This window comes from Leiobunum rupestre, chromosome 2 (genome assembly GCF_980474605.1).
Source record: "Leiobunum rupestre chromosome 2, qqLeiRupe1.1.hap1, whole genome shotgun sequence".
Taxonomy (NCBI): Eukaryota; Metazoa; Arthropoda; class Arachnida; order Opiliones; family Sclerosomatidae; genus Leiobunum; species Leiobunum rupestre.
The window spans coordinates 45,890,660-45,962,748 of record NC_143385.1 but is presented as its reverse complement, the minus strand read 5'-3'; the positions used below and the strand labels follow the sequence as shown (position 1 = coordinate 45,962,748).

At 34.6% G+C, this 72,089-nt stretch overlaps 3 protein-coding genes and 1 long non-coding RNA gene across 6 annotated transcripts; 2 read left to right on the top strand and 2 right to left on the bottom strand.

The window, feature by feature from the left end:
- The first annotated feature begins 4,063 nt into the window (after window positions 1-4,063).
- LOC149957614 (uncharacterized) lies at window positions 4,064-6,194 on the top strand. Its single transcript, XR_016478249.1, has 4 exons — window positions 4,064-4,364; window positions 4,933-5,003; window positions 5,773-5,995; window positions 6,062-6,194. It is a non-coding gene; the product is annotated as an uncharacterized LOC149957614 (long non-coding RNA).
- A 16,434-nt stretch (window positions 6,195-22,628) lies between these two features.
- Window positions 22,629-23,751, top strand: LOC149957613 (defensin-B-like). 2 transcript variants are annotated; one of them, XM_090164855.1, is made up of 3 exons: window positions 22,629-22,704; window positions 23,084-23,157; window positions 23,502-23,751. In XM_090164855.1, the coding sequence occupies exons 2-3, from the start codon at window positions 23,106-23,108 to the stop codon at window positions 23,639-23,641; spliced, it is 192 nt and encodes a 63-aa protein (XP_090020981.1). In that variant the 5' UTR covers window positions 22,629-22,704; window positions 23,084-23,105; the 3' UTR covers window positions 23,642-23,751. The 2 variants fall into 2 exon arrangements, with proteins under 2 accessions (XP_090020981.1, XP_090020980.1); XM_090164854.1 differs by having other exon boundaries at window positions 22,643-22,704; window positions 23,065-23,157.
- Window positions 23,752-46,806: 23,055 nt separating this feature from the next.
- LOC149957612 (protein IWS1 homolog A-like) lies at window positions 46,807-67,952 on the bottom strand. Of its 2 annotated transcripts, none has more exons than XM_090164851.1 (11): window positions 67,762-67,952; window positions 63,756-63,875; window positions 63,567-63,692; window positions 61,703-61,769; window positions 60,550-60,601; window positions 60,382-60,472; window positions 58,423-58,567; window positions 52,361-52,573; window positions 51,235-51,542; window positions 50,063-50,177; window positions 46,807-46,968 (listed from the first exon to the last, which is right to left on the bottom strand). In XM_090164851.1, the coding sequence occupies exons 1-11, from the start codon at window positions 67,845-67,847 to the stop codon at window positions 46,855-46,857; spliced, it is 1,437 nt and encodes a 478-aa protein (XP_090020977.1). In that variant the 5' UTR covers window positions 67,848-67,952; the 3' UTR covers window positions 46,807-46,854. The 2 variants fall into 2 exon arrangements, with proteins under 2 accessions (XP_090020977.1, XP_090020979.1); XM_090164853.1 differs by having other exon boundaries at window positions 63,756-63,872.
- Window positions 67,953-70,916: 2,964 nt separating this feature from the next.
- On the bottom strand, window positions 70,917-71,729 carry LOC149957611 (uncharacterized). The gene has a single exon (XM_090167108.1). It carries the CDS (start codon window positions 71,727-71,729, stop codon window positions 70,917-70,919), a length of 813 nt encoding a protein of 270 aa, XP_090023234.1.
- Between the last annotated feature and the right edge of the window lie 360 nt (window positions 71,730-72,089).

Here is a 72,089-nt window from a genome sequence, read left to right as displayed (position 1 = left end):
CTTTTCAAATAATAAATTAATTGTTCATTTCAAATAATAAATTAATCGTTCATTTCAAATAATAAATTAATCGTTCATTTCAAATAATAAATTAATCGTTCATTTCAAATAATAAATTAATCGTTCTTTTCAAATAATAAATTAATTGTTCATTTCAAATAATAAATTAATCGTTCATTCTTTCTGATGTCGCACAAACCTGGCCAAAAGTCAAAAAAATAAATCGCGCGTATGAATTTTATTTTAATTTATAATATTTGTTTATAAACCACCGCACACTTTACCGGTGTTTGATTTTTGACTGCAAAATTTTATTCTCCACCAGGCTCCTTAGAAGTAGTAGATTTTTCTTTAGAAATTTTAAGTAGGAGTTTTGGCATAGTTTTTGGTATACATTCAGGCTGGATTTAAAAGGTAATGATATTTTTTTCTGCAGTCTTCAGTTTTTTAACCATCAATACCAAGTAGATATAGATATTTTAGAGTTATGAAACTATTATACAAAGCCACGTAGTTCATATAGTGTGAATTCTGGAAAACGACGTTAAAGGTCTTAATCTAATATATTCCTTTTAGAATTAATGTGACTTTTAGTTATGAATTCAGGTAGATTAAGTAACAATTTTTGATTTAAGTTCATTAATGTTCATTATTTATCACAATATCGATTAAAATTTTGGCCAAAATTTGCGTATTTTCTTTTTTTTTTACATATTTTCAAAAGATATTTGAAATTAAAAAGGGTGTCCAATTTAAAAACGATCCATGGCGATAATATCAAAACCGTTTCCTGTGCTAATTTAAAATTTTTGTGGCAATTAATATGTGTTGGGGTAATTAAAAATGATAAGATCGATGACCTTGAACCGTTTCTTCAAGGTCATTGAAAAATTATCTCGAGTACCATTAGATTTAGAAACTTACTTGATGACCAACTTGTTTTTCGACTTTCAATTGATCAAATGAATTCGGACCAACATTATTTAGACATAAAATATGATGAGGAACAACTTTCTAATTGGAACGAAGTTTCTAAATCTAACGATTCTCGAGATGATTTTTCAATGACCTTGAAGACATGTCTCAAGGTCATCGATGTTATCCTTTTTAATTTTCCCCCAACACGTGTTAAGTGTCACAAAAATTTGAAATTAGTACAGGAAACGGTTTTTGAGATATTAATTTTGACCAGGTTTGGGCTCAGTTTGCCCCACTGTGTGTCGGCAGGCCAACGAGTTCCAAGTACGAGCACTCCGGATAAAAAAATGAATTTTCTAAAGCCAAACATCGGAAAAACTTTACATAGTACGTACGGCAAGACTGCCGGGCACTAAATGTCATGTAATCGCTAAGATTGAATGTCTCTGACCTGGTCAATTTCAAGAGTGTGATCATATCACAAACGTAGTGGTAATAGATGAACGACAGATAGTAGTTGACTGTACGAGACATATTCAGGCAAGTTAGCCCGCGGAGACTTCAGGTAAAATACTAAATACACGTATCAGTTTTTTCCAAGAAAATAGAGATTATATTTCAAATTATAGACAACATTGAAATTTTACGCTGTTTAAATAATCATACACTACATTTCAAAAATTATTTACAAAATTTAAATTAACACTTTAAAATTATATATGTATAAAAATTCTTAAATTGAATCTGAAAACAATTTTAACAGTTTCGTATGGGATAATCTAGGATTTCGGATATTTCACCAAACGAACAGTTGTATTGGTTGCTTGAGTTTCTAGAATAGGAAATGCACTAAGAACATTTAATAATGTATTACGATTATTAACATTATAATAAAATAGTTACTTAGACCTAGGAGCAACAAACACACCACCCCACACAAGGAGAACGCAACCCGTCAAAAGTCGTGGATTTTCTTGTGTACAGTTTCCATTGGCTAGTTTTTGGAATGCGGAGACCAATGAAAAAGCGTCGTCTGCTGATGCACTTTCTTTTACGATTTTAAAATAGTTTAAATTTAATTTACTATATATATATTTAAATATATATATTATAAGTTTTAAATTAAAATCCACTATTGCACAGTTTTAAATATTTAATTTGCGCGCTACGCACGTTTCGACTCGATATATATTATATTTAATTTTTAAATAAATAAATCTAACAAAGAATACTCCTTGCATGAGAGTTTTATAGTTCTGTCTAGTATCGTTTTTAAAACCGGGATAAAGACAGTGCCTTGTTCCTACCATTCTATATAAATATTTTAGGTATAATAACGATAAACGTTAAGTTTTAAAACAAAAAATTAGTTTAAATTCAAAATTCTAAAACGATTGAAAAGCGAGGCTTAACTCAACCAACTGAGCTCTTACGCTATTTATGTTAGACTTTATATGGACGCTGATCAAGATAAGTACTCAAACGTACTTTGCTTTTGAAAGAGGTGCGGGAAGGTAAATGTCTAAAGCCGCGCGGGATGGGGGAAGAAAGCTGTGTTTCCCCTAATCTGGTGACGCCACTGGCGAGAAGTAAAGAAACATGACGCTCCGACAGAGGTATTGCTTAAAGTAGCTGCGCAGGCGCAAGTACAAACGGCCAAATTCCATTTGCTAGGTTTCCACCTTGAGGTTTAAGTAGCCCAATTTGGCTATACGCAAGCCATATACTGGATTTGATTTCCAATTCTTTAAGTATTTAACTTATATAACGGTGTCAGCGTTTGGTTATAGTTTTAGAAACTTTATTAAACAGTATAATTTTTTTAAATATATTTTTAGTTAACAGACCGAAGGAAAATAATTTTTATTTTGTTTATTGGGCTGTATTTAACAAAACTTAGTGCCGGCTGGCTAAATAGCCGAGTCAGTCATTCCCTTCAAACCAAAATTACCGACTGGCTGATTCCAATTCCAAAAAAGCATAAGTAAGTATTTAAATTACAATAACTTTTTCAACAACTACGGCGCCTTTTTTCATTTTTTTTATATATTACGTATAGGTTTTTTCATCAAATCATTTTCTTTTAAATGTCAACTGCCTTAATTGCTTGTACAACTCTCGAGGCCTGGGTTTTAGGTTTAGCAGTTGAGTAATCTCTACAACTGGCTTAAGCTTTTTGAAAAATTTAATGACGGTAAAATATCATTTTACAATTTGATAAACATGGTTGTCCCATTGCTTAATAATTTGGCTAAATGTGTACTCATTTTACTGTAGCTGTGCCCCCCAGAAAATGTGCTGGAATTATTTCAAATCAGAAACAGAAATATCATCACATAGGTTCCCTTCTGCTGAAAATTTACGTGTTATATGGTTAGCAAGATGCGAAAGATGCAATGTTAAAAGAGATAAATCCAAAATATGGTAGCGTATGTTCGCAACATTTTTCCCCAGAAGATTTTGAAAGAGACCTCAGAGCAGAGCTACTTAATGAGAAACCAGGAAGAGGTTAAAAACGAATGCCATTCCAACTTTAAAACTTCTGTCCACTGAAATAAATGAAGCTGTAAAAGAGTCAGTGTTATACCTGTGATTAACGCGCAATTACCTTTAAGTTTGCCCTCTAAAAGCTCTATTCCTGATAAATTTATAAAACATAAAGATGTAGTGCTAATTTTTAATTAAAGGTTGAATATAATCTTAAATTATATTAGTATTAAATTATTACAACAATTAAAAATCTATACAATAACGTCGAGGCTACCAGCTGATTTATCGAGCATGTGATAATGAAAGACTGACATAGATCAGGACACACGTAGCTATCCCGTAAATCGCTCGCTTGAAAATCCGACCATGGATGTCACTGGCCCGAAATAGGGATCTCTCCGTTTCGATTTTCTTTCCGAACACCCGTTCATTAACTATTGCTGGAATGGATTTGCTTAAAACGTGAATTGGTGGCATCATCCGTAAGAAAAGTAACAAACAAGTTTCCAAGTGCTGCCGGTTTCAAGGGTTAATTGTCTTTAGTCGCGTGAGAGTTTCATTGAAATTAATCCATTCTATTCGAATTCTGTAACCTCCAAAATCGTAGATCAAATCTTATAAAAACACGTTTTATTTATCTAAACACAAATTCACACGAGGCTTGAAATAACGAATCAAAAGAATGAGATGGAAATCTAAACCAGTTACTTATATTTGATAATATTTCATCATATAAGAAACTTGTTTTTATGATTACGCAATGTTTTTCAACGCATTAATGGCTGAGGGAAGTTCGGGTTGAAATTGGGCGTACATTGCGCAAGACGGTGAAAGAGGAAAAACGACTTGAACAGGAATCGTTCTTGTGGGTATACTCGAAGGCACGTGCTGCCTCTCGCTCATTTTTAATAAAGTCCTCGTCAACGAAAGGCTTTCACGGAATTTTGGCTATTTCTGTAAGTACGACCTTTTAAATCTAAGGAATATTGTTTCATACAGTAGTTATTTATTCATTTTAAATTTAAATTTATTTATAGTAAAAAATTATTTATTTTTAATTATTTTTATTTCCAAATTTTATTTGAAAATTTCGTTCCTATATTAAACGTGAACTTTTTCATTCTTTATCCCAATATTAAAATTTTCTTTCTTTCTATTAAAAACCTAAGAATTTCCTTTCATTATTTTAAACTTTAAAATTTTCCTTCTTTATATTAAAAATATTAAAATTTTCTTTCTTTATATTCAAAATATTAAAATTTTCTTTCTTTATATTAAAAACATTAGAATTTTATTTCAATATTTTAAACATTAGAATTTTCATTCAATATTTTAAACATTAAAATTTTCGTTCTTTTTATTAAAAATATTAAAATTTTCTTTCTTTATATTAAAAATATTAATTTTTTTTTCTTTATATTAAAAGTATTAAAAAAAAATTCTTTAATTTCAATACTAAAACTTTCTTGGTTTCTTCAAATAATTTGAATCATTTTTTAAAATTATTATTTCGTCTTATTTCAGATAAAATATCAAAGTAAATATGAATCGATCTGTGATCCTGCTTATGGCCGTTTTGGTATTTTCATCCATTGGTAAGCGTCATAATTAAAATAATATTAATATTTGAAGGATTAGTGGGTGAGTGAAGATGTTTTTAAATTTAAGAGATAGTAATTTAATGTGACCAACTATTTGATATAATAAAATTATTTTTAAGTATCATATTATTTTACCGATTTTAAGTACTCTCTGACCTGTAGGGTTATGATACGTCCAATTACAAAGAAGTACAGGCCCTAGATATCCCAGATTTCAGTAATTTTCCCCTTTTAAGTGATTCTTATCAATTTTAACCTTGAACATAAAATATCGGCTACGGCGGCGCGGCGTTGAATCGGCGGCGCTTGGCTCTATATTAGACGAGGGGCCATCTATTGTACTATCCGGTAGAGGGCATAATGCCAAATGCTTAAATTTTTAAATCAACTGTCTGCTCTATCATTGCCACCTGTATTATGAAAAGGCCCCTGTTCTTAGAGCTGGCCATAAATCTATCCGATTCTTCGAGAGAGTGTGGTGCCATCTATTTATGGCAAAGAAAGCTAAGATTTAAAATAGCCAAATGATAAATTCGTCAGAGAGCCATTGTAGACAACTTGTACTCTATTTGGTGGACTTTAACCTAAATTATGTATCCCATGTAAAAATATTGTTTATAGTTGCTATAATTTATGTTATTGGTCAGTTTACAAACGATGCAATCAACGCGAGGGGTACCTTTAAGTACCACCTTTTTCATATCGACGCTAGCGACATCTATTGAGCCAACACTTGCTTTAATTTAAATTTTGAAATTTTCAGTGATTGAAGTGTCAGAAGCCACTCCTGCCGTCGTTTGCCCCAGCCAATCAAAATGTGACAAATATTGCCGCTCTATTGGTCATCACAGCGGTCACTGCAGCGGGCCCTTTCACTTGCGCTGTCATTGCTCCATTGAAAAGACCAAACATAACTATTATGAAATTTGGTGAAAGAATTCGTTAATTAACTAGGCTTAATTAATAATTCAAACCAAAAGAAAAAGGTAGTTAAACTTAGAAAATAACTCTCATTTTTCAAGCGTTCCTAATCATGCTAATTTCTTTAACAGATCACGCTTTCTGGTCAACAAAACGGGTGGTTTCGTATTTAAATAATTTTAATTTAAACTAATGAAAACTGCAACGAATTATTTGTAGCGTTGTCTGAGATTAAATGTAATTAAAATGATAAATAAATGTTATTTCCCGATTTTATAAAACCGATACGTCGTTTATTAATACTTAGAGATCAAGCAAATTGTGCTGGCTCTATTGCGTACAATAAGTTGTACGAAATTGTATAATATATATCTTAAGAAATAAATATTAATATCCCTAAACATGTACAGTCTCGGTCAAACGTTTCTGGGCGTTTTCTCTTGTCAGCCATTTGGTTTCTATTTTAGGTAGTATCCGAATGGGGGTTTTTTTTTGGAAAGAATCCCTCCACGAAAGTTAAATGCGAAGAAAATTATGCCCTAGAACCATTTGGGCACTAGAAATGTCAAAAATAGAAAAATCCCTTCAAAATTACGTAACGAGATAATGAATAAATTATTTCGCACCTACGCTGGTTCGACGTGTGACCATACTAAGAAACCATATTTAGTTTGCAAAACGGATTCGAACTTTTAAAGTTATTAAAGAAATAGTAACGAACGAAAACATGAAAATTATCCGTAATTTAATTTTTAAGGTAAAAAATTATCTCTCAAGAGGATGAGTTTTTTTTGCTTCACCCTAAATATTAGCGTCGAGAGGTCATAGAATTGTGCATGATTGGAGATACGATAATTTACGCGTAGATGAAAGTTTTTTGCGAATTAGAAAAAAAGTCAACATATTGCGGTGACTCTAAAGCAATGATTGCTAGCGCGTTTAAATCTCAGTCTTAAAGGGATATTGAACTTTCACATTTAACTTGAATCACCGTATTTCATATTTCTGAATCCAGGAATAACATAGCTTATAAATGTTTGGAATATGAACTGATAGTAAAAACAAGTGGTCCCGATGTATTAACTATATTTTAAATATTAAATTTAACTTAATAAACCCAAATGGAATTTTATCGAAAATGAATTTTAGACTTATCTGGTACTGGAAATAAGGTAACGAAACTCGACCGAGTTAGAGGGCGCCTGTATCAATTAGCACGAAATTCAAATATGGCAATAGTGCGTAAGCGGGTTGTGGGATCCCTCGAATTGGAAAGAAATCTCCCTTTAAATTAAAATTTCTTAATGCAACCGAAAGCGTAGTTCAGAAATGATCAGTACTAACTAAAATTAATTCTTCAACCAAGTCGCTCTTAATTTAAAAAAATTACGTGGATTTTAATTCGAAAATCGCCTAAAAGCCACTGAAATAGAAAAATGATTAACTTCTTGGGCTAGATATCATTGAAATTTATAAAATTAACTGGTAAAGAGTTATGTGCGACACGGCGGCATCGGCTACACTGTATGCGAAACCAAGACACAAATCCCTTGGATTGTGTTAAATAAGGCGGAGCCCGTGTTAGCGGATGATTTTGTTTTTAACGACTGATACGGCTATTTGAGCAGAGCTCTCTTTGAAGTGGCTAATATTAAATTTCTATAATCATTCGCTTAAAATATTTTTTTGGAAGTCATGGTTGGGAATAACATTTTATAAATAATATTATTATAAAATACGAGATACTTCATGACTGGTTTAAAATATGGAATTAGGTACGTAAAAAATATACACATGGTGAGCTTTCGAGTCGTAGCTCCTTTTCAAGTCGAGTTATAATCTTAAGAAGCCACGCCCCTTAATACATTTTCGATTAATTATCTTGAAGTTTTAAGAAAAACTTGAAAAGGGCAATTCATTTTCAATGTTGGCCTTCAATATATCTGGAAAATGTTTATTAGTCTCTGCGTAAGGTCTTCTCAAATTTATGTCCTATAATTTTTGGAAAAATTCTATTGAAATAGAATGTCAAATTTCGAGGAATGGTCGTATGTTATTTTTTGTGTCGCTGATGTAGTAATTTTGGTGATTAAGGAGTTGATCAAAGAAGTTTCTATAATGAACTGCCAATGGTATCTTGACAGAACAGTTTCATCGAAGTAGCCCAAAATGATCACAGTTCAGGGTGATTTAGACTCGATTTGGCACAGTCTGCTCAATTCATCTGTTTTTAAGGCTAGGCTTAAAAGAAATAGTTCCGATTGTGGCAATATCGCAAGAAGTTTTGCTTTGTCAGTTGAAATCGACTATTTGTAAATTATTTTTTTGATATTTTAAAACATACATTTCAATTCATTATTACTAACTACGCCTCAATTACGTGGACAGTTATTACAAAATCACATCATATAGTTATAATTGTCAATAATGCATACTGTCAATTTCATGAGATGTAACAGAAGTAAAGTTGGTGAAGAAACATCATTAGTTTTATATTATGATTGAGTTCTATTAGGGTCTGCCCACACCATGAAAGACGAAAAAGAACAAATTGAAGAAATCAGCAGTTTCATTTCCCTCCCTTTTTCTCTTAAATTAAGAAGTAGAAGTAGTTTTGGCCTGTTTCTTTCGCCGGAGGTTTAGTTTCGATTCACCACACAGTCTTTCTGTCATTCAACTATATTCTTCACTTTGGTAACAATTTTACACTTGCTCCTCCAGTTCCAGACTCAATTTGTAACCCTTATGTTGCTTTTCTGACAAACTTAAAATACCAGATTGCCCCTTGAGAACTTGGCATTTTCCCCCATACATTCCGAAGATTTAAATTCTCTAAAGGGTGATTATCTGATAATTTGTAATTGTTATTTTTAACTTGTGGTTTTGAAGATTATTTAATTCTGATAAATCTTTTTTTTAATTTTCATAAACATTTATTGTAATTCTGATAAACCTTTCTTTTAATTCTGATTAACATTTCTTTTAATTCTGATAAACCTTTCTTTTAATTCAGATAAACTTTTTAATTCCGATAAAACTTTCTTTTAATTCTGATAAACCTTTCTTTAAATTCAGATAAACTTTTTTAATTCCGATAAACCTTTCTTTTAATTTTGATAAACTTTTTCAATTCTAATTAACCTTTCTTTTAATTCTGATAAACTTTTTTTAATTCCGACAAACCTTTCTTTTAATTCTGATAAACTTTTTTAATTACTATAAACCTTTCTTTTAATTCTGATTAACCTTTCTTTTAATTCTGATAAACCTTTCTTTTAATTCTGATTAACCTTTCTTATAATTCTGATAAACCTTTCTTTTAAATTAAGATAAACCTTCCTTTAAATTCTGTTTAACCTTTCTTTTTAATTCTAATAAAATTTTCTTTTAATTCTGATAAACCTTTCTTTTAATTATGATAATAATTTTTCGTAGTGAGCGTATTCTTAACGTTAGGAAGCAATATCAGTTTTATCATCCAGTTCTATATCAATATTTACATCAAATAATTCTTCTAGTTCTATTTTTAGAGTTTTCCTAGCTACATTAAGATTTTTCATCGAGTTAAGATTTACTTTAAACCTTTTAAAAGGTAAGATACAATTTTTAAGTCAAATGCTTTTATGTTTATTTAAGAAACATTGAATAATTACGATGATTCTTCAAGGATACCTAGACAGGGGTGCCAGTTATAGGTAAAGGTAGGCTGCTGCCTACCAAATTTAAAGCGAGTGTCGGCTCGACATGAAGTAACTCCTTTTTCAACAGACGTCGCTAGCGTCGAAATCAAAACAAGATACTTAAGCTACATTTTGAACGAAAAGGCGGCACATAAAAGTATCCCTCGCGTTGATTATCTCGTTTGTAAATTTGAAAATGACTGAAATTATAGTAATTTTTAACAATATGTTTTATATTGGATACATAATTTAGGGAAAAGTCCACTAAGTAGAGTATCAGATTCCTAATTATAATACTCTACAGTTGTTCTCTGACGACGTTATTGTTTCGCTATTTTGAATTTTAGCTTCTTTTGCCATTAATAGATGGCACCATGGTCTCCAGTAAAGTCTTTTTGTTTCGAATAAATGGATAGATTCATCTAATAATAAGATTCTCATCGTTATACCAAAAGTAACATAATAACCCTAAGTATGACACTTGTAGCCTTGCTCGTGCACTTTTTATTAATACATCCTTTTTTCACCAAAGATAAATCACTAAAATGACTAGCAACTCTGTAACCCTGAAGTTTAACACTCTTTGTGATTATAATTTTTCGATTGGTCAGGGCTCTAATTCAGCCAATCATAAAGTACTCCCAACCAGTTTCGTCAACTGCGGAACCATAGTGTTGCCTACGAGCACGCGGCGCAAGTAACTATCGATGGTCTATCAAATAATTTTATCCCGTTATTAGCCCTTTATTATTTTAAGTATGATAAGTGTTTTAAGTGTTTTGAAATTAAACCAAACCGTTAATAAATAAAAGCAATTTAATTTAAATTTGGTGGATAAAAAAGCGTTAGAACGGAAACTGGTAGTTCCAAGTGTTCGAAAAGGTAGTAGTTTCAACTTCAAGCTCAAACGGTAAAATAAGCTAACAGTGTAAAACCACGTTTTAGCTTTTTTTTAACCTTTAAAACGTGTTTTGCATTTAGTTTATAAGATTGATAAACATCAATGAGATTGGCATATAGCTTCTCAATGTACTGCTCTAATAATCCACAATTTTCGAGTTCTTTGTGAATGTCTAATTTAACACCGTTTGTCCAATATAAAGATTTTATATTGTTCGAGAAAACACAATTTTTTGAATTTCTTCCGTTGTTAAAGTTTCCATGACGAAAACGAAACGAGTGCGGTATTAAAAATCACGTGTCATATATCAGGTTGCCGGAACTTCGGTTAGATTAGTACATGGCCGCCGCTACTGAGTGGCGCTATTTCAAATTTTGTAGTAAACTATTTTCACTATGTCATACTTAGATGTATTATGCTACTTATGATAATACTGGTGGCATTCATAGAGCCGACAATTGCTTTAAGTCAATTGATTTTAAATTTATTTATGAAATATTGAATAAAAATAATTTATTTTCAAATGCGATTCTTCTAGAAAACCTAGACAGTGGCGGCACCAACAATGGGCAAAGCTAGGCTGCTGCCTTAAAAATTTAAAGGCCGACCCAAAAGATGTAAATAGAAATTAAGGGTACGATAATTCTACAACACAGTCGAACTTCTATATTATAGGGTGATAGGGCTTCGCAACTTTAGCCATGGTGTGTATTCTTTATCTGTAGAAAAAAGCATGGGTGACGTCCTATGACGTCATAGTGCCTAGTCCATGTTGTCCTTGTTTTAAATAGGGGCCTACCTCAAATAGTTTGAAAAGATTTGCTTTTGAAAAATATCGAAACAAGCTCGCGTGCTTCTAAATGGATCGTTATAAATCATTATTTTAAAAATGTGCATTATTTTGGCACTCGTGGGGGCACTCATAAAAAATGTATGTTAGGTATCCATCGAAAATTTATTGGGAAATATTGAACCGCCAATAACTCTTGTTATTTTGAAACGAAATTGATATTAAAAAAAGGGCAAAGTTATCCTTCAACAAGATTTTTTAAATTACCAAACTATCAAATAACTAGCATTGTAACTAAGTTCAATAAATCTGTTATTTTAAAAATTACAATTTTTTTCCTCCGTGGAGGATAAATAAAAAAAAATATATCAAAAAGTAAAAATAAAATCTTGAGATAAAATTTGATTTCAATGAGTCCTGAGTGAAGATGCCATTTAAAAATATTTTAAAAAAAGATTAAAAATACCGTTTTTGACGGCTCGAAGGTCAAACGTTTTCAACCCTTATATTTTATAAAAAACGAAAGAGGACAAAAAAATTAAATATATTTCAGTTTCGGTGGGCTGTTTCTGTAAAATAACATTTATTTGTTGTCCCTACCGCAACCGTTCAAGAGATACACCCGGGGGTCAGAATAGGGATGAAGGGCCAAATTCGATAAAATTCCTATTCTGTATCTGACGTAGGTCTGATGAGTAGAGTACGTACAAGCCTACCAATTGGCACGTAATAATCACTGTGGGTGTACATAAAAATCCCACCTACGGTAGTCAGATCAATTTCTACTAGAAACAATTGGGTTCAAGGCAGAATAACGAACTTCACATTATTGGCTATTTCGTTGTTTTGGGGTCCAGTTTTTGTGGCCCTAAAATTCTAAAACAAAGCATTTTAGTACTAATGTTCATATAGTACGGGTAAAATAGGGTAGCTCATCGGTAAAATTCGTTTGAATTTGCAATGTCACCTAAAAATTATTTTTTATTGTCTACTTTGAGGATCCGATAAGTTCGCAGCGATGCGGGGTGGACTAGATGGGGCAGTTACCCCCAGAATTTGAGTTGAACAAATTAAGTGGTTTTTGGGGTCGTGACCAAGGGTATTTTACACGCTGAGTCGAATGCGCCCAACCACAGGTCCGTGAATCACGTGTTTTTTTCTCTAATATGCAAAGAAAAAAATAAAAAATTTAAAATTTAGAAATCCGGAGTATGGTTATTAGGATCACCAAAACGTACTTGTCCTACGCACTTTTAAGTCATGAATCGAATGAGGCAACCACTACACTTTCGTTGAAAATTCGCTAAAATGAAATTAAAAATTCTCTTACTCATACATAGACACACCCAATTTCATTACTTGAATTAATAAACAGAAACTTATTAACACTTGCCTGAAGCATAGAGTAACCCACTCACATAGAATGGAAGGCCCTATGGAAGCACATGAAACACTAATGCTAACGGACCACCTTGTTTTCGAGGCGTGAATAAATATAGTCCGAACAGCGATGGTGTTGTTTTTATATTTTTTAGAGTAAAAACTTACATTTACTTTACGCCAACTTGTTTATTTCACGCTTCGGAAACAAGACGTTGCGTACGAAAAGTGTTACCAAGTTTCGCTGATAGCCTTCCACTCTAAGTGAGTGGGTTACTCTATGATCGTAACTAGTGAAATCATCGTGTACCCTACTTCACTAATAACAGACATAAATATGAATCGTCCTTCTCGGAATAACGGAATACACATTATCGTTGTGTAACCTACTTTTCTAATAAGAAAAATAAATAAATAAATAAATAAATAAATAAATAAATAAATAAATAAATAAATAAATAAATAAATAAATAAATAAATAAATAAATAAATAAATAAATAAATAAATAAATAAATAAATAAATAAATAAATATGAATATCTTTCGTCATCAGCCCTACTTTACCCAAAACGTATTAAAATCTAGGGATGTAAAGAATCGTCTTAGGTAAAATCATATCTTCGGGAATAATCATTTGTGCCAAGAATTTTCTGCCTCTAAAATAATCATCATCTTGCCCTCTATCAAAAAAAATTAAAAATCCACCAAAACTATATCAAATTGAATAGGCGTTTAACTTATCCTACTTATAACCGTTTTCTTGCTGGTAAAACGAAATCGTTACGATGTAAAATAAATGTACACTTACTAGACTATTGTCGGGAAACTGCAGAATGATAAAAGCATACACTGCAAATCTTTATCACACCTTAAGAACACCTAAGCACATCTGTTGAACACATAAACCGTAAACAGATGTTGTACTGATGTTCCCTATATGTAACTGAAGTGTTTTTAGCAAAATAGCAAATGTCATACAGATGTCCAATGTGTACTCTTTGTGTTCCAAGGTGTACCGTTTATATTTCGAGAGCATCTGTTGAACACGTGGCACCTATGTCATATCCGTGTCTCGTTTAAAGAGCGCCTGTATTCCATCTGTTGGTGTTCTACTGTTCTTCTTTTCAATATTTTCAAAAAGCACGTTTTGTGGGCATACATTGGATTTCGAATCACCATTTCCTACTCAACTAAATCAGCATTTTGTTATATTTATAGAAGGTTTTCGAAAATTTTGGCAGTTGCTTAGAATCGTTAAGGTTTATTTTATTGAAAGCCTTGACGGTGCGCACTTTAAAGCATCCCTATGGATGTCTGCTTAATTGGCGCGACTGACACATTACAATTGCAATTGCCCAGCTGAGCTCCTACATTTATTTTTTCTTTTTCATTACTATTTTTGGTTGTCAATTTCGTATTTGTTTTTAAGTTTTCAAGACAAAGTGACAGTAAACCAGCTTTGGCCAAGGGCTTATGTAAATTCTTATGGTGCAGGCTAATTTGAATATATAGCAATATTGTAAAGTAATATTTTGGGTGTCCTAATGTTTGTGTATTGATTTTAAGCATTATCCTTGTAAAATACAAATTTCAATAAGTATCATTTACCATTTTTCTTTCGAATAATTACTCTTAAGGGGCCAATACAACAAAAGTAATTTTATTTTCATGTTGTTATCTAACCCACTAAATCATGTATCTTAAGCTTTTAAACAATGGTTAATTATTAGAATAATATCACCATATTCTTAATATTTTTTGCTGTAAGTAATACCACATAAAATTTGAAATGCAAGACCCAGGTGGGTTCCAATGTGAGATGTGCAGTTTTATATCACCCGATATTGAATTATATAATAACTTAATAAGCACATATTATTGCTCCATAGAAATGAGGGTGCTTTCACAGTATCATGAAAAATTTGCCCGTACAAAATCACTAGTTACGATGATTTTAGAAAGCACTGTAGTAGGCAGCAAATCTGTAGCTCAGTCACTAACTGCTCCGAACTTAATTGAACATCTGGGTAATTTTAGTGACGAAAGTGAACTTGATTTTTTACACATTGGAAATATTGAAACTGATGATGATTTGGAAATTCTAGTACTACATGTATAGTACAAGAATACTTAATAAATAATAAATAAACGTCATAACATTTACTCTGTCAATAATTAAAAGAAACATCTATTAATATGTTAAATAACACTGATTAAAAATTAGAAAGACTTAAAAAACTCGAAAGAATTAACGCTTATAAGTTAATTAGTTATTAAATGTACCTAGATGGCGCTCCCGTACAATAACGAAAAAAGATAGGGAATTTGTAGCAAGCAAAATCGTTATTACACTTACAAGGAGAGTACCCGAGGCCGATTTAGTTCAAAGTCGGCCGTAATGTAGACCTATATGAGATATGAAATTTCCCAAAAGGAGACGTTGCACTACCCATTCGATTTGCCATGGCAACCGAAAATGTTTTTGACCACTTACAACCAAAATAAGATTTTTTCCTTATTGTACAAAAAATTTGTTACAAACTTACCCTAAAAATGTTTCAATTTTCCCAAACTTGATGAAATTTACCTAAATGTGGTCCAAATTACACATTTCGTGATTTTCAAAGAAAATCCCATGCTTTTTTAATTGGAGATTTTATTGTTTTAAGTAATCAAAAACAATTTCGGTTGCCATGGAAAATCGAATGGGTAGTGCAACGTCTCCTTTAGGGAAATTTCATATCTCATATAGTTAAAATTGTATAAAAGAGACACGATACTTCATGACTGATTAAAAAGGTTTATTTGTATTTACAATCACGGCAAGCTTTCGAGCCGTGGCTCCTTTTCAAGCCGAAGTCATAGGTCTACATTGGTTGTATACTATTGGACCGAATCCCGTTTGACCGAATCCCATTGAACCGAAAAGTATTTTCGTTTATAGCCCAACATGGCGGGATTCAGTTGAATGGGAAATTTTAATCTGGTTCGTTTTCACTTCGGGTAGGTTAGTTCAGGTTGGGTTAGGTTAGGTTAGGTTAGTTCCGGTTGGGTTAGGTTAGGTTGGGTTGGGTTAGGTTAGGTGAGGCTAGTTCAGGTTGGGTTGGGTTGGGTTAGGTTAGGTTGGGTTAGGTTAGATATGGTAGGCAACTATTTCACGTCGTGTCTTTTCAAGGTTATTTTCCAAAATTAAACCCGGAAAATATAAAATTTAAAGGGAAAAAGGTCTAAAAATACACGTCGGTACGAAATAATAAATATTTAAGACATAGTTTAGTCCAAATTAGATATAATTTCGTCACGTAACCTACGATATATAAATATGTATCACAAACGGTATATTGAATGACAACCGCGCAAAACGCGGTTTTCGGTCAATTGGAATTCGGTTGAATGGTACATTCGGACGAATGGGATTTCGGTCCAATGGTCCACAATCGTCTACATTATGCCCTTGTTAGATAACCCTGGTTAAAAATTGGAAAACCTTAAATAACTCCAAAGAATTAACACTTATAAGTAAGTTAGTTATAAGTAGTACCATAATTAACATAATAAAGTGTGGCACTTTATTTTATCCCAACGATAATTATCTTAAAGAATATGTTTCGTTTATGACCACTTTTAACAATTTTTAAGACGTAAAGCTGATGACGGAGACATTCTTATTAGAACAACAACTAGCCTATAATATTGTTATGTGCATCATTGCAACCTACGTGTAACCTATTTTTAACGTCTTAAATTGTCGCCAATAAGAGACGTTGAGTACTAGAATTGCTACTTAGTTCCTACCGTTATAACATTTGGTAGGTTTAAAAGTGTCAATTATTTGGGCGCCCACTTTTAAAGCAACAAAGATAAAAATGAATCTGATACTTCAAAATAACGACTTTACTGGAGAATGTGGTACCTTCAATTAATGGCTAAAGAAGCTAAAATTCAAAATAGCGAAACAATAACGTCGTCAGAGAACTATAATTATACATCTTATACTCTACTTGATGAATTATAACCTAAAATATATATCCCATATAAAATATATTGTTAAAAATTACTATCATTTAAGTAATTGTCAAATTTACAAACGAGACAATCAAAGCGAGGGATACTTTTATGTCCCACCTTTTCGTTCAAAATGTAGCTTAAGTATCTTGTTTTGATTTCGACGCTAGCGACGTCTGTTGAAAAAGGAGTTACTTCATGTCGAGCCGACACTCGCTTTAAATTTGGTAGGCAGCAGCCTACCTTTACCTATAACTGGGACCCCTGTCTAGGTATCCTTGAAGAATCATCGTAATTATTCAATGTTTCTTAAATAAACATAAAAGCATTTGACTTAAAAATTGTATCTTACCTTTTAAAAGGTTTAAAGTAAATCTTAACTCGATGAAAAATCTTAATGTAGCTAGGAAAACTCTAAAAATAGAACTAGAAGAATCATTTGATGTAAATATTGATATAGAACTGGATGATAAAACTGATATTGCTTCCTAACGTTAAGAATACGCTCACTACGAAAAATTATTATCGTAATTAAAAGAAAGGTTTATCAGAATTAAAAGAAAATTTTATTAGAATTAAAAAGAAAGGTTAATCAGAATTTAAAGGAAGGTTTATCTTAATTAAAAAGAAAGGTTTATGAGAATTAAAAGAAAGTTTAATCAGAATTAAAAGAAAGTTTAATCAGAATTAAAAGAAAGGTTTATCGACCGAATTCCGCCGAAACGTGCGGTTTTTATGTGTCCCATTCGACCGAACGCTGCTATATAAATTGGCTTTTGCTATGTTTTCAATTTAGTTACTGAAGTCGTTTGCAATGGAGCGGAAAATAAAATGGAATGAGCATGAATTATATTTTTATCTTCACCTAGTCAAGAAAGGTAACTGAACCAAAACTGAAATAGTAAACTTAACCAACTCTAACCTAACCTAACCTAACCTAACCTAACCTAACCTAAACATGGATCTTCGATAGTACATACCTTATAAATAAAATACCAAATCACCCCGCCAATTGGGCTACATTTTAAAATTCTTTCGGTCGAATGGGATTTCGGTCGAATGGGAATAAACGTTTTCTGCCGGCTCCCTATAGTAGCAATCAAGCGAAACATTTAGGCGCTAATGACGTTATTAATAGGAATAGCCAACCCTTCAATTTAAATACTTAAATTTGATAGTGAATAGTTATTTTTAAGTAAAATCATTATTTCCGTGATTATTATCCTTATCAATTTATATGTTTTATGTAAAAATCTTATATATGAAGAAAATTAACTAAACATTATTCCAAAATGTTTGTACATTTTTTTAACGAAATGATTACATTTACAAGAGGTGGTTTTTTTTCGCCTGTTCGGGGTTTTTTGAGCAGGTTAAAAAGTGTAGCCATATGACGTCATTTTACTTCAATTCTGTCTTGACGAAAAAAACGAGTTGGAGTAAGAAGGGAGTAGTTAAAGGTTAAAGGTTATTTATAAAAAGTTTCCCGTCATATTTTCGTGAAACGAAATTTAAGCAGACGACAAAACTAGATTACTCCCTCTACACCTCCTTTCGAGGAGGAGTAAAAAGTGTAACCCTAATAGCGTTTTCCATTGGGAACCTCCGAGTGTGATCCGGATTTGTTGAATGACGTCACTGCTCTCTCTAGGAGGCGCTCGGAGGATTCGCCCTGGTAGCTCCCAATGAAATACGAAACGTTTTCGGAGCACTCTTTTGTTTCGCTCCGACTCTTGAGTTGGGGCAGCTGGGAGCACTCCGGGAGCACTCCGAGAGGGAGTACCTTTGCCAATGGAAGACGATCCTCCCTCTCGGAGTTGCCCCTTTTTTCCCAATGGAATACGATTTTGATTTTGGAGCACTCCGGGAGTGCCCGGAGGTTCCCAATGGAAAACGCTATTATACTCGGGAACAAGCGAACAAAATTCGGGACAGGGTAAATCTTACCCCGAGAACAGGCGAATAAAACGTTTTGGGGGGCAAAGTTTACACTTTTTGTCCCCGGACATGCGAAAAAAAACCACCTAAGGAGACAACATTTCCTACATTTTCAATACAATCTTTTTAGAAACGTTTACTGGGCGCCGCCATTATCGTACAGACAAAGAACGATCAAGCCCTCTACCGCAGAAATTTCATCCCCCCCAAAACCGGTTTTTTCATCACCCTCCCCGTAGATTGTAAGGTAATGGCGGTCGATTGGGAAGGCGCGTTTAGGTTTTCTCATGCAGTATATAACCTAAAATATTATGTCGTCGTATACCCTTCTTCATCCTATATTTCACTTTATTTTATCTTCTGTTTTTCGATAAGAATCTTTTTGCTTATGGTTTGTTTTTCCTTTAATTCGCTTGAAAATTTTATATTTTTCAAAAACATTTCCGAGACATTTTCCTAGTCAAAATCAAAACTTAAACTAAAACTAAAACTTCGTTCGGGTGAGACTTGTAAAAATCGAAACCAAAACTAAAACTTTGTTCTGCTCACATGAGCAGGCCCGGACTGGCCATAGGGCAGATCGGGCAAATGCCCGATGGGCCGGTGTGGTCAAAGGGCCGTGAGGCCATCTAGCCAGCATGACAAGTATTGTTTTTGTGGGAAGTAGGGGCCGACGTTTCTAAAATGCCCGGGCCGGTTTTAGGTCCCAGTCCGGACCTGCACATGAGACTAGTAATAATACTCATTTTAATTTTTTAGTGAATTGGTAATATGTGTGTATGGTTAAACAAAAGCGAAAAAATAGATTAAAAGTAAAATAAAGCAGTGTTTGAAAAGATCTGATTTAAACAAAAATAAAATGTGTGTTTTTTCTTAAAAACGGGTTTTTTATAAACCCTGCGGAAGACCCCTTCAATCTTTCAAATTAGCCTGTACAGTGGCGCCAAAAATTCCTAAATCAAAGGCAAGAGCGTCCAGAGTTGCAAACGTTGGTGTTCCACACCAAATACTAGAGGTTAAGGGAAATCGTTCACGGACCAACTTCTGGGTGTTATGTAACTTATGGCTATACGGATATCGAAAGCTTTCTGAGAATAGTACTAACACAGAACCGGTCTATTGTTACAATCTGTCTAAAATTTTGACTTCAGAATATACATGTATTTATATTTAGGGCTTGCAAATCACAAAAAAAACATAAGCGAGTGTCAATAACCGCACCGCCATCTATCGGCTCTAAAAATTACTTTTAGGATGGTACTTTTCAGAACAAAGGAAAGCCTAAACTGACGTTATAGTCGAATATATAATTATTTTCATTGTGATACATATAGATAAAATAAGTTCTTGTAGTAGCAGACAACTCATGACGTCACATTCCACCGAGTTAACGCTTAGGTACGACGTCAATGTACAACCCGTTTTCTGCTTTTTCGTCTAACTGCGCATTATTGAAACTCACTTGTATTATAAATATATTTATAATAAAATTCAATTGAACTAACTTCAATAGACGCTTAGATAGAATATGTTTAGCGACTTGCCTTGGACTTGTAAAAGCGTTATATTTAAATATAAAAGGGCTTGTTCAATTTCGCACGCGCCTTTTGAAATAAAAAAAATGTGCGTGCGCTCTCATCTTTAACGTTACAAAAAAAAAATAAAATAATCACTTATTCAGTGACTCGCGCATGCGCATAGTTGAGGAAAGAAAAAGAGAGCGGCATTTATATAATAATCAGCTAGGCTAATACACAAGCTAAGTCATCAAGCTACTTTTGAAGCCTTTAATTCAGGTGGCCGGGTTACCATGCTAAGGAGTGGTGGCAAGCCCTGCACTGCCGTGCAAAGCACAAAAGCATTAACGACCAAAACCAAAATATGGAGAAAACCCGCGAAATTCAAACTTTCTTTGCCTTAAGATACCCCAACTTACTTCTTTCAAGTTTATATAGTAGACTTGGATTTTTCAACTCAAATTATATTCTGGTACTAAATAATTTACGGGCCAAACGATATTTCAGAAATATAATTAAAAGCATGTCTTGAATAGCGAAAAAAATGCGTTTTGATTTGACTTTTAAAGAAAATAAACACAATAAAGCGTTTTTGGTTTGAAAATAATGCAAAAGCCTAACATAATGCGTTTTGCAACAAGTCATTTCTCTAAGAACAAAAATTTTAAATTCGAAAATTAGTTCAAAATTGAATTTAACGTATAAAATAAGGTGAAATAAAATCAAAATCTGTAAATAGAAAATTTGGTCACTAATGCTTTTGTGCTTTGCACGGCAGAGCATGCCACGCGAGCCAACAGCTCCCTACACTTACTATTAGCGCTATCCTCAACAAGTTATTATGGAAGGGGAAACCGAAGAGCTCGGGGGCAAACCCCTTAGACCAGTGGGGAAAGAACTTGCAAACTCAACGCAGAAGGAGTTGTTCCGAGTTCTCACCCAGTGCCACAAGCTGGGATCGAACCCGGCTCTTCTTGCTGCGAGGCGAAAGTGCTAACCACTCCGCGACCGCACGTGTCTTTTACAAAAAAAAATAAAATAATCACTTGACTATTTTATTCAGTGACTCGCGCATACGCTTAGGGGAGGAAAGAAAAAGAGAGCGGCATTTATTGAAGGGCTAACTGTCTTCATTGTGATATAGAAACATCAAATCAGTATTTGAATTTAAAACCATAACTAAGGCTAGAATCCCTTTCGACCGAATCTCATTTGAGCGATTTTTCCCTCGTGGATTCAATGCATATAGTTTGGTTTTTAATATTAATTTTTATCTAATTCGTATAACAATTTCCGAATCCACCGAAAAACCCCATTGTGCTATAATCTGGAAAAATTCGGTTCAATGGGATTCGATCCGATGGGAGTCACCCGTTCTGAAAATCAAGGGAGTTAAAATTTCCATTTCTAAGGTGGATTTGACGGCCACTGTGCTCTAGGGTGGTTTTATCAAAATATGTTTTTTTAACTTACCTGCTCATTTCAAATGACTATTTTCAGTCATGTCGTAAAGCTAATTTACTTTTAATGAGCGCATTTGTCAAACAAAGCAATCAGGTAAAATCGATAAATTATTTTTCGGTTTTAAAAGTTTTAATGAATTACGGATTTCAAACAAAAAAAATGAACATAATAATTTAAACTTAAAATAAAACCAAATTTTCAAAATTGTACAATCTAGTTAAGTTTTAAATATGTTATTAATCTGTAAATATTTTTATTTGAGATATTCTAATGAAAAATAAATTGATTTCAAAACCAGAATCTTCGAAAGTATAATTTGATAAGATGATTTGGTCTTGGTAATAATGAAATCGTCATATTTGTAAACCTTCAAAATATTTAATTTATTTTGTAAATAAAAAACCTGGTTTTAAAATTCTAAAATTTAATTAATATTTAGTCTAGTCAGCCATGGTTAAATGTATTTAAAAATAAATTTGATAAAAAGTGCTGTCCACGATTTCAACAAAAAAAATTCAAGTAATCAAACAGCAGCCATTCATTTATGAAATTTGATTTTAATTGATTTCTAATCTGAAATCTACATATTACTAACGCTTTAAACCTTTATTTAGTCTCTATCTTGAATATTTAGAAAAAAATTGTTTGATTTTAAATAAAATTGCTATTATTTAAAACATTTCTAATAATTTTGTACCTTTCATTTTAAATAAAATTAGATTATAATATAATATAAATAATATTCTTTAAAATTTGATTTCGGTTGCGCAATGTTACTAAAAGCAAATAAACTGAAAGATTAATAGCGTCAGTACGTCAACACTGGTTTATCCGCAGAGGCCCAGTAAATGTTATTTCAAAACAACACTCAAACGTTTCCGAGAAAACAGTGATGGGAAAGCTATTGCAACACAGGATGCCATGGAGCTCCATGACGTTTGTTTATTGGTTTCACCCGCGTTTGGTCTAAACACATTGGATATATAAGCACCGTCCACTACGCTGAGAACAAGCACACGTCGCCAGTTCTTCGTCCTCTTCGGAAGCAACCACTTTTTGATTTGTAAAATACTATTTTACTTCAGCATCGAAGCCATTGGTAAGATAAATTTCTCTTTTCAAGATTTGAGAATTTCGATTTTCGTGTTAAATAACTTAAAACAAATACGTATAGATACCTCATAGCTTAAAAATATTTTATATTTCAGTATTTTGGAAATTAAGTTAATTTTCATTATTAAGTATTTCTGGAATTTAGTTCATTTTCATTATTAAGTATTTTTGAAATTTAGTTCATTTTCATTATTAATAATTTCTGAAATTTAGTTCATTTTCATTATTAATAAGTAAAAATAATTAATACATATAAAAATATAAAATATTACTTTTTATTTTTTATTTATAAATGTTGAAAAATGAAATTGGTAAATTTTTATAATTCATATTTTTAAATGTTTAGTTTTTAAATCATTTTCAAGCCCCGCATCCAACATCGCAAAGATGAACAGTTCAACGATTCTGTTTCTTGCCGTCTTAGTTTTCACATCAGTCGGTAAGTCCTTTTCATAGGATATAGATCTTAAATACTTCCTACGAATACCACAAGCCACGATTAACCCTAATAAGAGTTACTAATTTACCTATGTTAAATGTAAAATTTACATTCCAAAGCAACGCAGGGTTTTGAAACATTTTAAAGCCTATTTCCCTGATGTAAATGTTAAAAAAAGGTATCTTCAATGCCGCATTTTTCTGGCAAACCAATTTTTAAAAGAAGTTACCCATCTAAGGTTTATAGTGTGCGCAGATAATATTAGAAGTACCTTGATATAAACACTTCAATGCAATGTTCAAATTATTTCATAATTATATATCCTTATATTAATATATTTATAGCAATTCATGTGTCTGAAGCTGGTTTCGGCTGCCCCAATGATACGAAATGCCACAAGCACTGTCTCTCGATTGGCAAACACCACGGCTACTGCACTGGCTTCTTGGACATGAGATGCATCTGCTCGAAGCGTAATGGATAAATTGCGAAGTGCCATCAAACTTAAGTTACTTTCAATATTTCAAGATCAAAGACTGTTCCTCCTTAAACCTTTCTGTTGGTCATGACGAGTAACGTTTCAATTATATGCACTGTACAAAGCCATATTAACGTTTGTAAATAAAAACATTTTTTGCAAAATTTTATCTGTATATTACCATATTCAGTCATCATTCAGCGGCATGGTTAGAGATCAGGATGAGATGGTTGCTTGAGACAAAAAAATCCGGTACATTTGAGATCAGAGTGAAAGGTAAACGAGAACTGCGAGCTTAATAACATGATCAGTTTTCCATTGGAAGCACTATCCTCTCAATCAATTACCCTTTTTTATGAATAAACTGAGTTTTTTACGAACCAACCTGACGGGATATTTCCCTAGACATTTGTTTGCCTGCTAAACAAAACCAAATTATACATTATTTAGATACGAGGAATGTAGGAGTTTGCAGAAATATATTACGACACATATCACATTTCTTTATCGAAACCTATTTATATATATATATATATATATATATATATATATATATATATATATATAATATTTATATAATATATAATGTATATTATATAATACATAATATAAAATATGTAATACATAACATAATATATAATACATAATGCATAATATATATATATTATTATTATTATTTATTATTATTTTTCTATACACCAGCAATTTAATACTTGTGTTTTCTTAATTTAAAATAGTGTGGTTAGTTTCTAGATGTAAAACCACAAAACAAATTAATTTTTAATGATATTTAATAATTTTAAATTTTATGGTGAAATCACAATTGAGGGAAGCAGAGTATTTGAGACGTTATGTATAGGGTGGGGTATTTACAATTGTGACTAGGGGGAAAGAGAGTCGACCAATTCTTTAGTTCAGAAAAACAAAGAACTTGCAAAACCAGGGGTATCATTATTGTGATTTTCAGCAAAGATAGAGCCACATAGTGGCTAACTCCAGAAGTCTTTTATCTGCTGGAATTTTTCCTGATTAGCAGACGATAATCTTTTTTGAATAACAAAACAATGCGTCTCCTTAGCAAACGAAAATACTGCTGTTTTAGGATACCTGATAAGGCTTATTATCAGGAGACATGATCTTATATTGGTTGATTGTTCATAGCGTCGTAGACATCCGTCATAACTAAGCCCCGCCTTGAAACGACCGCCATGACACAGATACAGCGAAATAATCACGTGATCACCATGGGTTTAAGGGTTTTTATTGAAGCTGATTAGGTGTCTTATTGTCGTGGCTGACCTACACGCGTTACCATGGCACCGAACAAAAGCCACATGCACGAACAAGCTACGAAAGTCAAACTGTTTTGAAATTTGTAATATAGGCAGGGCAGGAGTTCATGTAAATAATTGATTGTTTAATGTAAATCATTGATTTAAATCGATTGATTTATTAATGTAAACCATTGATTTAAATCGATTGATTTTTTAATGTAAATCATTGTTTTAAATCAATTGATTTTTAAATGTAAATCATTGATTTTTAATGTAAATCATTGATTTAAATCGATTGATTTTTAAATGTAAATCATTGATTTTTAATGTAAATCATTGATTTTTAAATGTATATCATTGATTTACATTGATCAAGAGAAAATTGATTGATTTTTTCATGTAAATCATTTATTTAAATCGATTGATTTTTCATATTAGTCATTGTTTTAACTCCAGTGATTTTAAAAGTAAATTATTGATATAAGTTTAGTTATTTTTAAAGTAAATCACTAATTTATTTTGAGTTATTTTTAAAGTAATCATTTATCTAAATCGAATTAATTTTAAATGTTAATCATTGATTTAAATCGAGTGATTGTTTAATGTTAATCCTTGATTTAAATCGAGTGATTTTTAGTGTAAATCATTAATTTAAATCGAATGATTTTTTAATGTAAATAATAGATTTAAATAGATTGATTTTTTATTGTAAATCAATGATTGAAATCGAGTGATTTTTTTATTCAAGTCATTGAATTAAATCGAGTGATTTTCAAATATAAATCATTAATTTAAATTGAGTAATTTTTGAATGTAAATCATTTATTTAAATTGAATTATTTTAAAAGTAAATCATTGATTTAAATTGAATTATTTTAAAAGTAAATCATTGATTTAAATTGAATTATTTTAAAAGTAAATCATTGATTTAAATTGAATTATTTTAAAAGTAAATCATTGATTTAAATTGAATTATTTTAAAAGTAAATCATTGATTTAAATCGAGTCATTTTTTAATGTAAATCATTGATTAAAGATAAATTTAGATTTTTGTTTAAATAACCACCGCATTTAAATAGATTAATGGTTTGTATCGTGCGGTCAAGCAATGTGCGCTGACCTAATGTAACGTATCATGGAGGCCAATGTGCGCTCAGAGTAAATACACTTTTTATCGTTAAGTTTTAAAGAAAGTGCGTTAAAATTAATTTATCTAGCAGCGAGCTCTTACTTGCTAGGTCCCGGAACTTATAAGTGCTAAAGGTTTTTATTAGTGTTTCAGTCCGCTAGGTTGTTTACATTTGAATACTATCAGCTCACCCACGGATATTTCACGTTATTCAACTGAACATAAAAAATATTACAATAATTCTTTCGGATAACTGACACATTTATGGAACATAATTATTATCTTATAGCTGTACTGTAGCAGGGATTTGAAGCCCAAGATCTAAATTTTTAATTAAAAGTATTTAGTATGCATCCGATATAATTTTTTGAAGGTCGAAAAAATTTAATAAATGGACTTTAAAACCAGAATCCTCGAATTTATAATTTTACAAGTCTACAAAATAATCCAATTATTATTTTTTATACAAGCTAAACATGTCAGAGTAAAGTCATCTACATATTTTAAACGCTGTAAAAAATAATGATGTTAATTTTGCCTTTTTGACTTAAAATAAGTTTGGATTTTAAGTAAAACGTTATTATTTTAAGCAATGAGGTTAATTTTAGTGATATAGATATTTGTTAAAATTAGCGAATAAGTAGATTAGTAAATTATGAAAAGGGATAATAAAGCTAAACCCTAAACAAATTTTAATCTACTTATTCGCTAATTTTATCATCCTTTACAATGCAGTACATAGGTGGTTCCTTTTAACTTAACATTGCTAGATATTTGTTATTCTACTACATAGTTTTCTTTATTTTAATTAAATTTAGATTTAGTATCATAAGACTACAACATTTTTATTTCAAACTAATTTTATTCAATTGGTAATAATGAAATTACATATAAGTAACGTTCTAAAACTTCAAAATCTTTACTAAGCCTATTTTGTTTAAATTTAAAAAAAGGCTTTAAAATAAACTTATTACACTTTTAATTCAAAATAATTTATTTAAATTTGATAGTTATGAAATAATTTTGGTTTTTTTCTCTTTGGTTCGAAATAAATAAATAAAATTGGCTTTAATAGGAAAATATTACAAATTTAAAAACTAATTGATATGAAATAGTAGTTATTAAATGTATAGATTTCTAACGTTTTAAATGCGAATTAATTTATTTTGTATCTACAGAAAATAAGTTTTAATTTTGAATAAAATTGGCTTTACAATAAGTATTTAAATTACTTTTGTACTTTTCATTTATATAATACTACAATATTTATATTATAAAATTTTGAGTTATTTTCCATTTCACAATGTTATCGAGATTTCCACCCGATTTCCTACGGCTAAAGGAGCTAAATAATAAATATCGAACCGATTTTACGTCAATATTCGTTTATCTCCTGAGGCCCAAAATGATATTTCAAAATAACATTCACACTTTTCCTAGGAAACAGAAACAGTGAGTAAAAGCTGATTGATCTGGATTGCAAACTTCACAGACTCTATAAGGTGGTCAGGGGGGATTTGGAAGAGTGTTGCGACACAGGATGCAATGGGGCAGCCCGGGCAGCCGAGATAGATGACGTCCTCTCGGTTCCAAACACGGTGCGTATATAAGCACCATCCACCAAGAACTAACACACGTCAACAGTTCTTACTCCTGTTCGGAAGCAGCAACTTTGGGATTCGGAAAAATATAAATTTACTTGGACATTAAAGCAATTGGTAAGAATCGTTTGTATTTTTAATATATCAAGAACAGATGTTGCTATAAAAGAAACAAAAAGTTTAAAATAATAAAGTAGTTCCTATTTTATTATAAAAGTTAAAAAATGTTTTAATATATTATACATGGTTTAATTTTTCATAAATGGTTTAGTTTTTATAGCGTTTGTTTTTAAAAATGTCGTAATATTTAAAATTATAATTATATAAATACTTAAAAATAGTTTAAATTGTTTAAGAGTTTATTTCTTATAATGTTTTCTAATTAAGTTCCAGCCCGCATCCAATAAGATGAATAGTTCAACGATCCTGATTCTTGTCATCTTAGTTTTCTCTTCTGTCGGCAAGTAATAATTATCATCTATAAGGCACCAACTTAGACCCAAGTCATCTAGCGACTTTTAATGCTTTTAATTCATCAATGCATATTACGTAAATTAACCCGAGTTCTTCGGTTTGCCCTTCCATAAAAACTTGTTGAGTTTAATGGTTATAATAAGTGTAGGAAGCAGTTGGCTCCCGTAGTTGATTATTGTGTGTAATATATGTATATATATATATATATATATATATATATATATATATATATATTATATATATTGTAATTATTTTAATGGTTCACTTTTTCTATTTGTACTTGTAAACTTAACATGTTCTTTCGTTGTTAAAAGTTGTTTTTATCTCGCACCTTGCTCCCTATTGAGACATTGAGTAAAACGAAGGTAGTGGGCAAATTCCGTGAGCGTTCAGTGGCGTAGGAACGGGGCGATACAGGGGTAAAATGTACCCCCCTTGTAATTGGGTTAATCTTTCTAGTTATTCTTATACTAGCTAGGATAAACGCGAAAGCTCGGATGAGCAATTTGATAAGCCAATTATTAAATACTGATGAGAAATGTATCGAAGTTTAACTAACTAATTAATTTTTAAACATTTACATTGCGTAACAGTATATGGAAATGAATTATTTTATAAAACATTTTTAATATAATAGTTTAATAATATCACTTTAAACTCTCTTCGTAACGATATTATATTTTCGGAAAACCAATTTAGAGAAGCAGAAAAACTAGGGAAGGATCATATTAACATTAGAGGCATAAGAGGGATATGAATACTACCGTGCAACTGCTTAAATTATAGTATACTTAATTATCCATATATTGATTCGCTTACAGTAATTCAGGTGTCTCAAGCTGGTTTCGGCTGCCCCAATGACACGAAATGCCACAAGCACTGTCTTTCTATTGGCAAACACCACGGCTACTGTACTGGCTTCTTGGACATGAGATGCATCTGTTCCAAGCAAAACGGATGAATAATTTCACTCTGAAAATTTAATAATTTGAATTTAAATTCCTCTAAGTACGTTCCTATTTGTCATTCTAAGTAACATTTCAATTATAAACACTGTACAAAGCCATATTATCTTTTCCAAATAAACAATTATTTGCAAACATTTCATATTTGTATTACATTCACTTATATTCAGTGCCAGCCTTGGTAAGGGTTGCGGACGAGCTGGGTGGCTCAGTACAATTGAAGCCCTAACAATGACCCTACTTATATTATTTTTGAAAATTTCAAATGATAGTCATACCTTTCCGAAGTACTGCGGTGTTAATTATATTAATTCTATGGTATTCCCAAACATTTTTTCTCATATTTCTTACTTGTATTATGTTGAAATTGGGATAGCTAATTCGTTAACTCTAGCGCCGACTGAAAGACGCTAGGTTTAGTTTCATATGCATTGCCTGCTCACATTAGGGATCATATCAGGGTTAAAGTCAAAATATGGTCATGGAGATGGTTATTGTCTCAACAGAAAATAACATTTCATTTTAACAAAGGCAAGAGAGATAATGGTAACATTTTGATACAGTTTTACTAGAAGCAAGGGATTAGTGGGTCAGATTTAATTATCCTATGCTCATGTCTACATGAAGATTCAAAAATAAATTACAAAAAAAAAGATTATTACATTTGCAATAAAAATAAATTTTAGTATTTACAAGATGCAGTTTTTTAGAGCACAAAACAAATGTTAATTGATGTGTGAGCACTCGTTGAAAAATTCCAGGTGTGTTGCGGATAGACTCAAAACCTGCAATTCTACGTTCTCGCAAATCATCAGAGCAAGTTCTTCTGTCGCGTAAGCCACATCCGTAATACAGGGTGTTAACTAAAAAACGATACAGAGCCAATTACTCAAAATGTGTTTTAGGTAAGAATTTGAAATTTGCAGGTTACATAGAGGGTGCAGGGGGACAAATGACAATGCAAATTTCAATGATCTTGAATCAGGTCTTCAAGGTCATTCAAATTTTATCTCTAGCACCATTAGGATTAGAAGAATGGTTCCAATTAGAAATGTGTTCTACGTTTAATTTTAAGTCTAGACAGCTATGACCCGATCTAATTTGACCAATGGGAAGCCAAGAAATGTTAGACCAAAAACCATAAGGTCGTGTGTGGTATTCTAATCAAGACACGACATTTAACGGCTTATAAATCGAAAACTACCAGATCAAATGGATCCAAATTGTCGTGACACTCTAAACTGAGTGCGGGAGTTCAAAACTTTTAACTTATGATGACCTTGAAACATTAGTTCAAGTCTATTCAAAATTTATCTCGAGAACCATTAGGATTAGGAGAATTGTTCCAATTAAAAAAATGCCTGCCAAGGTTTTTTAAGTCAACTTAACTTTCTCTGAGGGAAATAAACCAATAAAACTATAAAATAAACGTTAATTAATTGTTTTAAGACGTACCAAGTATTTTTATTAACTTTTTGAATTTAAATTTTTTAAACACAAAAGAAACGAAACAAGAAATTTAAATAAATAAGCAACTAATAAACGTAAGAATTATTTACAAATAATTTAAATAAATAAATAATGAAAAAACTGAAGATTAACTTTCCCAATTCTGCCTGAGCTTTTCTGGTACCACGGCAAGAATTTTCATTAAAATACGCTAAGACATCGATGTCTAAGTTGCCTACTTAGTGTTGTGTTCCTTTACTATTAAAAATACTTGGTACGTCTTAAACTAATTAATTAACGTTTATTTTGGAGTTTTATTGGTTTATTTACCTCGGGTAAAAGGTAATTTCACTTAAAAAACCTTGGCGGGCATTTTCCTAATTGGAACCATTCTCCTAATCCTAATGGTTCTCGAGATAAATTTTGAATGACCTTGAACTAATGTTTCAAGGTCATCATAAGTTACAAATTTTGAACTCTCCCACTCAGTTTAGAGTGTCACGACAATTTGGATCCATTTGATCTGGTAGTTTTAGATTTATAAACCGTTAAATGTCGTGTCTTAATTAGAATTCCACACACGACCTTATGGTTTTTGGTCTAACATTTCTCGGCTTCTCATTGGTCAAATTAGATCGGGTCAAAGCTGTTTAGACTTAAACTTAAACGTAGAACACATTTCTAATTGGAACCATTCTTCTAATCCTAATGGTTCTCGACATAAAATTTGTATGACCTTGAAGAGCTGGTTCAAGGTCATAGAAATTTTCATTGACATTTGTCCCCCTGCACCCTCTATGTAACCTGCAATTTTCAAATTCTTACATTAAACACATTTTGAGTAATTGGCTCTGTATCGTTTTTTAGTTAACACCCTGTATACCCCCATAGAAAAATAGCGCGTGGGTTTGAATCTGGAGATTGGGCCACCTAAAAGAAAGCGTCAAGTTGTTCGTAATCTAATGTTTTCGGAGTTTTGGTTGGGCTAATTTTGAAATTGAATGGTCCTTGTCAGAACCCTTCGAGCATACAGCAAAAACATGAAAGTTAAAGGGAGTATGAACTTCCATGTTTATGCTGGATCATTGAATTTCGCCTTTCTGCCACCAGATATAACAGAAGCTAGAGATTATTGGCTCTAGTTACGTTAAAAACCAGTCGTAGCGAGTGTTAGCAGACGATTTATTGATTTAATTAAAAGCTTAAAGTCCTTTTTAAAAATGTGCTTAAATTTAGCCACCAATTTTGATCCTTTTATTTGACAGTACTTTCTACACTTGTCAGGTTGCTAGAGGTCTCTCAAATGCATTCGCTTCTAGAATAATAAATAATTGCAATGAAACAACGCCCATTGTAAACAAAGATTTTTGAATAGCGATAACAAAAACCGGCGAAATAAACGATTACAGACTTGACTTTGAATTTATTGGAAAATCTAAATTTATTTGCTTTTGATTTGTACTACAATTCACTTTTCGAAACCATTAGCAGTCGGTGTATATGTTCTACAATATCCAATAGAACAGTGAAAAGGTTCATTTCATACGGCTAACCAGGAAAAAAGAAGTGTTCATTAAAATTAAATTTTCATCGATTTCCTCAACGTTTGCTGTGGCTTTGATTTTTCTCATTGCCTGCAACACTGTCATGGCATGGAATTGTAACTATAACTCAGTTATATAAAAAATCAGTTATAGATATAGCATAGCGCTCCCACGCCGCATATTTTTTTTCTGGCTCTGAACCGTCGCCGCCCAGTTTTTTTGTTTTTTTTTTCGGATTTTGTTTTTTAATTTTCGAAAGAAGATAAATTTTTACCCCTTCACGCCGCCGCCGATGATTCTTGAAAAATTGGCGAGCCACGTTGCCACCGGTGATTTTCGCCAAACGCCGCAGCCACCAGCCCAAATGAAATCGTCGCTATGCTCTTATTGAAGTAAATATTTGCAACTGTAGTTATTCAAAAAGTAATAACGATTAAAAGGGCTTTAAGGAGAGAGTTAGGCAAGAGGGATGTTTATTATAAACGTGATTGGAGAATTGTTCAATTCAGTCAACCACTCCTAAGAAATTTGAAATAAGAAATACCATTCGATTCAACAAATATTTTACTACAAATTGTATTTAAATAGAATAAAGGTAAAGTATCTTGCAGAAAACGTAGGTATGCCTCACCATTTAGCCGGGGTGCTAGAAAATTAGGTCCAACTAAATGATCACCAACAAAGTGAGAGAGTAGCTAGAAACCTTCGTTTGAAAATTGTATTTAGCTGCTCCTCCGAATGCATAGTATAAAATAGGGTGATGTTACGAAAAATTGTTCATGATTTATTAGAAATGGCGAGTAATACGACACCTTTTTTCGTTTAACTTGATGTACGAACGGGCTCAAAGATTGTACCAGAAACCGTTTCCTCAAAGACGGGTGCCACATTTAGAACACAATAAAAACCAATAAACTAGGTCCTTATTCTAAGATAGCCACATCGTATTATATTTATTCTATATTATATTAATGATATTAACAATAGTAGAAATACTGTACGCGAAAAAAACTGACATTTTTTTGGTATAACGAAATGAAGATATACTCATAATCTATGTTACCTGAGACTACTAAAGTGGTTGGCATTCTGCAGAAAAATATATGCAAAAGTTCAGTTTCACCCCTGTATCAAATGTGGCACCGCTCTTGGGGAGAGTAATTGAACGACATCATGGTTAATATAAAAGGGTAAGAAAGAAGTAAAGAGTGATTCAAAGAAGAGTGCCATCTGGTGGCAGATGCTGGAACTTCTAAGCTTGACCTCTATAATTAGCCATTTTAGTTTACTTCGAGCCACGAGAAGTTTATTAACTGATAGATTTTTATCTGCTAAATAAATCACAAAGCGTCTGGCTTAGCAGACGAAAATCCAGCCAATTAGAACATTCTACTTGGCTCTATTTAAACTGAAAATGTAAATTGACACCAGACTCTAGAGTGGACGATAAAGAAGCAACCATTTGCAGAAAACACATTATCTTTACATAACATTTCACTTTTTATTTCATTGCCCGGGGGAGGGGAGGAGGGGCGATGAAATTTTTAAAGACTGACTTTCCGAGTGCCGCTGGTGATGCCGCCGTCGCTCTCAGTCGTCGGAAGCAAAACGGTGATGGTGATGGTGACGGGAGAGGGAGATAGCCAAGCTGATGAAAAGCAGCAAGTCGGACCAGCAACAGTCACTACAATGATCAAACGATGTGTACTTGTAGCTGGGAGAACTCCCTTATTGTAGAAATAACTTCCCCTTCGACCATTGAGTGGGGAGGATAATTTGACTTTGGGCGCGCACCATGTAGTTGGCCCCCCTCTCGTCTGTTTTTATTTATGATGGAAAGTGGAAACAGTAACAACAATTTAGGAACGATGTCGACTTCTGGAAAGTGTACCATGGCACGGGGGGCCCTATTCTACGAAATAAATGTTTCTATTGGTATTTTATGTTTATAACCACATTAACGTTAATAGAGTCAAAATGTAAGGTCTGAATATTTTTAGGGGAAGCAAATTCTACTCTGCACAAGGCCCGCAGTATGTGTTAATCCGACCCGGGTTGCTCCCTCTCGTCTGTTTTTATTTGTAAGCCAGTTCCTTTACCGAGAAGCTGCTCCGTCTTCCATCTGTTTCAATTTATAAACCTGCTTCTTTATTGAGAACCGTTTGTCCTTTTTTCTATGGCCTCCATTGGTAGTCTTTTAGTACTTCAGAGCGTGCAATTATAGTACACCTGCAATACGTAATAAAATACATAATTACCTTTATATGAATAAAATCATTGTTATACGCAATGTCAATATCAAAACAGGTGCTCATAACGGAAGACAACGCAGTTTTAGGCTTCTGGTAATAGTGCTCTTGTATAAAATCTGATTATTTTAAAATATCTCTTATGAGATAAATATTCGAGTGTGAAACATCTAACTTCATAGGCTCGATGCAGATTCAAATAGGCGTTAATTTCCCACCAAAAAAAAAGAGGTTGTGTACACGGCACGATCATTACTGTGTATTACCAAGAAGGGATATAAGTCCCCTGCTGCTATAATGTTATACTACTCAAATTGTTAACGCCCTAAATATCTGTCTGTAGTGCAAAAGTGGGATATTTTCCCTCCCTCTGGTTGAAAATAATGAAGTATAACTATTTTAATTTTAAAAATAATGATGATAACAATAAATATTAACAAAAACTTATAATTTAACATTTTCCTCGACTGTATGGATGTGTAGGTACTAGAGGGTGCTAGTCAATTCCCTGAGTTTGAGAAGTATCACTTCATGGTGCCAGTACTTCATATTTGCATAGTTACTTCTATGGGTTCTTGGTATTACTTTGCCTAGCGATGTTTCTTAGAGGATATTAGTAAGAATGCATTTAAGGGTCGGGCGACCCGGGTAAACGCCCAGGGCTGCTCCTTAGCCAGGTTCACACTCACCCCTAAATCTCTTCGTTTTAGATAACTAGTTTTCAAAACCAGCGTGAGAAATCGCATCGTGTTGGTTCGGGAAGCAATTTGTCCAAGTCGGTTCTTAGAATCGCTTTCAAATCGACCAGGCGGGGAAGTAAAATTGCTCGTATTTTCCAAAATAATCGGAATAAAATTCTAAATAATGTCAAATAATATTACTGTATGTATAGTAAACATGATTAACTAATTGTTTTGGGATACATTATAGTATTTTCCAAAGTCTGGTCATAATTTGAAATGGCCTTAAGCCTTGGCTATAAGTGAACCGGGGTGAAGCGATTTCGCACGTGTGAAGTGTGAACCAAGAATTATCGCCGGTGGTCAAAACTGGCATTCAAACCGACCTAAACTGGGTTTTAAAGGCCGAGAACAGAGATTCCATTTTCTCGTGCGCGAATTTAGACCCCACAAAATTGAATTACAGCGTCGACAGCTTGACCGACGGCTCCGACTGTTTTTGAATAGAATATATACAACGAGTATCAAAAAAAGAGGTAAGCTACAATACATGGAATTGTTCAGGCGGTCACTCAAGCTGTCAGAGCTGTCACTTAAGTTGTCAGAGATGTCAATCAGTTGTCACTCGTTAAAAGATTAATTACAGGATAAGAGGGGTGGAAATTCACTCTGGTCTCGGTCTTTAAATTTAAAAGCTACGATTTCGACAATTTGGACAGTAAAATATTTTTACCTACAGAAAAAGGATTTCGGTTCTGGTTCCTAATGTAGTGGGAATACGTCATAGCTAAGCCCCTTCTTGATAAGGCCAATACCATTACTTCATGTCACAGATACTGCAAATAATCACGTGATCGCTATGGGCGTCTTACTGTCATGGTCGATCTAAAACGATTACTATAGCAATGATAACACCCCACAACGACCACCAAATCTAGGAATTTACATCCGTGTTTTATAAATTATATTTGCATATTTTTAAATTAATTTTTCAAATATAAATTATAGTCTTTAAAATACAGGTAACGTTGCTATTTCTTAATACTAAAAAAAATCTTTCGGAAGACATAGTAAAGACTATTTCCTTGTAGTTAATAATAATAATAATAATAATAATAATAATAATAATAATAATCAGCTAGGCTAATACCCAAGGCACCACCTTAGGCCTAAGCCATCATGTGACTTTTGAAGCTTTAAAACCGTGACACCAAAGAGACGCAGCCAAAGCTTTAGAATGCATGTGGAGTGGAGTTTTCATAAACTGCTCATCCGTGGACCGTGGTAGAATCGCGTTGTAAGTCGACAAACACATAACAGTTGGATAACTGGTTGGGTGTTCGGTTGCAAACGCGAAATCAAACGGAGCTCTTGGAATAATGAGTTTTATTCCCCCTTTCTGGAAGTATAACGGAACGTAAACTAAAGCCGTTTAGCCTGAGAAATATTGGGTGAGTTCACTTAGCATTTATAAATAGTGGTGATTAAACGAAATATGAAGAAAGCATTTCGAAGAGTTTTAAATTTTCCGCTGGGAGGCCAGTTAAAATTTAAAATTCCCTAAAATAGGATTATTTTGGCCAATTTCCAGGATTATACAAGTAGGAAAAATTAATTATATAGGATATAATCATAAGGTTATATATACTTAAAAGATTGCACAAGACCGCAATTTACATTATATATAGGTATGTTTGAGACAGTTTGACCATTTATATAATTATACAATTCATTGTATAGGATTATTTTTGACAATTTATAGGATTATACAAAAGTTAAAAATGTATTATATAGAAAAATAGGATTATTTTGGTCAAATTATATTATTAGACAAGACAATAAAATTAATTATAAAGGATATTAAAGGATTAATTTTTCCAATTTATAGGATTATAAATATGATCATAGATAGAAAAATTCATAATATATCGTATAATAGGATTATTTTTGTCATATTATAGGATTATACGAAAGATAATTTAATTATATAGAAAAATAGTATTATTTGGTCAAATTTTATTATTAGCGAAAAGACCATCATTCAAAATTATGGTCGAAGAATATGCAGCGTCGTAGTTATGGGTATTATGGCCCTACCTTCAATGGCAGCAAATTATTTACTTATGACTATTATTTTAAATAAAGGTCATTTCAAGTTCTATGTTCGTGTTTAAAAAAGGCATTAAGATGAAAACTACTAGGTTTAGTTACAGGTCTGACAAGTCTGACTGAAATTAAATTCATTTTAAATATGTACAAATATTAATACCTTAATCAACATGTAAAGTTTTCTCTAAAATAAATTCCATTGGCTTCAAGGTTTTTACACACATAATCCAAGGGTAATCCAAAACCAGCTAACTCGAAAAATTCGTTTTTTTTTGGAAAACAATTTCAATTAATGGATTAGCGTTTCGCTACCCCATTTCCAAAACCAGGTAACTTGAAAAATTCGTTTTTTTTTAATCAATTTAGAATAACGTGTTCGCATTTCGCTACCTATTTTTAAAACCAGGTAACTCGAAAAATTCGGCTTTTTGGAAATCAATTTCAATTAATGGGTTAGCGTTTCGCTACCTCATTTCCAAAACCAGGTAACTCGAAAAATTCTTTTTTTTTAGGAAATCAATTTAAATTAGCATGTTCGCGTTTCGCTACCTCATTTCCAAAACCAAGTAACTCGAAAAATTCGTTTTTTTTGGAAATCAATTTCAATTAATGGGTTAGCGTTTCGCTACCTCATTTCCAAAACCAGGTAACTCGAAAAATTCTTTTTTTTTTTGGAAATCAATTTAAATTAGCATGTTCGCGTTTCGCTAACTCATTTCCAAAACCAAGTAACTCGAAAAATTCGTTTTTTTTGGAAATCAATTTAAATTAACGTGTTCGCGTTTCGCTACCTCATTTCCAAAACCACGATAAAATTCCTCTTGGGTTTGTACCAGATGATTGTAAACTTGTTCAAATTTAATTTTAATACTTAAAACATAGTGCATTGTGTGTTCTTAAATGTCCGTGACATCTTGTTGGAAGTTGGGGTAGGTACAGAAAGGAACTTTTCTTTGCGGCATCGGCACCATTTTACCGTTTTTACCGTTTTTACACACAATCCTAAGGATTTGTGTGTATTAGTCTCACGTACAGTGTAGCCGTTGCCGCCGATGCCGCCGTGTCGCGCATATCCCTTCAACGTTTAGGGCTAGAAGAGTCAATGATGTCTCGTTCGAATGTACATACATTACCATTGATTGCCTTTCATAAAGTTTTCAAATCGGAGCCCAAGAAGTTGGGCATTTACCCAATTTACTATTTTCGGTGATTTCGCTTTATGTGGTAGATATTTTCTTTAAAATTAAGTCGGATAACGTGAAAAAATATTTTTGAATAGCTGTGGTTTACATATAGCCTAGAAATGCAATTTCGCTGCTTAATTTTAATTCTTAGTAAGGTTTTTTGGACCGCGTATAAGTACCCCCAGAAACTCCCACATTGGAAATACGCGTGGTTATAGAGAATTTACGCGAATTTCTCTCTGGCATTTTTCAAGGCCGTTCTAATATGACCCAAAGTAAAAAAAATAAGGGTGACACTTATCGGAGGCCGTTCTAATATGACCCAAAGTAACAAATAAGGGTGACACTTATCGGAGGCCGTTCTAATATGACCAAAAGTAACTAATAAGTGTGACACTTATCGGAGGCCGTTCTAATATGACCAAAAGTAACAAATAAGGGTGACACTTATCGGAGGCCGTTCTAATATGACCAAAAGTAACAAATAAGTGTGACACTTATCGGAGTAATACGCGATGCTTAAAACGTTGACCTGAAGTAACTAATAAGTGTGACACTTATCGGAGGCCGTTCTAATATGACCAAAAGTAACAAATTAGTGTGACACTTATCGGAGTATTATGCTTACAACGTATGACCCGAAGTAACAAATAATTGTGAAACTTATCGGAGTATTATGCTTACAACGTATGACCCGAAGTAACAAATAATTGTGACACTTATCGGAGTATTATGCTTACAACGTATGACCCGAAGTAACAATTAAGTGTGACACTTATCGGAGGCCGTTCTAATATGACCAAAAGTAACAAATAAGTGTGACACTTATCGGAGTAATACGCGATGCTTACAACGTTGACCTGAAGTAACTTATAAGTGTGACACTTATCGGAGGCCGTTCTAATATGACCAAAAGTAACAAATAATTGTGACACTTATCGGAGTAATATGCTTACAACTTATGACCCGAAGTAACAAATAATTGTGAAACTTATCGGAGTATTATGCTTAAAACGTATGACCCGAAGTAACAAATAATTGTGACACTTATCGGAGTATTATGCTTACAACGTATGACCCGAAGTAACAATTAAGTGTGACACTTATCGGAGGCCGTTCTAATATGACCAAAAGTAACAAATAAGTGTGACACTTATCAGAGTAATACGCGATGCTTACAACGTTGACCTGAAGTAACTTATAAGTGTGACACTTATCGGAGGCCGTTCTAATATGACCAAAAGTAACAAATTAGTGTGACACTTATCGGAGTATTATGCTTACAACGTATGACCCGAAGTAACAAATAATTGTGACACTTATCGGAGTATTATGCTTACAACGTATGACCCGAAGTAACAATTAAGTATGACACTTATCGGAGGCCGTTCTAATATGACCCAAAGTAACAAATAAGGGTGACACTTATCGGAGGCCGTTCTAATATGACCAAAAGTAACAAATAAGTGTGACACTTATCGGAGGCCGTTCTAATATGACCAAAAGTAACAAATAAGGGTGACACTTATCGGAGGCCGTTCTAATATGACCAAAAGTAACAAATAAGTGTGACACTTATCGGAGACCGTTCTAATATGACCAAAAGTAACAAATAAGGGTGACACTTATCGGAGGCCGTTCTAATATGACCAAAAGTAACAAATAAGTGTGACACTTATCGGAGTAATACGCGATGCTTACAACGTTGACCTGAAGTAACTAATAAGTGTGACACTTATCGGAGGCCGTTCTAATATGACCAAAAGTAACAAATTAGTGTGACGCTTATCGGAGTATTATGCTTACAACGTATGACCCAAAGTAACAAATAATTGTGACACTTATCGGAGTATTATGCTTACAACGTATGACCCGAAGTAACAAATAATTGTGACACTTATCGGAGTATTATGCTTACAACGTATGACCCGAAGTAACAAATAATTGTGACACTTATCGGAGTATTATGCTTACAACGTATGACCCGAAGTAACAATTAAGTGTGACACTTATCGGAGGCCGTTCTAATATGACCAAAAGTAACAAATAAGTGTGACACTTATCGGAGTAATACGCGATGCTTACAACGTTGACCTGAAGTAACTTATAAGTGTGACACTTATCGGAGGCCGTTCTAATATGACCAAAAGTAACAAATTAGTGTGACACTTATCGGAGTATTATGCTTACAACGTATGACCCGAAGTAACAAATAATTGTGAAACTTATCGGAGTATTATGCTTACAACGTATGACCCGAAGTAACAAATAATTGTGACACTTATCGGAGTATTGCGCTTACACCGTATGACCCGAAGTAACAATTAAGTGTGACACTTATCGGAGGCCGTTCTAATATGACCAAAAGTAACAAATAAGGGTGACACTTATCGGATGCCGTTCTAATATGACCAAAAGTAACAAATAAGTGTGACACTTATCGGAGTAATACGCGATGCTTACAACGTTGACCTGAAGTAACTAATAAGTGTGACACTTATCGGAGGCCGTTCTAATATGACCAAAAGTAACAAATTAGTGTGACGCTTATCGGAGTATTATGCTTACAACGTATGACCCGAAGTAACAAATAATTGTGACACTTATCGCAGTATTATGCTTACAACGTATGACCCGAAGTAACAAATAATTGTGACACTTATCGGAGTATTATGCTTACAACGTATGACCCGAAGTAACAAATAATTGTGACACTTATCGGAGTATTATGCTTACAACGTATGACCCGAAGTAACTTATAAGTGTGACACTTATCGGAGGCCGTTCTAATATGACCAAAAGTAACAAATTAGTGTGACACTTATCGGAGTATTATGCTTACAACGTATGACCCGAAGTAACAAATAATTGTGAAACTTATCGGAGTATTATGCTTACAACGTATGACCCGAAGTAACAAATAATTGTGACACTTATCGGAGTATTACGCTTACAACGTATGACCCGAAGTAACAATTAAGTGTGACACTTATCGGAGGCCGTTCTAATATGACCAAAAGTAACAAATAAGGGTGACACTTATCGGATGCCGTTCTAATATGACCAAAAGTAACAAATAAGTGTGACACTTATCGGAGTAATACGCGATGCTTACAACGTTGACCTGAAGTAACTAATAAGTGTGACACTTATCGGAGGCCGTTCTAATATGACCAAAAGTAACAAATTAGTGTGACACTTATCGGAGTATTATGCTTACAACGTATGACCCGAAGTAACAAATAATTGTGACACTTATCGGAGTATTATGCTTACAACGTATGACCCGAAGTAACAATTAAGTGTGACACGTATCGGAGGCCGTTCTAATATGACCAAAAGTAACAAATAAGTGTGACACTTATCGGAGTAATACGCGATGCTTACAACGTATGACCTGAAGTAACAAATAAGTGTGATCCGAAGTAAAAGAAATCTTCGATGCTTTCAAATTATGAATAGAAGTAACAAATAAGTAAATAGGTGTTAATACAATTATGTGTGGCCGTGGATATATATTGGTTATGTCACCGGCGTTGTAGGTTGCTGTGAATAACTCAAACAAACTTAACGCATTAGAAGGATTATGTGTATTCTGACCGTCGTACGTCTTGTTCATGTCTTTCATGGTTCATTCAATTAATAATTTGAAATTTAATTTAACTAGTTAAAAGTTACAGTTAAATTTATAATGAAACGAACATTTTATTCAGCCTTATTTACGAAGTATAACGGTTAGCTTAAAGTCTACCTGCACCCAAAAAATAAAATAATTTTTATATTAGATTATGTATAGTTGTCAACACTGACAAAATTTCATGTTAAAATATTAATTATTTTATAAGTTATTCCAAATATAAAATGTGACACCCATTGAGTGTGGAATATTAATCTAGAGGTCAATCAAAACGTCGGATTTCAGTATTTCGCGAAACAAGTTTAAAAAAAAAAGAATACTGCCGTCTGCTCCCAAATGACGAGAAAACTTTATCATTCTACCCGTGGCGCCGTCTATCTCTCAAAGGTCCGTTCAAATAAGATGCGTTTTTTTTATTTCTCTTCTTATCGCTGTTTGTATTTACTTTAAATTTGTTATCTAATTCTGTATGATGTACATGGTGTGAAGGCCTCCGCTGCCATATACACCAATAAAGTCTTTCTTATTTTTGAAAAAAAAAGATGCGTTTTCCGGAAAAAATATATATATTTTTTAAAATAATGGATGGCGCCACGGGTCATATGATAACGTTTACTCGTTCTTTTAGAGGTGACGGCACATTCTTAATTTTAAAAAACGTGTTTCGCGGGGAGCAGATTTTATTGGATCTCTAGATTAATATTCCCAACTCAATGGTGACACCCTAGAAATTAATAATCCAAATTTCCAGGACAAGTTATGTCGCGTTGTACGATGAAAACATACTATACATTAAGAAATAGAGGGCTCTGATTACCATATCATGGTTTTAAATACCAGTGGATGAAACTATCTTTACCCCATCTGTATGAAAGAAACATTTCTACCAGGAAATAATTATTTCACGGTTGGCGCTGCTGTAGTCTAAATGAGTACATTAGCGACACGAATTAAATCTTATTTACATTCGAGCCCGACAAATTAACTAGCATCTGTGACCTCAGTGAGGCTATCAATTAAGTCACGCGAACTTTTAAAAACGGAATTAATTTCTATAGAAGGTGCTATAAGGAGATGCACCGAGAAAATAGGAGTCAGTGCAGATAGACTTTTAATTGGCTAGCGCCACGTGCTTCACAAGGGATCGTGATTTACGTCTACCATAAATAAAGCAGTGTTGGGCATTTTCGTTCAAGAGCCGCTCAGCTCACTCACTGCTCGCCCTCGCTAGCATAATATCCGCTCACACTCACTCATTTTTGAGCGGTATAATAAGCGCTCCTCTCTTTTCGCTCTTTTTGGAGCGGTAAATAAGCGCTCCTCTCTTTTCGCTCTTTTTGGAGCTGTAAAATAAGCGCTCCCATTTTTTCGCTCTTTTTTGAGCGGTAAAATAAGCGCTACTCTCTTTTCGCTCTTTTTTGAGCGAAAAATAAGCGCTTCTCTCTTTACGCTCTTTTTGGAGAGGTCAAATAAGCGCTCCTCTCTTTTCGCTCTTTTGGGAGCGGCTTACAAGTCGCCAGTTGACTTAGCCCTCTAAATCAATTGTAATTTTAATATTTTAGCAATAAATTGTAATTGTATTGTAAAATAAGCGCTCCTCTCTTTTCACTCTTTTTTTGAGCGGTAAAATTAGCGCTCCTCTCATTACGCTCCTTTTTGCGGTTAGCTTAACCATCGCTGATCCTTCAAAACTGGTCGCTATCCATGGAGGGAAATAATAAGGTGACAAAATGCTCGTTTAACTTAAACATTTAATGCTTACTTTAAACTCGTTAAATTAGAATACAATTTATTAATTGAATGAATCAACAGACTAGAAAAACGGCAGAAATGGCCTCGGTGACTAGTGAAATCACGAAGCCCTGAGGATGGCAGCCATGCTGACGCGAATTGTTTTCCGTTTGCCATCCCCCTCCCCCCAACTTAAAAAAAAACTTCCGATAAATTTAGGAGAGCCTTTTCTATTCTATTTTATTTCACAGAAACCCACAAAGACGTTTCACGAAAATGCGGCTGCCCATTTTGCCTTTTTTAGGCCTACTGGTTTTCACACCTTTGGGTAAGTAACATACATACGTAATCCTTATTGGATTTAACGTTTTATGTACAGAACGGTCGACCAAAGTTTCCCCAAGGACGTCATATCAGGACTTGAATGTCCGGAGTCCGAAGGATATTCTGTAAATATCAAAAATTACGAAAAAATCTCGATCTGTGAAAAATGGCAATGCGCGTGTGGAGAAGGGGCGGATATCGAAATTAGCCTCAAGAATTCGGTTATTATTAGAATTGTTTGCACCCTCAAATTATAAGTAAAAATTGCTATAACTCGAAGTAAATAGTTCAATATGAAGTCCACAAAATAAACTCTGAAAACAAGGTCTATAAACGTTAGCGCCTAATAGGTGTTTCCATAAAATCAAGCAATAAAAAATTAAAATTATAAAATGTTTTTCTCCTCGTCATGCGGGTATACTTAGAAATTCAATCGTAAACAAGCCAAATTCGAAATTAACGCCGCCGATTTCCAGGAAATTCTTGCTAGTATCTTTCCTCCAGAGTACTAGATATTTTGCCTTTCTTAACCGGCAACTGAGTTTAGATGATAATTTGTGTTTGGTGTAAGCCGAATTTCGAAATCCGTACTACATTGCATGAAATGCTTGTGTTATAGTTAACACATGGTTTTCTCTAACACGGGTAATCGACCCGCATTTGCTCAGAAAATCCGATTGATCTAAGAATGAAAACGCGCGAACACGGGTTTGATCTAGGTTTGATATGCTGGGGTTTTTTTTAGTTGGAAATGTGGGGTTGTTTATTGAACGGGACGAAACGAAAACGTCTCGTTTTGATCCATTCATTCCCGGAATTTCCCAAACAATTCTCCAAACAGACTAATAAGTGTTTTTCGGGTACATTATTTATTTCGACCTTTCGACTAAATTGCGATAGAAATAGAGCTAGAGCCGTTTTAAACAGGATACTCGTATTCATTTTCGGCCTTTCTGCACAAGCAGAGCCGGACGTCAGAGCCCAATAGATTTTGCAGAAATCGAAGCTAGTATACAAATTCTAAACAGTTTTTTTTGGTAGGGCTAAACCCGTGTCAAGGTTGAAAGTGGACGTCATGAAAATGGCTAAAAACGTGTTCCCACTAAGGCTCCCCGTGGAGAGCGAAATCGGGATTTTTCGAATTCCTTGTTTCCCACTTTCATGAAAACCAAAGAATACGCTTCGCTAAGCGTATCTATAGCAGGGAAGTTGAGGGGAACACTCAAGTGTTCCCTGTGTATAGTCTTTGATGAAAACGTAGCTGCAGCAAGCCCCTTTTGTTTAAGAACAAACGAAAAGTAACCACCTAGTGAGCGATAAGGGCTGCGCCTACTTTTGGCGCGAAACAATTTAAATAAAAAGGATTCATCAAATAACTTTAACTAGAGCTCGGGGTTTGGATAAGAAATATAAGTTTTATTATTTTTTATCCATAACCGAAAATTTTCCGAATGAAAACTTTTTTTGGCATATTAAATCGTTTTATAACCGCCAATAATTTCCAAAATAAACAGTTACCCGAAATTTTTATGATTAATCCAAAATTTCCCTTTTTTTATCTGTTCCGACGAGATCTAACTTTAATGCCTTAAAGAGCCTTGAGGTTTAGAAACTCCGTGCCAATTAAAAAAGTGTACCATTACTCTTCTACATAAAATGGTTTACGGTTTTCAGATATACTGGCTTAATATTTTGTCTACTGCCATATAACGTCTAACTAAAATATTAAAATGTATTCCAAAGATAATCGAAACATCTTTTAACGATTTCAGTCGTGCAAATATGTCAGGGTGAATCTGGTTGTCCCGACGAAATGAAATGTCACAAGCATTGTCTGAAAATTGGCAGGAACCATGGCTTTTGCACTGGGCATTTGGACGAGAAATGGATTTGCAACAAGCACGCCGTCGACACCAGGACAGGAAACGAATGAAATTACGAATTTTAATAAAATTCCTTTTTAAGATCTTTAAAATAAGTCTGTACGAATCTTTAAAAAAAAGGGTAAAAAAATAAATAAGGTGATAATAGTAACTAGATTGAGATGGTGCATTTTCTTACCATATGTATTTAATTAACCTTCATAGGTTTGTCATTTAGTCTAAATAATTACTTGTGGAATTGTGTGAAGTGACGTAAATTGACGTCATACCCAAAAAAAATAAGTTCCTCATTCTCGAAATGGTTTTCAGCAAAAATTTACGCGGAAAATAGTGTACTGTGTGAAAAGACAAATCTAAACTAATAGTATAATAACAATCAGCTAGGCTAATACCCAAGATACCACCGTAGGCATAAGTTATCTAGCGACTTTTAATGATATTAATTGGAGGATGGTGGTAGGCTCATTATGCCACGCGAGCCAACAGCTCACTACACTGACTATTAACGTTAACCTAAATTTTTATGGAAAAAGAAACCGGCGGTCTTAAACGCAAAAGGTCTTTGTATACTTTTTGTTGAACAGATAAATGATCTGAATAATCATGAGGACGCGGTCTTTGGTGATAACAACAGAAACAAGAAGAAGAATGTTCATTATTTGTAGTGTGCGCCATCTACGGCAGCTTTTCGAAAGAAAATTAATTTATTTGGAAACGATTGAAAACCAATTTCATACTAAGCATTAATCTTTTATCTTAGAAGATGGCGCGTCAATCGCTGCACTTCCACAGACCATATCAGTAGAAATTAATGAACTGGTATTATTAAAGTGCTACATATATGAATTCTTACCAATATCCTTGTTACTTTGAGCACGGTATCTTCGCTTAAGCATAATAAACGTTCAAGCAACATTTTGTTAATAAATACTCTTTATTTATTGTTAGTACCGATATATCTATAAACATAAGTAAATTAAAGTATGTTAATTTCCCATAAGGCTCAGTTTGGCTCCTTTGCCGACTCCTCGTTGCTTTTTCTTCAAATCTTCGAAGTGACGCATGTGCTTGTCGATTCTCGTGTCCTTCTTCTTCAGATGCTAAGAAATCACAAGTTGCTAATTGATTTACACGGTGCACTAATATGATTTATCAAACATTAAAAAATTGGGCCGATCAAACAATTAAAAACAATTCATTTTGATAATAATTAATATTTGAACACATTATTTGATCAAGTAATAATGGTTAATATTTTGATCACATTTTATGAAGTAATATTAGATCCTCTTTAGACCACATTTGATCAAGATTGAGATATAGATTATGTTTTGGTCACATTATTTGAACAAGATCGAGATATTGGATCATGTTTTGATCACATTATTTGATCAAGATCGAGATATTGGGTGTTTCGATCATATTATTTGATGAAGATCGAGATATTGGATTATGTTTTGGTAACATTATTTGATCAAGATCAAGATATTGGATGTTTCGATCATATTATTTGATGAAGATCGAGATATTGGATTATGTTTTGGTAACATTATTTGATCAAGATCGAGTTATTGGATTATGTTTTGGTCAAGTTATTTGATCAAGATTGAGATATTAGATCATCTTTTGATCATATTTGATCATGATCTAGATGATATTGGATAATTTTTAATCACATTATATGATCGAGATCGAGATATTGGATTATGTTTTGGTCAAGTTATTTGATCAAGATTGAGATATTAGATCATCTTTTGATCATATTTGATCATGATCTAGATGATATTGGATAATTTTTAATCACATTATATGATCGAGATCGAGATATTGGATCATGTTTTGATGACATTATTTGATGAAATAATATTGGATAATGTTTGGATCACATTTAATAAAGTAATATTGGATAATGTTTGGATCACATTTAATAAAGTAATATTGGATCATGTTTGGATCACATTTAATAAAGTAATATTGGATCATGTTTGGATCACATTTAATAAAGTAATATTGGATCATGTTTTAATCACATTAATTGACCAAGAGATATTGGATCATGTTTTTATCACAATATTTGTTCAATAAATACAGGGTGTCTACATTTGATCGTCCCAGGAATTTTTCTCAAAAACTATACATTCTAGAAATGTGAAATTTTCAGAATGTGCTCTCTCGGTGGAGATCGTTGTTATTTGTGAACTTCAGATAAATCGTGAAATTTTGCCCGGTTTCAGAATTTGTAGTTTTTGAACGCTAGGTGGTAGACGGAAAGTTTCAATGAGTAAGTTGTAGAGCATACTCGAAAACCTTTAACGGAGTTGGTATGGTCAAAATCGTACATTTTGTCACTGAAATAATAGGTCATGAAAAATAACAAGTTGGTACTACCCAAATGTTTTTACGCCTCATGTTATTGTAATGATTGTCTGTGAAAAAAGAACATGTTTTGAGCCAAATCATTGTTTTACTTTTACAAATTAAGTGTTAGAACAAGTGCCATTATTATAATAAGGAATTACAGAAAGTTTTTTACAAATACGGTTCCATAATGCCCCCGTCCGTTGCTATACAAATCCGTACGCGATGAAGCATATTCTGGAATGAACCACGGACCATATCTGGAGTAACGAGTTTTAACGCTGAAATGATTCTCTGGGGCAAGTCGTCTTCGCTAGTGACTGGCGTCTTGTATACTTCCTCGTTGACGAATCCCCACAGGTAAAAGCCCTGCGGTGTCAAATCTGGGGACCTAGGAGGCCATCGCACTGGTCCATTCTTCCCAATCCAACGCTCAGGGAGATCGGTGTTGAGGTTTTGCACCACATGTCGTTCCTGGTGAGGAGGTGCACCGTCATGCAAGAACCAAATACGTGGAAGGTTGACTAAAGGGGCTTTTGCTACTTCATTTCGTAGAAACACCAAGTAGCTCACCCCATTAAGCCGATTCGGAAGGAAATATAGCACAATGACGCGATCTCCTAGTAGACCTGCCCAGACGTTAAAGCGGAATTGTACTTGATTGTGATGTGGAAATCCCCAGTGCGGATTTACATCACTCCACATATGGTTATTCTGGCGGTTAAATGGGCCTTCCCTTCCAAAGGAACACTCGTCGGACGCCAGGATTAAACAGAGGAAATGAACCAGTTACCGAAATCCAACCTAAGGCGCTGATCACCATCTTGAAGTGCTTGGTGGAGCGTGGCACGAAATGGGTGAAACTTATGGTGGTTAAGGACGCTCCAGACATAATATTTTGCAAGTCCCAATCGGAGCATGCCATTCTTATACTTGCTCGAGGGTAAGCGACAAAGTAAGCGATGACTGTGTCTTCCATATTAGTGTTATGACGTCCAGGTCATTTTTCACAGACAATCATTACAATAACATGAGGCGTAAAAACATTTGGGTAGTACCAACTTGTTATTTTTCATGACCTATTATTTCAGTGACAAAATATACGATTTTTACCATACCAACTCCATTAAAGGTTTTCGAGTATGATCTACAACTTACTCATTGAAACTTTTCGTCTACCACCTAGCGTTCAAAAAACTACAAATTCTGAAACCGGGCAAAATTTCACGATTTCTCTGAAATTCACAAATAACAACGATCTCCACCGAGAGAGTACATACTGAAAATTTCACATTTCTAGAAGATTTAGTGTTTGAGAAAAATTCCTGGGCCGATCAAATGAAGACACCCTGTATAGTATCTCAATACGACCCTATTTTCATCATGGTTGGAAATTTTTATGGGGAACATCAACGTGAGGCTCAGTTATATAATGTGGAGCCTTCTACGACAGCTTCTCAAACGCTTATCTAATTTAAAACGAGGACAAAGTGGATCAACGAATTTAATGTTTTTGCCGCTATGAGCATTTCGTTTTTAGGGGAATTATTTATTTAGGAGCATAGTTTATTTAATATGACAATTCTGTAGGAGCTTCTAGTTCTAGCGCCTTATGCAAAGATCAGAGGCGTGCTAGGCTAATACCTAAGGTATCTCCTCAGAATTCAGTTGTCGTGTTACTCCTCTAGCGTGGCTGCTGGAAACCTTTTATAGAAGATTATCATTAAAGGTAATGAAAATAAAGGGACCATAACAGTAATGAATAATCCTACTATTCCCAAACATTCCGCTTCCTTTTCTGACCAATTTCAGATTAAGTTGCAATTTTAGGCTTACTTGGATGGTTGAATCCGTTTCGACGTTCCATTTTGGTCTGACGAGATACTCCTTGTTGGAAGGTTTGGGAACCACAGCTCTTGGAATCCAGCCTTTCTCTCCTGGTTTCAAGTCTCTGAAACATAAGTCAAAATATATCTCAATAATCTTACGTTACTACGATGGGTAATCTAAGTTTTCATCCGTGGGTTGAAAAGAATACGAAACTTTGCAAAAGTTCCTAATTCTGCTACAAGTGCTATCAGAAATTCAACTAGGAAGGGACAGAACTTAACTCTTATTTTACCCTCCACGTGTTCAGACCACAAGAGCTAAATTATGTTTTTAAATTTTATCAACGAACAATAGTTATAAAAATTTTATAATAAAATTTTTGATCGAATATTAGATTCATATTTGAACAAACGCTATTTTCTTTCTAAAAAAACGAAATAGACAGTAAAATAAAAGGGAGTAAAATTAATAACAGTCGCTGCTACTTTCAAAACTGGTCGCAATCTAGGGGAGAGAACACCGGGTTATTTAATATTAGTGCATGCACAGAGACCGTTTTTAGATGATCGCTGACAAATAACTACCTATGGTAGACCATCGACAAAGAACTACTTGTCGATGGGTAGACGTAAGTCTACGGAGCACGTAGCGCCATCTAAGTAAATTCACCGTCATATTTCGGAAATAAAGGCTTGAGAAAATGCTCGTTTAATTATAAAGTTGGCTATAACTTTGAACTCGATAAATTAAGTCACATATTATTCATTGAAGTGTAGAAATTGAATAACGATCATTTATTTAAATTTTTAAAAGGACCAAACGTGTCTCTGTTTGTGGCTAGTTTACAGAAGAGTCACGTAGCACTTAACCCGCTGGATTTGCGGTTGTTAAGCAGACGCTTTATGTTATAAAATTTAAAAACCACCACGTAAATGCACTTACTGCACAGGTATATTGGATGCAATCATATTCATAAGGGATTCACTGATATTCAAAGTATACTTTTTATGGAAGCGAGCAGATGTCGATAAGGAGGTTAAATGAAGTGTTGACCGCTTCCGATTGCGATACCAATTTTCGCCGAAGAAAAACCAAAGTAACCGACCACGCAGATGGCATTAGTTATATCAAAGTTCATTAAAATCGAAGTATTCATGGATAAAATTATTCGAGCTTACTGGTCATTTTCACCCATATCGAGGTCGACGGCTTTTCTGGCACCGGATGACGATTCATCATCGTGGTTTTCCGATTGGCGACTCATCCTCATCCTTTTGGGTACCCGTTCCAGATCTCTTCGTTGTCTTTCTTCTCTGGACATCGAGTTGAAGTCGGTATTCACGTTGAAAATGGGTCTGGACCAGTCCATGATCAGTTGCCTCGCTACCTTCTTGTTCTGTTTCGTCTCCTTCGGGTGCTTGTACAAATACATCACGACCTTCCCGATCCTGCTGCTCTTCAACAACGAAGGCTCGATTGCCGGAAACTAAGCAGTTACACAAATTGTAATTAAGTTCTATGATTTGTAAACCATCGTTTCATTAGTATGGTCAAAAGTGACATAAGCTCCAAAATGTGTCAGCCCTTCTTTTAGACCATTTTAATAATAATATAAATAATAATAATAATAATAATAATAATAATAATAATAACAATCAGCTAGGCTAATACAGTGCTCAAAATGGACTTATTCTCGAACTGGAACGTGTTTCCTTTCAAAGCTTCCGATATTTTTATGAGGTAAATAAAAATGAACTGAAGTGATATGAGGAAAACTTTTGATTTCACGAATCGGAACGAAGTTAGAGAACTGATATACTTTAGTGATCCATAAATACCAACTTATTACTCGAAAGTCGTTTCCAGGCCTGGAAGCTTAATTTCTTTTCACGTGTCGCTAACAATTTAATAAATTATGAAACGCAGTAAGGTGGAACGGAGTTAATAGTAAAATTACTAAATGTTACAGGGGAAGGGGCTTTCAAATGATACATGAGATATGATATTTCATCCCACAATCTTAATTAACATTTATTTTAACTTATAATTGCAACTGCATTTTTGTATTTCTTATTTAAAATTATATAATTGGTTTTCTAGAGGTATAACCATAAAAAAGGTACAAAACAGACCTATAATCTAGTGCTTTAAATAGTGTAGGTAGCATTTAGTATTATAATGGGATCAGGGGCATATTGTACTTAATATAAATGGGTGGATGATAGTCTTTTTAAATTCCCATTTAAATAAATAACACCACTTCTTAACAGACTCGATCATTACGTTTAATACAAACACACCAACCTCTTCCAGAAGCTTTAAAAGCGACTCTCTTATTTTGAGGTAAGGCAAACTCTTGTCCGGCAAAGGCGCCAACCATTCAGCCATGGCACTCAGAATGCCCTGATCCAAAAAGGCCACTTTCAAATCGGCTTTCTTTAGTTGCGACACCACGATCGGAAGCAGTTTGATCTTGCTTCGAGCAGGTTGGCGCTTTCGGTTCGTCAAACGGTCTTCCTACCAAAATTTCCAAGAAGAAATGTTAAATAGAGAACCGGGCTGGACACTTTCCGTAATCAGTGTTCACTAGCTAAAATGCTACCTCATAGAACATACGCAATTACTGCTTCGTAACCAATTTGTAGTCTACGTTCAGTACGGATAAAATGCTACATTAAACGTTTACAGTAATTGTTCAGTAAACGTTCCGTAATCGGTGTTCAATATGGTAAATCACTAGCAAAGGTTTTTAGAATAATTATTCTATAACCGTTCTGTAATCGGTTGTTCACTTTGGCTAACACCAAGTTCAGGCTCCCCGCCAGCAATAGGCACAAGTAGGCACGTGCCTACGTTGAAAAAGTGTAGGCCTACTTTGGGGGCCTCTAAATTTTTGAAACGGTGCCTATTATAACCCTCAATATTTTTAGTTACTAGTTTGTAAAATAAGATTTGATACCTCCATTTTTAGCCTACTGAGAGTAATATAACTGATTGGAAACGAAGAAAATCGAAAGTTAATTTAATCGAAATGTACTATAATTAGAGTACGGTTGGCAACGCTGTCCGTGATTATAGATTTTCCCCTTGAAAAAACGTTTTCTTTTGAATTGACTGATAAGAGATGGTGACGCCGGGAGGGGGAAATACGTCATGCTAGGCCGCAAAGTGCAGGGACACCTGTCTTTTTGCCTCGGTGTCAGTGAGAAGCTACAATACACACAACAAAGACATTTAGTTTCTTGGAAGAGGACCGGAGGGGGGGGGGGATTGCCAAAACTGGATTTCTCTCTTTCTCGTCCCAGCAGTGGTAAAGCCCAAGCCTATTGCTTTGATAGGAAGGGGTTATTCTTTCAAATATTGAGGAATTTGGGTTTCCCCTTTTTCCCTCTTTTGCGAAGTCACGTGATTTCAGTGACCATCGAACGGGGTCCGTCAGTGATTAGGGCCTCGCGTTTCGTCAATCGTCATTTCGTTTTTGTCTCCTGAGCAAGATAGTTCTCAATTTCGAGTCTCTTTTGGCCAGAATTTAACTAGATTTAATAGTTGATTTTTCAACAGCCTTTATCAAGGCTAATAAGCTATTGTAGCTTAATTTTCCAAACAGCCTTTTTCAAGGCTAATAAGCTATTTGTAGCTTAATTTTCCAAACAGCCTTTTTCAAGGCTAATAAGCTATTGTAGCTTAATTTTCCAAACAGCCTTTTTCAAGGCTAATAAGCTATTGTAGCTTAATTTTCCAAACAGCCTTTTTCAAGGCTAATAAGCTATTGTAGCTTAATTTTCCAAACAGCCTTTTTCAAGGCTAATAAGCTATTGTAGCTTAATTTTCCAAACAGCCTTTTTCAAGGCTAATTTGCTATTTATAGCTGATTTTCCCACTGCCTTTTTGAAACCTAATTAGCTATTATATTTACATATACTATAGCTCTGCTTTATCCAAACAGTCTTTTCGAGACTACTAAGCTATTACAAGCTTCGTTTAGAATAGGTTTTAAATTAAGTTTTAAAATATGAGTACCCGAAAGTTTTTATCTGGGGCCCAAAAACGCCAGAAGCGCAAGTGTTGTTAGTAGTCAGAAAGGCGCAATGGAAGGTTTTTTGAAATCGTCAGGCAAGAGTCATAATGATAGTCCCGGGGAAAGCTTGGGAAATAAAGAGGGTTTAGAATTCGAAGGTGGTAATATTTCTGAGGTTCTTCCAAACGTCAGTTCTGCTTTAGACATTGCGCCAAGTAATGAAGCCGAAATTATTAGAAACCCTACTATATCTGCCGATGTGCAAGATTTAACTAATTTAACAGAAGAGCGCTTACACGAATTGGATATTAGTTTAGATAAAGATTGCCTTCCAGTTCAGCCTAAACTCAATCCTTTTCCTAAAACTTTAATGGGTGGTAAAAATCGTGGTTTCATTTCTTCTTGGTACGACAAATATCGAATGCTTGAGTATTCAGTTGCAAAAAATGCAGGTTTACTGCTTTTTTTGCCGTCATTTTCTAGGCAGTAGAAATACTGGATTTGTGAACGGATTTTCGGATTGGAAAAATATGGCGAAAAAATTCGAAGAACATTTCACTTCGAATAAATCTTCCCACCAACTAGCCTATAGAATGTATTTAGACTACACTGAATTTAAATCTCGTGGATCAATAGCGTGTCAATAGAGAGGTATTATCTGCACACGTGGAAGTCATAATTTTATGTTCTCAACAAGATTTAGCACTTCAGGGGAATACATCTGCCGATAAAATTAGAAACAGAGGAAATTTTATTGAAATTTTAGAACTTCTGAAAAGAAAATGTCCTGATTTGAAAGCCAAATGCGAGAGTATGCCCAATAATGCAAAAAATATTCACAGCACTGTACAAAATGAAATAATTGACATTTGTGCAAATTTAGTAAGGAAAATGATTGTCGAAGAAGTCATCGAATCCGATGGGTTTTACTCTGTAATTGCCGATGAAACCCGAGACAATGCAGGGGTGGAGCAGCTAAGCGTTTGTATTCGATATACTAGAATAGAAATAGGTGTCGTAGAAAGATTTCTAGGTTTCACTGATTTACATAAGTTCGATTCTGAGAATATCAGCTTGGCAATTATAAATCTTTTGACAGAGGGTGGTTTAAAACTGGAGAATTGCGCTGGACAGTCATATGACGGGGCAAGTGTAATGAGCGGACACGTAAAAGGAGTGAGGGTGAAAGTAGAAGAGGCAGTAGGCGGACATTGTCCGTACGTGCATTGCTACGCGCACCGCTTAAATTTAGTTTTAGTTGACTGTTGCTCCAAAATATTGGCAGTTAGGGAACTACTTGGTTTGGTTCAGGCCATATACAATTTTCAAAGCAATTCGGTTATTAGAAGCGAATATTTTGAAAACTCCCAAAAAGATCTGCGCTATGAGATACTTAAAATGCCACAAAGCTGCGACACTCGGTGGTGGAGTAAAAAAAAAGGTGTTAGTTATTTTAGAAATAGACTCGATTCCGTAGTTTTAACGTTAGAGAATCTAATTGAAAACGGAAAACCAGAGGAAGCTGCTGAGTGTCGTGGGTATATATCCCAATTACATAACTTTAACAACTTAATATTAATTGTCGCACTAGACGAAGTATTAGGCGTAACGAATTCCCCGTCGGAATACTTGCAAAGTTCGAAAGTTATTTTAAAGGAAGCCGTTGCCATTTGCCAAGCTACCGTTAGGACCTTAGAAGAATGTAGGAACTCGGAACGTTTTGATTTAATTTGGGTAGAAGCTACTAAAATCGCAGAATCTGCTTTTATTGCAATACCTGATCGTAAATGCGAACCGATAGCTTTACGGAAACGTAAAATAATCCCTAACAAGAGATTAAAACATAGTGTGGTAACGAGTACAACGGGTAGCAGGGAAACGGAAGCAAAAACCCTGATTGACCAGTTGAGGTCCACCTATTTCGAATTAGTTGATAAATTTATTTCAGAAATGAAAATTCGACTATTGAAAAACTCTGGCTTATTTAAAGGTATAATGGCGTCTGACCCTAACTCGGAAAACTTTCTTAACGAAAACGATATCGTAACCCATTGTAACACTTATAATCGGTTTCAATTCGACCTGAATTCGTTAAAAAGCCAAATTAAAATAGCCAGAAATTTAATTATCCCAAAGAAATTTACCAGCGTAATCGACTGCTTCCACTATTTAATTAAAATGGCAGATGGGTTCCCCGACCTAGTGAAATACTACAAAATTGTTTCTTGCATTCCTGTGGCAAATACAATCTCAGAAAGAAGTTTCAGTTCACTCAAAAGAATTGAAACACGTCTACGGACAACTATGGGAGAATTTAGGCTTTCAAATCTGGCTACACTGTCGATAAATCGTGATTTGTCGAATTGTTTAAAAGAAAACCCAAAGTTAGTAGTCGACGAATTTGGAAAAAAAAACTAATCGAAGAGTGTCATTCCTTGATTAAAATGCCTTTAAAAAATTCAATGGGGAAATAGAAATCATGTCAAAATTTAAAACATTTAAATAAAAAAATCCTTGAAACTCGGGAATATTTTAAATAAACATTATAGATGGGGCCTCTAATTCAAGCTGGGCCTACGTGCATAAAATCCCTGGCGGGGCTACTGACCAAGTTGAAATTATTACAGTAATTTTTCCGTAAGCATTATGTAATCGGTGTACACTATGCTAAAACGCTAACTAATATTATTACAATAATTGTTCCGTAGCCATTACGCAATCGCTGTTCCCTATCTCTAGAATTCTAGCTAATACAGGCAAAAAGTAATTGCTTTGAAATTGCTATAATCGCACTGTAACCATTCTGTTGTAGTCTTTCAATCTCTGAATGCGACCAATAATTGGGTAATCGATTTTCAATGTGGCTCAAATGCGAGATCAGACGCTTGCAAATTTTGTGCACAGGATTTCAAATTTCACGGTGAGTTTTTTGGGGAAAAAAAAGTTTGATTTTGAGATACAAGGAATTATCTTTGCGCAAAATTTGGGATTTTCAAATTATTTAAAACAATTTTTAGTAATGTACGGGATTTTGAAGAATGTCCGACCCTTCATTAAAATGATAACAGCAATTACTGCGTAACCATTCTGTAATCCGTGTTCATTATGGCAATGTAACCCGGCCACCTGAATTAATGGCTTTAAAAGTCGCCTGATCACTTAGGCCTAAGGTGGTGCCAAGGGTATTAGCCTAGTTAATTATTATTATTAGTATTATTAAAACTTTCAGAATTTATCACAGTAATTGATCTGTAGCCACTACGTAATCAATTTTCATTATGGCTAAACCCCTAATTAAATTGATTTAATTTATTGCTCCGTAACCTCTTGTCGTAATCGGTGTTCACTATTGCTAAAATAGCTATTATAATTACCGTAATCTGTATGTAACAATTTTGAAATCGCTCTATACGCTCTGTAACCATTCGGCAACATTTTGAAATTGTTGTTTGAGATCACTGATTACGTTATCGATGTTCACAGAGGTTAAAATGGGAAAAGTCGGACACTTGCAAATTTTGTGTACGGTAATTTGAATCTCACTGTAATTTCAAAAATCCGAAACTTATTTTGAGATATTTAAAGTTATGATTTTCGTGCTAATTTTGAGATTTTAGGACTGATTGTTGTTCAGAATTTAGGATTTTCAACGTGATTTCAAAATTTTCAAACTTTTTGACAGACAACCTATCGCGAAATTTATTGCAGTAAGAACCCGAAATCACTCCGCAATCGTAACAATTTGGTAATCTTCGTTGTTGATCACTTATTGGTGTACAGAAAAAAAACTGATTTCAAACTCGACGGAAAATTATATACGCAAAGTTGGGGTCAGCATTTGAGATTATTTTGCGCCAAAATGTGGGCAACGCCATTTTTTTGTAAAATATTACTGTTATCATGGTTACTTTAATTAAGAAGTATATTTTATTTACACCTAATTACAGCAAGAAAAATACCATCTAGTTTCGTATTTTCCTACTGCCCAGATACGATTTTCTTTGTATATTAGCTAAGTCTAAGGTGACCTACGTAAATAGAGTATTTCCCAAATACAACAATGTTATAAACGGAACATTAACACAACATTGAGATAGTTTTATTACAATGAAAACAATGGTTTGTTTAAAACGTTAACCATTATCTCCTCCTTAAAACCTGGACTAACCTTACCCCTAGCCATGGATAAATTTTACGAAACCACTACATACAATCACTGCTTGATGAGCGAGAGAGGTGGACCCTGGTCAATATCGTTGCGAAAAGTTAACGTTTTAATCATGTAGTTTTCCGGATAAATTTCCGTCAAGTGCGAACCAGGTTAGATGAGAAAGAAAACAGAGCGTACTTCGGCTGAAGTGTACATCTGCTGAATTATTTCGGCGATGAGATCATCACTGTCATTGATGACGTCGTAATTACGCCTCTTGCGCGATCTTCCGCCTTCTTGCTTCTTGCGAGCCATCATCAGGTCGAAGTCGTAGATTTCCGGTCTTCATTTCAACCATGGGTGGAAAACATTTTCGATAAAGCGGAAATAAAAAAATAGATATGGGATTAAAAATTAGTTAGACTAATAGCCAAGGCACCACCTTAGGCCAAAGTCAGCTAACGACCTTTAAGATCTTTAAATCAAGTGACTGGGCTATCGTTAAAGCAAGTGGCGGCTCGACTAGCATACTTAGCTCTTCTTTCAATAGATGTCACTAGTGTCGAAATCATAAAGCACGTACTTATAGGTACCCCTCGCGTTGATTGGATAGTTTGTAAATTGGTCAATAACATAAATTACAGCAATTATGAACAATAATTTTACATGGGATATTAGTCCACTAAATATAGAGCATAAGTTGTCTAACTATAGAGCATAAGTTGTCTAACTATAGAGCATAAGTTGTCTAACTATAGAGCATAAGTTGTCTAACTATAGAGCATAAGTTGTCTAACTATAGAGCATAAGTTGTCTAACTATAGAGCATAAGTTGTCTAACTATAGAGCATAAGTTGTCTAACTATAGAGCATAAGTTGTCTAACTATAGAGCATAAGTTGTCTAACTATAGAGCATAAGTTGTCTAACTATAGAGCATAAGTTGTCTAACTATAGAGCATAAGTTGTCTAACTATAGAGCATAAGTTGTCTAACTATAGAGCATAAGTTGTCTAACTATAGAGCATAAGTTGTCTAACTATAGAGCATAAGTTGTCTAACTATAGAGCATAAGTTGTCTAACTATAGAGCATAAGTTGTCTAACTATAGAGCATAAGTTGTCTAACTATAGAGCATAAGTTGTCTAACTATAGAGCATAAGTTGTCTAACTATAGAGCATAAGTTGTCTAACTATAACACTCTACAATTAGAGGCTTGCGCCGCCGCTACACGCCGCCGCCGCCACCGATAATTTTGGTCCAACCCCGTCCTTGGGTCTACCTTTGACTGTACTAAATTTCCACCCCCTTCTCGACCCGCTCTTAACATTCACATACTTCGACCCCCCCTTGACGAATTTCTGGCTACGCCGCTGAGTTGATATGGATCAAAATGCATACAAGTTAGATTAAACCCTAAACAATTCATTGTAAACCGACCGAGTGAAGATGAACTGAATTCAGATGCCTCTCAGATTTAACATATACCCGGATTAAATTTCTTTCAAAATCTCAAGTTCTCTACATTTTCCACACTAAACGTTTAAGTCAGCTAACTGAATCTAGTGAGTCGAATTAAAACAGATAATTAATGATACAATTTATTTCATACTAATAATAATAAGAATCAGCTAGGCTTATACCAAGGGCATCACCTTAAGCCCAAGTAATCTAGTGACTTAATGCATTTATACAGGTGGCCGGGTTACAATGCGTAGGTGGAGGTGGTAAGATCTTCACTCACGAGTCAGTATTACTGTTTACCTCAACAAGTATTTATGGAAAGGAGAAACAGAGTTTCTCCGTGTTTTCAAACATTGCCACAATATGGGATTGAACTTTCCTACTCTTGCTGTGAAGCGAAAGTGATAACCATTGGACCGCCACCCCACTAAAAATAGCTACTGAGAGCTTGTCAAAAACCCTTGACTACAAACAAAATTAGACCGTGATGTATTATAGTCTTTGGTCTTTGGGTTACCCCACCTATCTTTACACTAGCCTTACATTAATATTGCCCACTCCACAATCATTCCACGACAGAGTAGTATTATCCGAAATCATTCAGTATCATACTTAAGGTACTTGAGATTATACAACTGACTCTCTAAACATGTATGTATTCAAACAAATTTAAAATAAAAGGTTGTTTGATACCGGTCTGGTTTAGTTTCATCTTCGTCATTTCGTTGCTGTTCTTTGCGTTTTGTTTGACCTTCGCCCTTTTCATCGTCACTCGAAGACAGAGCTTCCAATGAAAATTAATATTCTTAAAATTCACTTAGTTCCGTTGACTTGTGTTAAAATAACTGGGACAAAAATTACTTTGGTCATTCCTGTTAGATTGCGTCGCTGCGATGTTGTTGGTGTCGAAACCCTGCAGAAATATGAAATATTATATTGTATTTAAACTTTTAAGTTTATCAATAAACGTAAAAATTAATTAGCTTAATGTCCACTAGCATGATTATGTTAGAAAATACATACAGAAAAATGATAAAAGCAAAAATGACAATTACCAAAAGTGTGACAATCCCTGTACTTTCGTATGCTAAAAGTTTAATGAATGCTCGACTCGAGATCGACCACATAAAAAACTATTTATTGTCACCTTTCTGGATCTTTTTTAGTCTATGGTATTATATCATAGGTAGATGGCGATAGCATCTCCACAGAACGACGAAAAATCAAAAAATACACTGACTTTGACCAGTGCTACTTAGTTCCTCCGTTCCTCACTAGGAGGCTTTATTTGTGGGTTTTAACTTCCTTCCCTCCCCAAGGCATACTTTCCCTTCTCCCCTCCCAACTTGTATTTCCCTCGTGACATTCATTAAGAAATGGGTCCGATTGACACACTTTTGATAATAGACTATTTACACGGGAAAAAAGTCACTGACCTTACGCCGAAAAGTTGAACGGGTTGACAATATCCTGGGTTAAGGAGTTCCAGTCAGCGATAACGGAGGAAGGTTACTTAATTTGAGTGGGAAATTAGAGAAGGCATTTTGCACCTTTTGTAATGCTTGAACATCGCCTTTTACCTAAACCTACCAGACTGTGAACAGTTGGATAGCTTAGGAAGTGCGGGGGAGTTGTATAGGGTTGGCATCGGTTAAGGACACCGGAAATAAAGATCGCGTTTAATTAAGACAGTAATTGAGAGAATTATTTTCAAATCTGGACTAGAAAACCGCAAACCAGGATCAATGTGGACACCCACAAAGGGTAGTGTTTAAAAGAATGTCATTTATTGTATAAACGGGATTGGGGTTTTTCTTTCCAAGGTGTAAGACGGCACAATTGTCAGTGTTAAAATGAGGGTTTTCCAACTGGCCATGTGGGTGAAGTTCACTTGAAGATCGTAGGTAAAAGACTTAACACGAAAAGATTTAAAAGTGGGATTTTAATGTCGCTGATCCTTAAAGTTACTGTCCTTTGACCACCACAGTTCAGTATTTAAACTTTCATTACTTACTTCAAATTCTTCTTCATCGTCGTCACTGTCACCGAAGATATGAGTTATAAGGTTTTGAACATCAGAGCTAAAAACCAGTTAAACTTATTAAATAATATGCAACACAGTCTTTAGTATTTTACTTCCGACAATTATGGCCACTTGGTTCTTTCACACCAGGGGGCCTATTCTGTAAGCATTTGAAATGCAGTTTTCGATCGAAAAATAGATTTAGAATTTAGAGATCTCGACGAATGTTACTCTGTAAAGATTTTGAATAAGCATAAATCAATGCAAATTGTCGAATCCGATCTCGACATGGTACAGGGTATCGAATTCCCGTTCGAATGTTTACAGAATAGCCCCCCAGATCCCTGTTGCCTAGGCAACAGTAAGGGTTCAACTTTCAAGAGTCCAAGACTCACAAAAAAATATAGCGTTGCGAAGTTCAAACTGTTGCATTTTTTTTTATTCTTTTAGCTTTTTTTCAAATGTACCCACGGGCTTTTATAATAAAGTAGGCAACGCTTCAGTGCAAGTTGTAAATTGCAAAACCGGGTTTCGCTGTGTACGCTTTATTACACTGAGGACAGCTAACCGCAACTACTGACCATATACTGAATTATCGCTGACATATATATCAATGATAATAACGACCAGTTAGCCTTTTTATTTTATACACAGCCACGTAACGGACAACGTGATCACAGAAGTTCATAAACTGATGGAAACTTTATTAGTTTCTCGAATTGGTCGCTACGTAAAATAGAACGGTTATTCTCAGGAAACATTGATTTTGAGCATAAAATTGCTAGTTTTAAACATTTACATTCGAAAACTATCGCTGATTTTTTGAAAAGACTCGAAAATAAAAAAAATGAATTAATTAATTTAATGTGCGGGGTGAAGTACATCTTTTAGCATACATTTCTTCATAGCAGCCCATGAATATACATCTGGTCATACCAACCACGGAATCAGCTTGTTTCAGGGGCAGGACTTTACGCTCCTGCTCTAGGCATTATCACCGTTGCAAAACCTAAATTAAACCAGTGTTAAGGAAAGGTGGCTAATTACCCCTTTCGCCTAGAATAGCCAATGACCACTCTGTTTACATGTGGGTATTGGCTAGATGATTCCGTAACTAGAGAGAGTCCTCATTCGCCGTTCTCGCACCAATAGGAGAGAAGAATTTAGAGAGTCATTAAAGTCGATATACTTGTTAGTCCTACCTCTTCGACAGTCATATTGTATTAAAGCAATCCATGGAGGTTCCATATTTTTTAGTGTATTATGAATAAATGCATGCTTATCTTGAGTTTCTAAAACTATTAATCGGTAATATATGGTTTATATTTAAGTAAGTATCCCTACGCCCTGTAATTTCCACTTCTTACTTTTAATCTAAACTAAATCTTAGTAAGAATGTACTTATTCATGCTGTAGGAATAATTACGATGATGGTAAAATTTTACCTTAGTTTAAATAAATAGCCTCCGTTATTTATCAATGCTCGGGTTCACTTGGTTCTTGAAATTTCAACACTATCGGGAAATATTTGAAACTACAAACTGGGAGGGAAAAAGTCCGAAAACCTCGTAGTACGCTACTCAAGGTATTGTGAACCCGGGCCTTGATAAATAACAGAGGCTACGAAACAGTGGTACAAAAATCGTGGGTAATCAGGCGAAATCGCTTAAGAAAATCACAGGAAATCACCGAGAAATTGCGACCAATCTATGGAATTCAGAAATCAGTAATCAGGTTTACAACGATTTTACCCCCTCGAGGTATACGCTTCATTTTTAGAGTCTAAATGGATACTTCTCAGGTAATATATATCTACTTCTGGTATAAAAATTTGCTATGTTAAAATAATATTTACTCCTCGGAATCACTGCTGTCTTCTTTATCTTCTTCGTCTGAGTTATTGTCACCAGAATCATCGTCCTTCGTGTTACCATCTTTGTTTGTGTCCTCTATATCTTTTTCATTTGTATTATCTTCGTCACTACCCATAAACGTTATACTTAAATATATTACTGTTAATTTCTTTGGGCCTGGATTGAGTTACTTGTCATTGCATTGCTGATCATCGCCTATTTTCCATTCCAATTCTTCATCTTCTTTATTGAGGGCATTCAGTTTCGGGTCTACATTGTCTATCGCCTGTTGCGCTTGTTCAAGGTCCCTTCTGAAACACAAGATATCAAAAAAATAAAGCCTGTCTTGGGCTAATTAATCAATTAATTAAAAACAAACTAAACATTGGAAAAAGTTAAGTGTTCAATTAACACAAATAATGTTTTTTAAAAATTCCAAATTCCTATTTTGGCCGCTTTGAGCGCTGTTGATTGTTCTGCATTGTTGAAAGGTCAATAAACAGCGCTCTTAGCGTTAAAATCTGAATAAGTTGATCTACCATCGAAGTTTAAATCACCATTAAAGGGATTATGAACTTCCATGTATAAATATTTAGGGTGGATCAACGAATTTAACAATTTTAAAACCAGATTTAACAGAAGTTAGAGGTGATTGGCGTTAGTTACGTATAAAACAAGACGTAGCGAATGATAGCGAACAATTTTTCGATTTAGTTCATACTCAATTTAAAGGTTCGATTTTTGTTCGATTACTTACATTGAATTACGTTAATTTACACGTTATCGATTCTTTAAAAAAAACTGTTGACACTTTTTAAACTAAGGAAAAGTTGAATTCTGGAAAAATTCAATATAATTCACCACGAAAAATAAATTTTTCGAATTATAACAAAAAAAAATCGTTTCAGACTGATGGCATTTCCATCAGTATTTCGTTTTAGATGTATCGAGAACGACGGTTAAAGTGTGACATCAAATTACTACTAAAAATTCAAAGGCCTAAATTGAAAATGCGTTATCATCAGATTCAAGTCTAACACAAGTATTTATTTATATTTAGGGAGATTCAATATGTTGAGGCGATTTTAGCGTTGCTAACTATCCCCCTAATGCTCCAATAGGAAGCTACTTCCGGCAAAAAAATCAGCCCAGCATCTCATTCGTCCTCGAAAACTTGGGTGTTCTGCCGTGATTGAGGCGCACTCAGTAACGTTTTAACTTCCTCCACTCGCAGTGGCGTAGCTGATGGTCCGAAGGGCCCGCGGCGCGGGGTGCCCCGCTCACCATAAAAAAATTGAAAAGGAGGGCCCCATAGAGATTTTTGCGGGGGGGGGGGCTCTGAGTTCTCAGCTACGCCACTGGTCACTCGTGCGGGAGTAAATAAATACATTCTTAAAAGATATATAGAACTCAACTGATATTAACCATATAATGGAAAGCTTCTATTTTTTATATAACACGACCGGATACACGACAGCGTGGCACACACGATCTGTTATCAAATGGGCTTTTTATAATATCTTTAGTATCGATCAAACATTTTTTTCTTCTTCCTGTACCCGGTTTTACCACAAAAATTGCAAGAAACCGTTTTGTCTATCATAACTACGAAGTACATTAATTAGTCGAAAAACTCGAAACACGGGGTAGTAATTCAGCCAATTAAACAATAACACTTAACTTGAACCTGGAAATAATTAATACAGGCATGTTTCAGCAGAGGTGGGCAAATATTGTGAGAAACTTCCAAAAATGAATGTTTATCACTTGTCTGATCAATTGAGCGAGCGCTCACACCAGATTTTTTTATTTATCTTCAACTGAGCGAGCTTAGCTGCTTAGGATGAACGCCGATTGTTTCACTGAAAAAGGAGAGTACCCGAGGTGTTTATTGCCGATTTAGTTCAAAGTCGGCCGTAATGTAGACCTATATGAGATATGAAATTTCCCAAAAGGAGACGTTGCACTACCCATTCGATTTGCCATGGCAACCGAAAATGTTTTTGACCACTTACAACCAAAATAAGATTTTTTCCTTATTTTACCCAAAATTTGTTACAAATTTCCCCTAAAAATGTTTCAATTTACCCAAACTTGATGAAATTTACCTGAATGTGGTCCAAATTACACATTTTGTGATTTTCAAAATTTTTCAAAATTTTCCCATGCTTTTTTAAATGGAAATTTTATTGTTTTAAGTGATCAAAAACATTTTCGGTTGCCATAGCAAATCGAACGGGTAGTGCAACGTCTTCTTTCGGGAAATTTCATATTTCATATAGGTCTACATTACGCCCGACTTTGAACAAAATCGGCAATAAACACCTCGGGTACTCTCCTTGTGAGTCAGTGGTTTGCCACGGCGTGGTGAGCGAAATTGACCGATCGACACGCAAGCCTGCTCAATTTTAAGATGGGTCCTTTAGCGGCAGGATAGTTTTTTCACTAGAAAGCGCTGACTGCGGGCCATTCCTTCCACTTGGACAATCTCACAATATTTAATAATTTTTTCCCCCACTTAATTAATTTTTTTCACTAAAACAATAAGATTAATAATTTTTAGGCCTTATATCAAAAAAACTTTTTTCTTAAAAATATTTTAAAGTCTGTGACACATTGACACTGGCCGAATAAGTGCTAGTGCGCCTCCGCCTGAGATTCCGAATCCCAGTTAATTTCATTCGTGGGTTCCAATTAGTGCTTCCAACCGACTCCCAGATATCAGTTGCGATATCTGATATGAGGGGAAAGAACAGATCAGATCGATATCTGATTATCTGATTTTAAAAAGTAAAAATATTAAAACGAGGCAGAAATATTAGGATGAAGTGCTAAAAAATAACTTCATCAAAATTGTAAAATTATTATTTCGATTTGGTTTCCATTGGAATTAATCCTAAAAGTATAAGTCAGATAACTGTTCAGATTACAATTAACTTGGAAATTTAACCTGAATGACCTGATCAGTTGACCGTTGGAAGCACTAGTTCCAATAAAGGTCGAGGCGCGGTATTTGAAGTACTAGACCAAAATATTTCTGGCGAAATTTAGGAAAATTCCCAAAATCCTTAATATTCCCTTTTCCCTCTCTTCCAAAATGAAATCGCTTTTATGTCGGAAAATCCCTAAAAAGGGATAAAATCCGTCAAAGTGGAAGCATGCACTGCTGCGGGCTGTGCGAGATTGCGCCGAGGGAGGCAGTTGTTTGTTCAGATTGGAATTTATCATCCAACGGGATAGTCTTTTTCCCGGAATTTGGTCACAGTGCGTTGAAAAAAATTTACAAAAAAATGTAAATCGAACAAATGGACTAAAAAATATAATTTTTAAAAAATTGATCGCCGCGATCTGAACGAATACCGGAAAACAGACTATCCCGTCGCTCAGCGGGATAAGAAATTCCAAAACCATGCCGACTGAGAACTATTCGGCTCTCAGCTGAACAAGATCAACTGATCTCCGTACTTGAAGTGCTCGCTCGTTTCGAGATGATTTTCATAAAAGAGCGCTCACAATTTTTGCTCACCTCTATCCAGAAAAACCGTAACAGCTAGGAGCAACAAACAAACACAACACTGCGTAAACGTGTTTAAAGGCTAACTGCGTTTTCCTTGTGTGGGGCTGGTGTGTTTGTAGCCAGTGGCGCACCCAGGATTTTATTTCTGGGCGGGTGGGCGGGGGGGGGCGATAACTCCCAAAACATTTTTAGATAGAGTAAGTAATGATAAGCAAAAAATTTTCATGAACGCTTCCATCATGCTTATTTTCTTCTTCTTCTTGCTCCCCCCCCCCCCCTGGATGCGCCACTGTTCGTGGCTCCTAGGTAACAGCGACTACGTAAATGTAAAGGTATCACAAGGAGTGGCCTGTGTTCAAAAACGTAGCAGCTTCTTCTATTTTGGACCATGGCATCTTCCTGTGAAACCTTCGCACAAGCGCCGAGTGTGTTAAACATGTTCTAGCTTAAGAAGGATCGGAAGAAGTGTTAGCCAAAATATCCCTATTTTAAATAATCGAAGCTTGAACTTAAGAGATTCAATTTCTCGGTTGTTGTCCGTAACTTAAGTTAGAGTTTCTCTATCTTTATATTACATTTTTTAATTAGGGCTATTCTATCACTGAATGTAAACAAACCATATGGCGTAATGCATGGAATATTGATATACTAATTTCAATGTATCTTAAAAAATAACTCACATTTCTTCTTTCCCGTCGAGGTTCATAGACGATTCTTGAAGTGTAGTAGCATCTGAGTCATTTCCCTTATTTTCACTCAACGACATTATTAATTCCTTATATATTACTGATTATTTATATTATTAAGAATATATTTCATAATTATGTCTTTCGAATGAACAGTAACGTCCGCTGTAAAATACCTCACAAAAAAGAACGACTGTGTCCATAAATTGTCTAATTTTTTTTAATAAAATTACCTTATGATGTCAGGCAAAGTCCGTAGACACCAAATAAAACTTCTAAATCAAAGAGGTGGCACGGGACTGTTGCAGTGTATATAAAGACCGCGATACAACACATCCGAGCTATTAGGTCAGATAAAAGCATTGTACAGTCTGATATGAAGCTTGCGACGCCATAACGGCGAAAAACCGAACTAAAGCTTTACATTGTACGGTTGTTTTTAACGACCAACACAATGGTCCGTTGGAATTTAGTTTTTATTAAAAGTATTTGCGTTTTATATGAAAATAATTCAGTTTATATGAAATCATTTCAGTTAATATAAAATCATTTAAGTTAAAATGAAATTATTTCAGTATATATGAAATTATTTCAGTTTATAGGAAATTATTTCAGTTTATAGGAAATTATTTCAGTTTATAGGAAATTATTTCAGTTCATAGGAAATTATTTCAGTTTATATGAAATTAATTCCGTTTATATGAAATTAATTCAGTTTATTTGAAATTAATTCAGTTTATATGAAATTAATTCAGTTTATATGAAATTAATTCAGTTTATTTGAAATTGCTTTAGTGGCGGCTCTAAAGAAAACTTCTGGGATGATTTTTAGTACTAGCCCAATAAGACTGTAAATTTCCTTGTAAGCAGTGGCGCCGATCGCTTTTTTTCCCAATGGGGGCCGAAGCTCACTAATGAACTTGGAATGAGGCTGCTGGTAACACTTTCTTGCTACGGATGCTTAAAAGTAAATGGCCTTTAATATCAGCGGTCTTCGGCCCCGTCGCCCCCATGGGATCGGCGCCACTGCTTGTAAGAGATTTTCAAAAATTCAAATCATAATATCCGTTAATATGACTCATCCACATTATCCGCAGATAGTATTTAGAAAGCAGTTTCTTTTTAGGTTGTGTAGAAACGGGAGAAAAGGAAATTACATACTAACAAGAGTGCATTCAGGTATCTAAGAATATGGGACTATAAAATTGGCCTCTAGAACTATCCTCGCATACTTCGTGCCGCTTTATAAGCACAAAACCTATAGTTGTCGATAGCCCTATGTTCCAATATCACGATGTTTTTACAAATTCGGTCTCTCCAGAATTCCTTAGTTTTTCTCATGAAATGTGGTGTATTGAACAATTATTACTATTGTAATGGATAGATGAAGTGATTTTTGTCATGAAGTATATTTTTGATAGCAATGCCTCACATATAAACCATCTCTAAATGACCAAATCAGCAATCCTTGACTGACTTTAACTCAAAATGACGAGAATACCTATAGATAGAAAATATGTCATTTACATCAATTACGTTGAAACACCTTTGCGATAATTGTTAGTTCCACCATGGACCATGGTTCCACAACCATTTACGCTCACTTTTTGTGGAGCGACCATGTTTCAAAAAGGGTGTCCTTCTGTCAGCTTCAATAAAGCCTTTAAACCTTTACGATGAAATACACGGGTGGATTAAGCGGCTTTAGTACATAGGAAATTGCAAAAGAAAGTCGTGAAAAAGAAAGCAATTCAAACTATTATACAGGCAAGCAAAATTCGCGAGGATGGAAAATGGGATACGATTCCGGAGGTAAGTGAAAACTGTATAAGATTTAGTATTCACAGTATATGCGTTGTCGGTTTTAAACGAAAGTAGGTTGTAATCAGCGGCGTAGGAACCAGGGGGGCAGGGGGGTCATTGCCCCCCCTTGTATTTTGACGGGGGGCAACCCATGCAAGTGCCCCCCCCCCTGAAAATTGTTTCCATTCATATCATAACTAGGTACTTTTCTTGTTTGAAATTGTTTAATTCAATTCAGTAACAATAATTATTTCATTAGCTTCGGAATCACAAAGAAAGAGTAGTAGTCACCATTCACCAGTTTGTAAAACAAACAAGACGTACGACGGTCAGAATACACACAATCCTTCTAATGTGTTAAGTTTGTTTGAGCTATTCACAGCAACCTGCAACGCCGGTATCACAATTTCACAACCAAATGCCCAACTTCTTGGGCTCCGATTTGAAAACTTTATGAAAGGCAATCAATGGCGATGTATGGACATTCGAAGGAAATATCATTGACTCTTCTAGCCCTAACCGTTGAAGAGATATGCGTGACACTGCGGCATCGGCGGCAACAGCTACACTGTACGTGACACTAATACACACAACTCCTTAGGATTGTGTGTAAAAATGTTTGATTCTTTAGGTTATTTTTCGACGGGCAGACTGTCGCGGATATGTGATAGACGTAACCCGAGTAGAGTCGTGAATAGTGTTTAGCGTCGGAACACCAGCGCACTGCCTTCTCTAATACTAGGCCTGTAGGTAGAAAAGAAATGGGAGTGGCAAACTGATCCATTTTTGCTGACTCAGCATTTTGATTTGAAAAGTTGGCTCGTGTGAAAAGGTCTTAAGTGTGACGCTAGTGATTCACTTACCCCAACTTCTTCCCTGGTTATATCATTTTCCCTGAAGAACATATCGAGTTTTCTGTCGTACAGATATTTTGATCTAATGGCCATCAGATCATCAAACTTAATTGAGCCTAGTCTCTGGTAATCTTTTTCTATTCGTTTGAATTCTTCTCTCAGTCGAAATTTTACAAGGGAAGTGACCCCAGTTTCCCCAGTGGTGCTACCAAGGTATTGTTTAATGGTTCTCGAGTGTGGCAAATGTAAAACATCTAGTTATCTACGTATCTTTAGGCAGCAGGCGACTTCTGATTCCATAGAATGCTCACTCGTAAAGTTGATTCGGTATACTTTGCCTTTTTTCCCACAAAACAAATCAGCTGCTCCACCAAAAATTAATTAATTAATTAATTGTTGAAAGTGGTGGAAAGCCGTGCACTTCGACCTTAGGTCCATTGTGCAACCCCCAGCCTGTGACTTTAGGTAAAAAGTCCTATTTCCGACACAAAGTTAAGAATCTGTTTGGCCGGGATGTGAAGAAGTCATGCGTCTCCAACCGATGCATACCAAGATGCTCAAACCTTTGAGCCCATAATTGTCACAGCTACAAAAAATGTGAGAGGCAGTTTCCTCCTCGGTTAGACAAGCCCTACAAATTGGGTCATCACTGACACCAATAAGATTTAGGTGTCTGTTAAGTTGGCAATGGCCTGTTAATAGGCCAGTTACCAACCTTATATTCGTCTTAGAGAGCGAGAGTAGCTCTTTTGCTCTCTGCCTAGACTCCCAGGCCTGCCTTTGATCATCCATCTCAAGCCAAAGCTTGAGTTGACGATCCGACATATACTTGGAGACCAGGCTGCGTACCAGGCCACGGGGGATGGGTAGAGCAGGTTCAGGTCCACTAAACCCAGCTCTTGCACCCTCCAGGGCCAAGGCGTCAGCCTTTTCGTTCCCGTGATGCCCTTTAGGACCAGGTATCCAATAAAGTTGAACTTTATTGTGCATTCCAAGATCAGAAAGAACATCTAAGCAGCTAAGAACCAGTTTAGAAGTAATACTATACTGGTTAAGAGCTTTAAGAGCGGCCTGAATATGCGTGTAAATTTGGATAACCTTCCCACTATGCTTCTTTTCCAGACAATAGTCGGCACAGAAGCAGATAGAAGAAAATTCGGCTTGGAAAACGGTAGTGTATTCCCCCTGGCTTTCGTAAAAACCATAGTTATTATTAAGGTAGTACATACCCGCGCCTGTATTAGAATTGGTCTTAGACCCGTCGGTAAACCAGACCTCTGGCACCGATGGTAATATTAGCCCCATCCGTGCGGCTTGGGAAGTTAACCTCAAAGGGCTTACTAAAGTGTAATTTAGCATCCGAGATGTCAGAACCCATCTTAAGTTCGGGTAAATGACTAGAAATATCATGATAGAGTTTGGTGTGACTGTTTACCCAATTATTAGCCTTCCATCAACCATTTTGTTTAAGATGCAGAGGAAGAATGTTCAGGAGAACTTCTAGAGAAGAACTTGGAGCTGTTCTCATAGCTCTAGTAATGCCAATACAGGCTAACCTTTGCACGGTGCGCAGTTCAGACTGCAGGGTTTTTAAAGTAACTCTTGGCCACCAGACCACAGCTGCGTAAAGCGGAGTTCCCACTTGACGAATTTTCGAGACTTTCG

Coding starts and splice junctions, on each gene's coding strand:
- LOC149957612 (XM_090164851.1), bottom strand. CDS start 67,847: ATGTCGTTGAGTGAAAATAAGGGAAATGACTCAGATGCTACTACACTT. Junction 52,574..58,422: donor AGATGTACACTTCAGCCGAA/GTACGCTCTGTT, acceptor AAATTTTGGTAG/GAAGACCGTTTGACGAACCG. Junction 50,178..51,234: donor GATATGGGTGAAAATGACCA/GTAAGCTCGAAT, acceptor CTTATGTTTCAG/AGACTTGAAACCAGGAGAGA.
- LOC149957613 (XM_090164855.1), top strand. CDS start 23,106: ATGAACAGTTCAACGATTCTGTTTCTTGCCGTCTTAGTTTTCACATCA. Junction 23,158..23,501: donor CTTAGTTTTCACATCAGTCG/GTAAGTCCTTTT, acceptor ATATATTTATAG/CAATTCATGTGTCTGAAGCT.
- LOC149957611 (XM_090167108.1), bottom strand. CDS start 71,729: ATGGGGCTAATATTACCATCGGTGCCAGAGGTCTGGTTTACCGACGGG.